General features: G+C 33.9%; 2 protein-coding genes across 2 annotated transcripts; both read left to right on the forward strand.

Moving 5' to 3' along the window:
- The first annotated feature begins 30,079 nt into the window (after positions 1-30,079).
- Positions 30,080-34,881, forward strand: LOC139864780 (aspartic proteinase 36-like). Its single transcript, XM_071853349.1, has 11 exons — positions 30,080-30,570; positions 31,701-31,830; positions 32,083-32,327; positions 32,438-32,665; positions 32,755-32,920; positions 33,202-33,275; positions 33,390-33,486; positions 33,599-33,665; positions 34,145-34,216; positions 34,334-34,534; positions 34,714-34,881. The coding sequence occupies exons 1-10, from the start codon at positions 30,296-30,298 to the stop codon at positions 34,513-34,515; spliced, it is 1,536 nt and encodes a 511-aa protein (XP_071709450.1). The 5' UTR covers positions 30,080-30,295; the 3' UTR covers positions 34,516-34,534; positions 34,714-34,881.
- A 10,474-nt stretch (positions 34,882-45,355) lies between these two features.
- Positions 45,356-49,163, forward strand: LOC139861367 (uncharacterized). Its single transcript, XM_071849742.1, has 5 exons — positions 45,356-45,816; positions 46,059-46,949; positions 47,558-47,605; positions 47,696-48,100; positions 48,905-49,163. Exons 1-4 carry the CDS (start codon positions 45,589-45,591, stop codon positions 48,089-48,091), a joined length of 1,563 nt encoding a protein of 520 aa, XP_071705843.1. The 5' UTR covers positions 45,356-45,588; the 3' UTR covers positions 48,092-48,100; positions 48,905-49,163.
- The last annotated feature ends 22,926 nt before the right edge of the window (positions 49,164-72,089 follow it).

Consider the following 72,089-nt stretch of genomic DNA (forward strand, 5'->3'; position numbering starts at 1 on the left):
CGACCAAATCATGTTTGACGGCGCCGTCTACTTAGGTCCCGTTACGTGGTCATAAGTCTTTAAAACAACGTTTGACCAAAAGATATGTCGCATTCATTTCAAATGTAAAGATTGTTCAAAGTTTACGAGAATAGTTCCACCACAAGTTACGATACAAAGTTTTAAGTACAAATGAAACTTATGCGACACAATTTAAAAGTAGTCAAAAGACGCTCCATGTATGCATATATACTCGACATCCAATGCAAGTATCAAAATAATGAGTGGAAGCATGTATCATGTATCGTTCAAGGACCTGAGAAAAACATAGAAATCTGTCAACGAAAACGTTGGTGAAATCATAGGTTTAAGTAAGTAAGTACAAGTGAACCACAAGATTTGCATCAATGAATTAATAGTAATACATTCCAAAAGTTTGTTTCACGAGCACCCAATTATCAATGCTTAATATTTCCTTCCATTGAACCCCATCACTTAGTGCTAGAACATACACTGTTTCTCGAAAATATATTTCATTCGTAAACAGTAGCGAACCGTTTGAATGAGGGTTTGTCAAACCCATATGGATCCATACAACATAAGTTCTCGCTTACACCCGGCAAGTGTAACTAATGATAATCGAATTGAGGATTTTGTTCTAAACTCGTATGTAGAATGTTTGTTTTCCTGTACTTGTGTTCACTTAGTAAAGAAATGTTTATGTTTTCTCATCCCAAATGTAAGTTCAAAAAGAGTAAAAGTGGGACTATGATCTCACCTTGAGTGCACGAGTAGTAAAGTACTTCAACAAGTAAACGTGTGCAAAGAACAATGCTAGTCTTGACCTAAACAATAGGTTGTATCAATAACGGTAAACACGATAGGTCAAAGATGTTCAATTAGTCCTATGGCTCGTTAAGACTCGATCATAATAGCATGTGAATCAAATTGTCATGTTTCATGCAAGGTACAAGTATAAAAACATGTTAGAACGATTGCACAATTATTTGGTTAAGTTTGATTAAAAGTCAACTTGGTCGGGTCAAAGTCAACGGAAAAGTCAACGGGGTCGGGTTGGGTATCCGACAATTTTTCTAAGTTATATAATCATATATGAGCATGTTGGCCAAGTTTCATGTTAATCGGAGGTCCGTAGCATAGCAAACATTTTTATGTCAAATGACCAAAGCAAACAGCCAATTTTAGTGTATCAGGACGGTGTCCCAAAATCAGGACGGTGTCCCAGTATGAAGAGTGGGACAGCGTCCCAAAATCAGGATGGTGTCCTGATATGAAGAGTGGGACGGCGTCCAAGAGGGTGGGACGGCGTCCCAAATGGCTTACAGGTCCTGTTTGCTGAATTACACAAGTGCACGACCCAAACTTCAAATAATCATAACTTATGATCCGCAAACAATTAGAACATGTATTTTATATCACCGGAAAGCTATTTCGACAAGGAACATAACTAGATACATTAACTAAATCAAATTTATCATTTAAGACAACAATAACCTCGTCGAATGTTCGTTAAACGTCCAAAATCAAAGTTTCAAGTTCATCAAGATGCATTTCAAGTTCTGGGAATCCAATTTACATGTATGATATGCTGTTTTGAAGGTAATGAAACATGTAATATAACTAAACACTTATCAATAACATTAACAAGCATTCAACGCATCAAAAGTTCGTTTTAAAGCTATCAAACCCTAACCAAAAGTTCACAAAATTAATAATCGCGTTTATGAAGTTTCTTTAATCAATCTATACATCAAAATGAAGCTAATGATACTAGTAACACTTTTAAAACATGCACATTAACAATCTAATAACATTTGATCATCTAAAATCAAGGATTTAGCAAGTAATTTTCATAATGAACTAGTTACACCAAAAACAACAAATCGAGCATACAAATTACATACACGACATCACAATGAGCCATAGACACTAATTAACATACTTTTAAGTCAAGAACACAAATTTAAAGAAAACTAGTGTTTTAGAAATGTTACCCAAACGAGATGAAGTTGGTACCAAAATGAAGAGGATGAAGAGAGGATCACGAATATGTAATTTATTTTGTTGTAAGCCTCCTAGGTCGAATTTAGATGATGATTGAATGAATTTGGTAAATGTGTGTGTGTTCTTGCTAGAGAGAAAGAGAGAGAGAGAGGGAGATGGTTGAATGGTGGTGATTGGGGTGGACTAGTTGACCTAGTCAACTAGTTTGCCCCGTGTCAATTTTAGTCCCTCGAGTTTGTAGTCGGGTGCGGAAAATACCTAAACGGAATATTTTAAAACGCGTATTAATGGGAGATGTTATAAACATATAATGGAGTTTAAATTAGTATAACGGAAAAGTAAATGGAAAAAGGTGGGATGTTACATTACCTACTCCTTAAAAGAAATTCCGTCCCGAAAATTAAGTAGGCGTAGTAGTCGTTGTTTCTTCCTCGAGATCTTGCGTTTCCGAATTCACGAATAGATGAGGATACTTCCTTTGCATTTGATCTTGTCTTTCCCAAGTAAACTCGGGTCCCCTTTTGGCGTTCCAACGGACTTTAACAATCGGGATTCGGCTTTGTTTCAATGTCTTGACGGAGGTGTCCACAATTTCAACCGGTTCCTCCACAAAATGAAGTTTGTCATCAATAGTAAGTTCCTCGAGAGGGATGATGATATCGGGTTCGGCAAGACACTTTTTCAAGTTAGATACATGGAAGGTAGGATGAACGGAACTCAGTTGAGGCGGAAGATCTAAACGATAAGCAACGGTTCCAATACGCTCCAAGATTTCGAAAGGACCAATATACCGCGGATTTAGCTTCCCGCGTTTCCCAAAACGGATTACACCCTTCCAAGGTGCGACTTTTAACATTACTCGGTCACCAACTTGAAATTCAAGATCGTTGCGTCGTTTGTCGGTATAGCTCTTTTGACGACTTCGGGCCGTCCTAAGCCTATCTCGGATTTGAACGATTTTCTCGGTGGTTTCGTGAATGAGTTCGGGACCGGTGATTTGCACGTCGCCTACCTCGGCCCAACAAATAGGTGAACGACATTTGCGGCCATATAGCGCTTCAAAAGGTGCGGCTTTAATACTCGCCTGATAACTATTATTATAAGAGAACTCGGCGAGAGGTAAGTGCTTGTCCCAAGCTTTTCCGAAATCAACCACGCAAGCTCGTAACATGTCTTCCAAGGTTTGAATTGTACGTTCGCTTTGTCCATCGGTTTGAGGATGATATGCGGTGCTCATGTCTAAACGCGTTCCCAACGCTTCTTGCAATGTACGCCAAAATCTAGAAACGAAACGGCCATCTCGGTCGGAGATAATCGATAAAGGTACACCGTGTCGGGCTACGATCTCCTTAATGTAAAGTTGTGCAAGTTTCTCCATTTTGTCCGTTTCTTTCATGGCAAGGAAGTGTGCGGATTTGGTGAGACGGTCAACAATAACCCAAATGGTATCATAACCGCCCGTCGTTTTTGGTAGTTTGGTGATAAAATCCATCGTTATTCTTTCCCACTTCCATTGCGGGATCTCGGGTTGTTGAAGTAGTCCGGACGGTCTTTGGTGTTCGGCTTTGACTTTGGAACATGTCAAACACTTGGAAACATAAGTAGCTACGTCCCTTTTGATGTTCGGCCACCAATATAGTTGTTTAAGGTCGTGGTACATCTTATTGGCACCTGGGTGAATCGAGTATCGTGACCTATGGGCTTCATCTAAAATAAGGCTTCGTAGGTCCCCATAACTAGGCACCCAAATCCTTCCAGCGTAATATCGGAGTCCGGTCTCCCTAATTTCGAATCGAGAGACGAGAATGTTCAAGAGCTCGTATGAAAGGTTTTCATCCTTGAGGGCCTCATCTTGGGCTACACGAATTTGACTATTGAGGTTGCTGTGAATGGTGATGTTTAAAGCTCGGACACGAAGAGGCACCGCTCTTTCTTTTCGACTTAAGGCATCGGCTACTACATTTGCCTTCCCGGGATGGTAACGAAGCTCGCAATCGTAATCGTTTAAGGTTTCAATCCACCTTCGTTGTCTCATGTTTAGTTGCTTTTGATCGAAAACGTGTTGGAGACTTTTGTGGTCGGTAAAGATAGTACTCTTGGTTCCATAAAGATAGTGTCTCCACATTTTAAGTGCAAAGACAACGGCTCCGAGTTCAAGATCATGAGTTGTGTAATTCCGTTCATGAATTTTTAGTTGTCGAGAAGCATAAGCAATGACTTTCGTTCGTTGCATCAATACACAACCAAAACCATGTTTCGAGGCATCGCAATATACAACAAAGACATCATTGCCTTCGGGAAGTGACAAGATAGGGGCGGTGGTTAGCTTCGTTTTCAAGATTTGGAATGCGGATTCATGTTCGGTCGCCCAAATGAATTTCTTTCCCTTGTGAGTCAATGCGGTTAGAGGACGTGCAACCAAAGAGAAGTTTTCGATGAATCTACGATAGTACCCGGCGAGACCCAAGAATTGATGAATGTGAGTAGGAGTAGTAGGAGTCTCCCATTTACTAATGGCTTCGATCTTCGTGGGATCGACTTTAATGCCTTGATCACTTACAACATGACCAAGAAATTGAACTTCCTTCAACCAAAATTCACACTTGGAGAATTTGGCATAAAGTCGTTCTTGTCTCAAGAGTTCAAGCACAAGTCAGAGATGTTGTTCGTGCTCTTCTTCATTTTTAGAATAGATCAATATATCATCGATGAACACAATAACGAATTTATCGAGATACGGTTTGCACACGCGGTTCATAAGATCCATGAACACCACCGGTGCGTTAGTGAGACCAAATGGCATGATGAGGAATTCATAACTACCATAACGAGTCCGGAAAGCGGTTTTGGAGACATCTTCCCCCTTAACCCTTAATTGATGATAACCCGAGCGGAGATCGATTTTCGAATATACACAAGACCCTTGTAGTTGATCAAAGAGGTCATCGATGCGAGGAAGTGGATATCGGTTCTTAACCGTCAATTTATTTAGTTCACGATAATCAATGCACATTCGTAGGGATCCGTCTTTCTTTTTAACAAACAAAATCGGAGCGCCCCAAGGTGAATGGCTAGGTTGGATAAAACCACGGTCAAGTAGTTCTTGGATTTGACTTTGCAATTCTTGCATTTCGGATGGAGCAAGTCTATACGGTGCACGTGCTACGGGTGCGGCTCCCGGAATAAGATCGATTTGGAATTCAACCGGTCGATGAGGTGGAAGACCCGGCAGTTCGTCGGGAAATACATCGGAAAAGTCACTAACAATGGGCACATCATCGATATGCTTCTCATCGGACTCGACTTTCTTAACGTGGGCAAGGATCGCAAAACAACCCTTACGGAGTAGTTTTCTAACTTTAAGGCACGAAACGAGGTTGAGTCTGGTGCAACTCTTATCGCCATAAACAATCAAAGGTTCACCATTCTCGATAGGAATTCGGATTGCGTTAAGATCACAAAGGATGTGAGATTTCGTTTTGACTAACCAATTCATACCGATTATTACATCAAAGCTTCCTAGTTCCATGGGTATCAAGTCAATTTCAAATTCCTTACCCAAAATGTTTAACGTACACCCCCGGTAATATGTGTCGGCACTTAATAGTTTCCCGTTAGCCACTTCAATGGTATAAGTGGTATCTAATGGAAGAGGTGGAGTGCTAAAAGAATGAGTCAAAGTCTTGGATACAAAGCATTTATCGGCACCCGAATCGAATAAGCAAGAGACATAAGAATTGTTGAGAAGAAACGTACCCGTGACTAGTTCAGTGTCATCCCGGGCTTCCTCGGTGTTGATGTTGAAAGCTCGGCCGCGCGTATTGGGGTTATCTTTCTTCTTTGGGCATGCATTTCTATAATGACCCGTTTGGCCACATTCGTAACAAGTGCCCGTCTTTGGTGCATTGGGCCACTTTCGAGCGACGGGAGTGGAACTTTTACAATCGTTGGCCTTATGACCAACTCCTTGGCACCGATGGCAAATTAGCTTACTACATTCGCCAAAGTGATGTTTGTTGCATTTGTTGCAAAAAGGTAGATTCCCGGCATAACCCTTCTTGCCGTCAGAGGTGAAAGATTTCTTGGCAAAGTTGTTGTTGCTTAATTGGGGAGCTTCCCACTTTCTTTTGTTGCCGCCCGATTTATCCTCGGCCTTAGGTGCCGGAACTACGATTTCGTCAACCGTTTCTATCAATTTGCGGGCCATGTTCAAAGCTTCTTGATGATTAGTGGGTTTGGATGACATTACTCCGTGTTTGATACTCTTTGGAAGACCATCCATGTAAAGTTCAACCCTTAAAGCTTCGGGGTTCACAAGATTTGGGCACATCAAGGCTAGTTCGGAAAATCGTTGATTATAAGCCTTGAGATCATTTCCGATCGCCTTTAAAGTTCTTAGCTCTTGTTCGAGCCTTCGGGTTTCTTCACGAGGGAAATATTCGACAATCATCTTTTCCCTCAAGTCGGCCCAAGAGAGGGCGTGAGCTTCATCGGTACCCACCGATTGTACATAAGTATTCCACCATGTAAGAGTGACACCGGCGAAGGTGTGAGTGGAGTATTTGACCTTGTCTTGGTCCCGACAACCGCTTATGCTAAAGACGGCTTCCGTTTGCTCAAACCATCGGGTGAGCACGACCGGTCCCCCGGTTCCCTCAAAAGTGTGAGGTTTGCACCCCATGAAAGCTTTATAGGAGCATCCCTCGTTTGAGTTTCCGGCCCCATTGTTGTTGTTATTGTTGTTGTTGTTGTTGTTGTTGTGGTTGTTATTATTGTTGTTGTTGGATGAGTGACCGGCCATGGCCGCATCTACGGCGGTAGCTATCATCCGTTCGAGAGCTTGTTCGGGAGTTTCATTGCGGCGTACACGACGAGGAGCCATTGTTCCTTCAAGACACAAGAATATCATTGATTAGTATTCTCAATAATACTAACCGTGATATAGAATAAAGATAAAGAGAATTTTTTCCTCGACTCGCCTTAAATTCTTTATGTCATCATGTCGGAACGTTCATATGAGTCACCGTAATATAATCCCGGCAATTATATTACCCTGATTCATATGTGCATTATACATTATTCTATAAAGTCAAGGTGGCGTGTCAATCAAATTAAACAACGTGAGGTTAAGATGAACTAAGAGTAGATATGAGTAGAAGCATTCGAGTATAAATGCACAAGTAGTCAAGTAATTCCTACTTCAAGTCTATATGCCGGTTGTAGTCTAGACTCACCAATGTACCCTATGACTCGAGGTTGACACCAATAAACTCTAAATCCCTACAACCAACGCTCTGATACCATCTGTAGCGACCCGACCAAATCATGTTTGACGGCGCCGTCTACTTAGGTCCCGTTACGTGGTCATAAGTCTTTAAAACAACGTTTGACCAAAAGATATGTCGCATTCATTTCAAATGTAAAGATTGTTCAAAGTTTACGAGAATAGTTCCACCACAAGTTACGATACAAAGTTTTAAGTACAAATGAAACTTATGCGACACAATTTAAAAGTAGCCAAAAGACGCTCCATGTATGCATATATACTCGACATCCAATGCAAGTATCAAAATAATGAGCGGAAGCATGTATCATGTATCGTTCAAGGACCTGAGAAAAACATAGAAATCTGTCAACGAAAACGTTGGTGAAATCATAGGTTTAAGTAAGTAAGTACAAGTGAACCACAAGATTTGCATCAATGAATTAATAGTAATACATTCCAAAAGTTTGTTTCACGAGCACCCAATTATCAATGCTTAACATTTCCTTCCATTGAACCCCATCACTTAGTGCTAGAACATACACTGTTTCTCGAAAATATATTTCATTCGTAAACGGTAGCGAACCGTTTGAATGAGGGTTTGTCAAACCCATATGGATCCATACAACATAAGTTCTCGTTTACACCCGGCAAGTGTAACTAATGATAATCGAATTGAGGATTTTGTTCTAAACTCGTATGTAGAATGTTTGTTTTCCTGTACTTGTGTTCACTTAGTAAAGAAATGTTTATGTTTTCTCATCCCAAATGTAAGTTCAAAAAGAGTAAAAGTGGGACTATGATCTCACCTTGAGTGCACGAGTAGTAAAGTACTTCAACAAGTAAACGTGTGCAAAGAACAATGCTAGTCTTGACCTAAACAATAGGTTGTATCAATAACGGTAAACACGATAGGTCAAAGATGTTCAATTAGTCCTATGGCTCGTTAAGACTCGATCATAATAGCATGTGAATCAAATTGTCATGTTTCATGCAAGGTACAAGTATAAAAACATGTTAGAACGATTGCACAATTATTTGGTTAAGTTTGATTAAAAGTCAACTTGGTCGGGTCAAAGTCAACGGGGTCGGGTTGGGTATCCGACAATTTTTCTAAGTTATATAATCATATATGAGCATGTTGGCCAAGTTTCATGTTAATCGGAGGTCCGTAGCATAGCAAACATTTTTATGTCAAATGACCAAAGCAAACAGCCAGTTTTAGTGTATCAGGACGGTGTCCCAAAATCAGGACGGTGTCCCAGTATGAAGAGTGGGACGGCGTCCCAAAATCAGGACGGTGTCCTGATATGAAGAGTGGGACGGCGTCCAAGAGGGTGGGACGGCGTCCCAAATGGCGTACAGGTCCTGTTTGCTGAATTACACAAGTGCACGACCCAAACTTCAAATAATCATAACTTATGATCCGCAAACAATTAGAACATGTATTTTATATCACCGGAAAGCTCTTTCGACAAGGAACACAACTAGATACATTAAATAAATCAAATTTATCATTTAATACAACAATAACCTCGTCGAATGTTCGTTAAACGTCCAAAATCAAAGTTTCAAGTTCATCAAGATGCATTTCAAGTTCCGGGAATCCAATTTACATGTATGATATGCCGTTTTGAAGGTAATGAAACATGTAATACAACTAAACACTTATCAATAACATTAACAAGCATTCAACGCATCAAAAGTTCATTTTAAAGCTATCAAACCCTAACCAAAAGTTCACAAAATCAATAATCGCGTTTATGAAGTTTCTTTAATCAATCTATACATCAAAATGAAGCTAATGATACTAGTAACACTTTTAAAACATGCACATTAACAATCTAATAACATTTGATCATCCAAAATCAAGGATTTAGCAAGTAATTTTCATAATGAACTAGTTACACCAAAAACAACAAATCGAGCATACAAATTACATACACGACATCACAATGAGCCATAGACACTAATTAACATACTTTTAAGTCAAGAACACAAATTTAAAGAAAACTAGTGTTTTAGAAATGTTACCCAAACGAGATGAAGTTGGTACCAAAATGAAGAGGATGAAGAGAGGATCACGAATATGTAATTTATTTTGTTGTAAGCCTCCTAGGTCGAATTTAGATGATGATTGAATGAATTTGGTAAATGTGTGTGTGTTCTTGCTAGAGAGAAAGAGAGAGAGAGGGAGATGGTTGAATGGTGGTGATTGGGGTGGACTAGTTGACCTAGTCAACTAGTTTGCCCCGTGTCAATTTTAGTCCCTCGAGTTTGTAGTCGGGTGCGGAAAATACCTAAACGGAATATTTTAAAACGCGTATTAATGGGAGATGTTATAAACATATAACGGAGTTTAAATTAGTATAACGGAAAAGTAAATGGAAAAAGGCGGGATGTTACAGTGAGGGTGGTTAAAGAACCCGTTCATATACATTATAAACGATTCATAATAGTTGATTACATCGCGAGGTATTTGACCTCTATATGATACATTTTACAAACATTGCATTCGTTTCTAAAAGACAAACTTTCTTTACAACGAAAGTTGACGACATGCATACCATTTCATAATACATCCAACTATAATTGACTTAATAATAATCTTGATGAATTTCAACGACTCGAATGCAACGTCTTTCAAAATATGCCATGAATGAATCCAAGTAATATCTCTAAAATGAGCAAATGCACAGCGGAAGATTTCTTTAACACTCGAGAATAAACATGCTTTAAAGTGTCAACCAAAAGGTTGGTGAGTTCATTAGTTTATCATAAACATTCATTTCCATTATTTTAATAGACCACAAGAATTTCATTTCCAGTTCTCATAAATATACGTCCCATGCATAGAGACAAAAATCATTCATATGGTGAACACCTGGTAACCGACATTAACAAGATGAATATAAGAATATCCCCTATCATTCCAGGAAATCCTTCGGACATGATAAAAACAACATCGAAGTACTAAAGCATCTGGTACTTTGGATGGGGTTCGTTAGGCCCAATAGATCTATCTTTAGGATTCGCGTCAATTAGTAGATCGGTTTACTAATTCTTAGGTTACCAAGCAAAAGGGGCATATTCGGCTTCGATCATTCAACCATATAATGTAGTTTCGATTACTTGTGTCTATTTCGTAAAACATTTATAAAAATTGCGCATGTATTCTCAGCCCAAAAATATAAAGGGAAAAAAGGCAAATGAAACTCACCATACTGTATTTCGTAGTAAAAATACATATAATGTCATTGAACAAGTGCAGGGTTGGCCTCGGATTCACGAACCTATATTAATTATATATATTTATGTGTTGGTCAAAGTTTGTCTAACAAATTAGGTCAAGTCATAGTGTACCATAATCCTAATGCTCGAGACTAATATGCATAGGTCAACAAAAGTCAATTTGACTCAAAATGATTTCCAAAATCTATACATAATTAATATATAGTTTAAATGTCGTCGTTTTATATTTTTAAATATTTAAAAAAAATTATTAGAGTAAATAATATAATTCATTTATTAATAAATAAAATTTTATATTAAAATTTATATAATAAAATATACTTTTATATATATTAAGTAATAAGATTTATAGAGTTCATTTAATATCATAAAGATAATATGATAGGTATTATTAAAGAAATTTTATTACACGTAGTAAAATATGTTTGTATCACATATTTATTTGATAAAATAATATTCATAATAATAGTAAGTAAAAGTTGTATTATTTTATAATAATAATTATTATTATTTTATTAATAAAAATATCAATATTTATAATTACTAAGATGACATTATGATAAAATGATAATTCTAGTTATGATAACTTTAATATTTACGACACTTTTTAATATTATATTTAAAATAATAATTCTATTTAAAATGATAATAATAGTGGTATTTTATAATAACAATGACATTTCTATTAAAATGATAATTTTTGTTAAAATGATAGTTTTAATACTAACTATACTTTTAATAATAATAGTAATGATAAAAATAATAAGAACGATAATTTTATCTAAATCAATATCTTATAATATTTTAATTTCATCAAGATACTCTTACTTATTATTTCCTAATCGTTTCGTTTAATAGCTTTTAATCGTCTTTTATATCGTGTTCATAATAATGATAATAATAGTAATCAAAATAATTAGGTGTCACTAATATTAGTTTTAATTACAATAATACTAATAATGATAATTACTGTGACATTATTAACGATAATACTAATAATTATTTTAATGATAATATCATAATAATAATAATAATAATAACAATAACGATAACCATTTTTAAATAATGATATATATATTAATAATGATAATAATAATAATAATAATAATAATAATAATAATAATAATAATAATAATAATAATAATAATAATAATAATAATAATAATAATAATAATAATAATACTAATACTAATACTAATTATAACTTTAACGATAATAATGATAGTAATAATAATAAAAATAACAATTTTTAATGATAAATCATTTTATTGATAAAGATAATAATAATAATAATAATAATAATAATAATAATAATAATAATAATAATAATAATAATAATAATAATAATAATAAGATAAAATTAGAACGACGATAATAACGACGATAATAATAATCATTTTCAATAATAATACAAAAATTCGATTGACTATAACTTCAAATCCGTTCATCGAAACCGTTCGATATCTAAATGAAAAGTTCTTAATTTTTCGCTAGCTTTCCAACGACATGCATATCTTATACCTTATCTCAACCGCATACGTAACTAATTCAGGATTCAACATATCCTATCTAATGGCAATATCAAAAGTACAAGCATGCATAATCCTATATTCTCGAGCACTAGTCAGGGATACACTATTAGTATGTAAGAAAATTAAATTATGAGTACTCACGTATCAATATTGAGATTCAATATTGCAGGAAAGGTACGTAGACGCAACGGGGATGATAAATACTAGTTTGACTCACGAGCAATACTCCCGAACCATACCCATAACCTCCATAGCTATAACCCATAATTTTCTTAGCTCTATCCCCCTCGAAAAACAATTTCGAAATCACTCGAACAGCACTCCGTCGTATTATTTTATGTATACTAATAATATCTTGAAATAATACGGAGTAAATATATATATGTACATCGATTGAGAGAGTTTAGAGAAAAATATTTTCAAGTTTTTATGAAATAATGAAACCTATTGAATTCTATTTATAATAGATTTTTGAATTATTAAAGTGAATTATTAAAGTATGAATTATTAAAGTGAATTATTAAAGTATGAATTATTAAAATATGAATTATTAAAGTATGAATTATTAAAGTATGAATTATTAAAGTATGAATTATTAAAGTGAATTATTAAAGTATGAATTATTAAAGTGAATTATTAAAGTGAATTATTTAAGTTAAAGTAAAGTAAAAATAAAGTAAAGGTAAAGTTTAAGTATAGTAAAAGTATAAAACTATGTACGAATAATACGCGTATAAATATATATAATATTAATTTAAATCATTATATATATTTAATAAAATAAAATATAAATATCGTTATCTTTATCATACTGGTTATGTAATGAGTTGTCAAAAGTGGTTCTAGATATTTATAAAAGTTATATACATTTTAATAATAAAGTTCTTTTTTAAACTGAAAACGTTTTTGTACGTTTGAAACTAAATCAAATAAATATGATAATTTTGTTTTCCAAAACTAAATATATTTAAGAATCATTTTGTTTAAAGGTTAAAATAATGGAAATCGTTATATCATAAAACGTTTTAGAAAAGTAGAATCATATATATTTATAATAGGTTTTTCGAACGCACTTTCATACGTTTAGAAAACTAGCCTTTTACGTTACTCGACGTGTACCCTTATTAATAATTTGACTTACTCATCAATAAATTACCTTATAAAAAATGTAACTTATAAAATTGAGCGTTGTGGTCATTTGCTTCTATAAATCAGTGACTCGTTGTTTATCAAAATATATTATTTTAAATCAGGACGTTTTATGACTAAGTTATATATATTTATATTTTCATTTCGAAATATAAATTTGAACTATTTACTTAATATAGTTTTTCAAAACTAATGTCATTCAAAACTTATATATTTAGAAATCTTTTAAATATTAAGAATTACTATTTCGTAACATTTGTATTTTAAAGTTTAAAATTGATATAGTTCATTTATATACAATCGTTCATAAAACATTTTAATAACCAAATTATTTTATATTCAAAAATCATTTTATTACAAAGGTTATAATAGTAGAAGTTGTTATGTCATAAGACGTCTTTAATAATAAAAGTCTATTATATCGAAAAGACGTTTCCGTTTAAGAAAGTAAAATCATATATGAATCATATCAGGTTTCAAGGTTTTAATTTCCATTTTAATCATGACTCGTAGGATTAAGTCTAAAGGAAAAATCAAACGTAAGGAATCATCTTAATGTAAAATGTCGATCTATTTAACTTGTCAATATCCATCTTCTGAGTTATCTATATTCTACAATTTTACTTCCACGTTAATTAATATACAAGTTTAATAGTTTAACTTATCAAAAGTCACGAGACAATTATTGTAAAGCATAAATTGAAAATCAAACGGGAATCTCCACTAACCCTTGTCTAGTTCCCGTTAATTGACACTTTTGTTCCTTCTAATAAATCGCTTTACTAATTATTCCGAATACCGTTAAAAAGAATAAATTTCTCAAATCATAGTGGACCTCTTAACAGAGACTCGTAATTATAATTCAATGTATCAAATAATTTAATTATTTGATATCATCTTTTAATTCCATTGATAACTATTAGAATATATTTTGAAACAAATACGTTTATATAAAGTATTATACGTCTAATACTTTGTTAATGTTTTCAAGTTATAATATATACACATATACATATATAATCATGTTCGTTCATATATTGGTTCGTGAATCATTGGAATTTGGTCGAGGTTAAATGAGTGTATGAACACAGTTTAAAATTCTTGAGATTCAACTTACAAACTTTGCTTATCGTGTCGGGAATATAAAAAGATTAAAGTTTAAATTTGGTCAGAAATTTTCGGGTTGTCACAGGTCATACGGTGGTGGTTTATGGCTGTCAACAGTAATAGCAAGATGGTAGTGATGATGTCGAGTGGCAGGAAGAAAAACAAACATGGTTGTGGTTCCTTATGCAATCTATATCGTGTGTATATATATATATATATATATATATATATATATATATATATATATATATATATATATATATATATATGTCTTAATAGATATATATTATACTTAATATAATAAACATAATATAATATAGAAACAATATATGGAATCCTAAGACTACAGTATAGCAGCCGGGATTTTTAGCTGGATTCTACCGACAGTTTATTTGAGTATTATATCGCACTCCGTTGTTAATCAGTGGCGGATAAAAGTCTTTAGAATAATTCCAAATTTTTAAATTAACTATATTTATTTATTTTGGTCATTATGATATAAAATTCAATCATTAATTTATTAAATAAAAATTACATCAATTGTCCCTCTCATTTATGGGTAAAAATATAAAAAGTTCTAAAATTTAACAAACAGCTCCTAAATATATTTTTAATAAGTCTATAATTTATAGAACTCATTTTCGGATCACCGTTTATTTTAAAATCGTATAAGTTTGAATTTAACTTGATTAATATCAATCGGAATATCAAACAAGTATTACAATCATTTAATATTTATTTTTAATATACTTTATTTATATATTGAGATATATTTTAAATAATAATTATCATAATATCCTATTTTTATTTTATTAATTTTTAATAACAATAACGTATAATACTTCAAATTGTATTTCAAATTATTATTTATATATACATACACACATATCTATTTACAATTAATTGTTCGTGAATCGTCGATAACAGTCGAAGGTCAATTGAATATATGAAAATAGTTTAAAATTTTTGAGACTCAACCTAACAGGCTTTTCTTAACGTGTCAAAAATATAATATCGTATCGAGAGTTTGGCTTAAAATTAGTCGAAATTTTCCGGGTCGTCACATACGAACAACACTTTCTCTGATTTTGCTCAAGTTTCAACTGGTCGACAGATGTAGTGGAGTGGCCCACAGGATCCTTTAAATCGGAAAATCCAACACCCGGTCCACTACAAATTCTAGACACCACTTACTCCGAATCAGAAAAAATATTGTCTAACCAGATACCCTATATGATCAATAGAACTCGTTTCTGATGTGGACGATCCACTCCTGTGGGAACCACAGAGCATACTCCGACTCCTATAACCGAGACCCCCGTCAAACCTGACGCTCTGATACCAGTTGTTGGGAAATTACGGTCTCACTAATTCCCACCACCCAGCCCAACAATAATAGTAAAGAAATAAGAACAATCCACAACACAAGAATTTAACGTGAAAACTCCAAAACAGGAGAAAAACCACGGGCCTCCAAAGAGAGAAATACACTATATCACAAATTGTTACAATGACATAGACAACTCTCTTAAGCCAACTACACTCTCCAAAGTATTTAACTAAAACAACTCCCAAACAAGGGTAAGAAAGAAAGAAATAATCAAATACTTAAAGTGTATTGATTGGTGCAATTTGGAAGTGAGGCTTAACACTCCTTTTATAACCAAGTCACCTCTCTCCCACTTCTTCCTCCCACCTATGTGGGATAACATCCATTCACAAATACAAAGCAACCATATCCATTTCTTTTAACCAAAACTATAACCAACAAATTTGAACATGCACCTATTTTTTTAAGGATACAGGCTCACAATCAACTGATGTTTTTTACCACTCAACCAATAGTTCGGTGTTACTCCATTCATATCTCTTGTTAATCCATTTTCATTATCCTCGTACCCGAGGACCCACTAATCCAAATGCATCTAATAATGTTTCATCTGTGATGACCCGGGAATTTTCGACCAAATTTAAACTTAATCTTTACATAATACCGATACGATAAGCAAAGTCTGTAATGATGAGTCTCGAAAATTTTGGAACTATGTTTAAATATTCAATTAACTTTTGACCATTCCTGACGATTTACGAACAATTGTGTGTAAATAAATATGTATACATATATATAAATATATAAGTATAAACATAAGTGTATACATAATATTTTGAATTAATAAAATACAGTCTAATCAATTGGAATTAAGAATGTAAAATAATATACAGAATAATTAAGTTACTATTAAAATGAATATATATAAATATAAATATATCTAGGATATCCTTTCTATTAATAATTATGAATATATTGAGAGAGATATATATATAAATAAATAAATATTAAATATTCAATAAATGTTATCATAATATTACATAATTAATAAGTTGTAATACTAATATAATGTAATTACAAGTTCAATTATAATTGTTATATTATTATTACATTCGTTATTATTAATATTAATATTAGTATTATTAAGATTAATAAAATTATAATATGAAATTTAGTATATTTAATTTGTAACCTTTACTAATATTATTGTTATCATTATTAATATGATAATTAATAATGGAACTATAATTTTAGTTATTATTAAGATTATTATATTACTATTTTTATTACTAAAAATCATCATTTTTATTTAAGATGATTATTATTATTATCTTATTTACTTTTATCATTATCCTTATTAGTATTTTGATATTATCATTATTAACATTATTGTTATTACTATCACTATTAGTATTAGTATTTTATATTTTTTATATTATTATTATTTATATATTTATTAGTTATTAATATAATTAATTATAAAACTAAACTACAAAAAGGAAAAATTTGATTTAAAGTCTCTATCTACTTTACAAATTTTCTTGATCCTGATTAGGATCCTGTCGAGTGTCACAGATACAAAACCAAAAATTTAGTTGAAATCCATACCAAATAAGTGTACGAGTTATTTACAGATCACTATCAATTTTTTTTTTTTTTTTTTGCCTGCATAAATAAATCCATAGACTTCTCATTAAAACTAGATCAAACCCAGTTATTAGAGGATCCCAATCGATCTTACATTAGGAATTACCAATCACAATTACCTTTATCAGTTTTGTTTAATTGAAATTAAACAGAAAAATCAAAGTGCAGCTCGACTCCCTCTGTTCGTACAACCTTTTCATCAATAGCACAAATACAAATCAAACTTGAAAATGTAAGAATGCAATTACGTTAGGAATCCTCTAGTGAATCTATCTGCAAGATATCAAGTTCCAAATCAATATATCGAGCTCAAATTTTGAATGTCAAAGGTAATTCTTAAAAGTCAACGAATCTGTTCTTCATTAAAATTCGAAATCATTTTGATGTCGTAGGTTCAATTAAGGATTCAGACAGTTTCTAACTATGATTTAGAACTTACTTCATTTAGAAATCTTGAGCTGAAACTTCCAAAAATTTCAAATTCGATTCCAAATTTATACGAACCCTACAGTGTCTGTTTCAGCTTCTGATTTTCGTTCTTTGATTGTTTTAATAGGATTCAGCAATCGTGTAAGGTTTCTGTTTATAATTTTAAATCCAAAAACAAATTCCATAGGTTATGATTGTGGTTGAATCGATCTCTGGTCGAATTGTACAATTGAAGAAGAAAGGAAATAAATGATTTCGGTTTATATAAATTAAAAGGGGTATTAATACTGAAAAACGGGCAACAGCTCACTGGTCGAGGTGTTAAGAAGTATACGGGAGGTCTCGGGTTCGAGCCTGGTTCGGAGCAAATTTTTTTAGAATGACTTATTAAAGGGTATATCTTTCTATTTCATTTTCTAATTATTATTATTATTATTATTATTATTATTATTATTATTATTATTATTATTATTATTATTATTATTATTATTATTATTATTATTATTATTATTATTTATTGTTAATATTAATTATCATTACTAGTATTATTATGAGTAAATATAAAATTGAATATTATAATAATTATTATTATTGTCAAGTTAGTTATTATGATTATTAACATACTACAATTTATTAATGTTATCATTAAATAGTAGTAATATCAATATAATTACAAATGATAGTATCATTATTATTATCACTATTATTATTATCGCTAATATTGTATTAGTATCATTTTTAGTACTATTATTATTATTAATAATAAAAGTATTAATAAAATGATTATCATTATTAGTATTGTAATATTAAAAATTATTATCATCTATACAAAACTTGTTATTTTGTTATCATTAAAACTAACCATATTATTATTAGAAATTTTATATTATGACTACCATTATTATCACAACTATTAATATTAATACTAATATCATTATTTTATGATTATTATTACTAATACAAAAATATTTTTAACTAAATATATTAACATTGATTATTTATTTTTTAAAATAAATAAATATTAACTACTTATTTCTAATACTGAAAATAAATATATATTAAATCTTAACGCATGAGATGATACTTCTAAATATCAAAAATAGAATATTTATAATAGATGACTTAACATATACTTTAAATTTGATATATATATATATATATATATATATATATATATATATATATATATATATATATATATATATATATATATATATATATATAAGTTTTTAAGTATTAAAAATATACAAATGAATATAGTTAATAAATTATTAATACAATGAGCATATTAATAATGTAAAAATATAACTTATTTAATTACGATTATGTGTGTTAATATATTAACAAATGATATAGGTTCGTGAATCCGAGGCCAAACCTACATTTTGTTCAATGTCGTCATATGTATTTTTACTACAAAATACAGTATGGTGAGTTTCATTATTCCCTTTTTTAAATGCTTTCGCAATATATATTTTTGGGACTGAGAATACATGCGCTGTTTTTATAACTGTTTTACAAAATAGACACAAGTAATTGAAACTATATTATATGGTTGAATGATCGAAATCGAATATGCCTTTTTTTATTAAGTCTGGTAATCTAAGAATTAGGGAACAGACACCCTAATTGACGCGAACTCTAAAGATAGATCTATCGAGCCCAACAAGCCCCATCCAAAGTACCAGATGCTTTAGTACTTCGAAATTTATATCATGTCCGAAGGAGGATCCCGGAATGATGGGGATATTCTTATATGCATATTGTGAATGTCGGTTACCAGGTGTTCAATCCATATGAATGATATTTTTGTCTCTATGCAGGGGACGTATGTTTATGAGAAATGGAAATATGAAATCTTGTGGTCTATTAAAATTATGAAATGATTACTTATGTTAAACTAATGAACTCACCAACCTTTTGGTTGACACTTTAAAGCATGTTTATTCTCAGTATGAAAGAAACCTTCCGCTGTGCATTTGCTCATATTAGAGACATTACTTGGAGTCATTCATAATATATTTCTAAAGACGTTGCATTCGAGTTGTCGAGTTCATCAAGATTATTATTAAGTCAATTATAGATGGATATATTATGAAATGGTTTGCATGCCGTCAACTTTCGATGTAATGAAAGTATGTATTTTAAAAACGAATGCAATGTTTGTAAATTGTATCATATAGAGGTCAAATACCTCGCGATGTAATCAACTATTGTGAATCGTTTATAATCGATGTGGACTTTGTCCGGATGGATTAGGAGGGGTCTTTACAGTTGGTATCAGAGCGGTGGTCTTAGCGAACCAAGTCTGCATTAGTGTGTCTAACTGATAAGTCGTTAGGATGAATTAGTGAGTCTGGACTTCGACCGTGTCTGCATGTCAAAAGTTTTGCTTATCATTTCGTGTCGAAATTTACCTGCTTATCATTCTTAGGAAATCACTTGCTTATCATTCTTAATCTAGACATATCTTACTGCCTAGATTGCATGAACAGTGTATGGATAAATTCATATCTTAGCGTATCTGTTATTTTTATCTTTGCCTGACAGCTTCCGTAGATTCCTCCGTAACTTATGAAATTTTAGTATTATATATGCATATGTAAATTATGTATTGTAGGACACTAACCTATATCCTATAATCTATTTCTTATCGAAAATCCTTCATCTGATCATACGAGATGAATCCTTCAACTAGTTCGAGTCCCTCGGATTCCGACAGCTATTCTGATAGTTATCCCGACAGTTATTCCGAATGGATAGTCATCTAAGCTCCGAAAGCAGAGTAACCGGAATGAATCGATCAATTAGCCATCATCTATTCTGAATGAATTGGAGATGGGTTCATAGTTGACTTAATAAATGGTAACGCGAAGAAGGCGATCCTTTCCACTAACCAAAATTCACCTCTTGACAATGAACCTGAAACGTTTACCGGCGAACCTGTTCGAGACACCATTTTCTCTCTCATTTCCAAAGTATCTCATCACGATCATATACTATCTCAGATTCTAAACCCCATTCATCCGCTCGTCCGAACCGACAATCATCCCGGTGTAATAGAAGAAGTTAACGAACTTCGCGCACAAGTTGTAGTCTTGGAAAATATGGTGCAAAATGTACCAGCTTCATCCAAATCACCGGCACCAACAGTACCACCAACAACCCAAATTTCAATATCACATGCCTCAACATCTCAATCTATACCCCGAGTATAATCATCATTCTACATGACGTGCTACATCAGTTATCTTCGTTCGACATGGTGATTATGTAATCTTTAATGTTTTAGAGATTATATATTCTTATTCTAACGGTAAATCAAATGAGTTTAATATCATATTAACTCATTAAATCCATGAATACATCTGAAGAAAATATATATGTATATATGTTTTCATAAAGATTGTAATTAAAAATTCTCTTGTACAAACTGTTAATGGTGAAAATATTTTAACGGGTAGGTAATACCCGAGGAATATTTAGATTTCACATTAATAAGTTACACTGTACATTCTTTCAAATCTGATTCAACAGTCATTTACTATCCTACTTACATCCACAGATATACGTATCCGGTCACCACAGAATAACCATATTCATCCAATTTCATATTTGTATTTTGATTTATCAGAATCCAACAAGTGGCATAATGAAGAAAACATTGGACAATAATAAAACTTGTTAGAAACAAACAAATTAACTATGAGAAAATTTTGTTAAGAATCCACGCTAACTGTTCTTAGCTAACTGATCCCAGCTAACTGATTACATTTTATTTATCGCAATTTAATTATCGCAATTTTATTTATCGTCATTTAATTTCTGTTATTTACTTTACGCATTTTATTTATTGTCATTTAATTTCTGTTATTTATTTTTACGTACTTTAAATATCGGGACACGTATACAAGGTTTTGACATATCATATCGACGCATCTATATATATTATTTAGAATCACCATAGACACTCTATATGCAGTAATGATCGAGTTCTCTATACAGGGTTGAGGTTGATTCTATAATAATATATATACTTTGAGTTGTGATCGAGTCTGAGATGTATACGAGTCATGATACGTATTAATTAATTCAAATATTATATATTAAACTATATATGAATTATTGGACTGTCAACTGTGGACTTTGAACTATGGACTATCAACAGTGGACAATTAAAATGAATTAAAATATTGATTATAATATATGAAACTAAACAATTTTTCAAGTTTGCCACTTGATTTCATTTTAAACCTCATTTGTATCTTGATGATTACAATCTGCGTTCAAACCTTTCGTAATTCTTGAAAACACCTCAATCGGGAGGAGGAACCAACCGCACTTCATCTCCGTAAGAAGAGATTGATGCATTTAGTTATGCATCTGAAAAACTCTCAGAAACTGAGTAAACGTTTAACACGTAGTTGTGCTAATTCCTTTAGTGTTATTATTACCCAAAAATAACTTTGCGATCCCTTATCAAAGTAGCCAATTTTGTCACAGCTTCAACAAGTCAACTTTGACTTTTCATTCGAAACAACCTTATTATAACCTTGATATATATATGTGCGCTCTTTTATTGTTACCGGGGAACCTTTTATATTCCACCATAGTACCATCAGCGTTTAATCATCTAAAAATACAATTCTCCTGAAACCACCTCGGATTGATAACCGATGATTCAAATATCGTAGCATTAAATGCAGAGGAAACAGAAAAATGGTAGATGGTCTAAACGGCCAAAATTTTGATAATAAAAAAGGGAATGTTAGGAACGCTCGATAGAAAATTTGGTACTGAAAAACAGATTGAGCAAACTATGAAGGAGACCAAGGCCAAATACAAAGACCATACCCTATATTCAAAGAATCCAGATAATTCTGGATCCGTTGAAATCTTTAGAGAATATCTTACTCCGAAGTCATGTTAAAATCTTGCGGAAAAGCTTTCTCCATCAACCATCGAACTTAGAAATTCCAAAATATCATCATCAATATCTTCGATATTTCTGAGGATATTTTCAAAAATATTCTCGTCCGAAATTATATACCTCTTCGTGCTTTCTGTGTATCATTATATTGGAAACATTCAATAGAAAATTTAGTACCGAAAAGAAGATTATGCGAAACTATGAAGAAAGCCGTGGACAAATCACAAAGAATAAGTTTGACTTCAAAGAATCCAAATGATTCAATGCCTGCTAAAGTCTTTAGCGAATATCTTGCTCTTTACTCTAAACCCTTGCGAACAATAGTCTCCATTATCCTCTGATCTTAGATATTCCAAGATATCATCGTATCTTTCATTATAAATATCCTCCATATTTCTGAAGATATTTTCATAACTATTCTTCTCTGAAATCATTGATCTCTTGGTGCTATCTGTGTTACATCATATAGAAACTGTTAGTTTCTATATTCTGTAAACTTTCGAGTTTAAATATGAATGTTATTGGAGTAATGTTGGGAACTGATGCATGAGTTAGTATAATATAATGACACTTGATCAACGTGATTATATTACAATAGGTCATGTTGAGTTTCTAATGGAACGTGATGATTCACAGATCATAACGTCATCATGTGCCATGTTACATAACTCTTTCATTCTGCTTAACTTCTGAACATATCAAGAAAGTATATTCTTGATAGTTCTATTCTCAGTGATTCTGGTAATTTGACAAATCAAATCGTGCTAATACATTAGTTCTTATTTAGAACATGGTGTTTATCTAAAATTCCATACTTACGAATGCTGGACCGTTACTCGCTTTATTAGAGGTCGGGATGATAATAAAAAGGTAAAGAACTCCAAAATATAAGAGAAAATATAAAGTCCAATAACAACACGGAGGTTACAAACCATGGATATTAATACGAATAGCAATATAAAGACACGGTAGAATTAAGAATAATATCACCCCAAGGTACTAGTAGGAGTAAACAGATTTTTCTGGAGGAAGATTTAAAAGAAGGATGACAGAAATGATAATTAGGAAAATATTAGGGATTAGAACTGGATTAAGCATTTTCACAATCTTTTGGATATATGAACTAAGAAAGAAAGTATAGGAATGGTGAGAATAATGGAACGGAAGAGCTTAATTTATAATAGAAATATCAGACAGAGTAATCGAGGCAGATCACCGTATTTAATTATAGAGATCTTAATCTCCTTACTCGCCGAAGAATCAAATCTTTTAGATTTCGAAGATTTTCTTTAAATCCCTTGAATTCCGGAATTCAACCCTGACTCTGTCAAAAGTTAAGATGAATCTTCACTTTCCTATTTCACTCTTTGGTGATAGCTTCATTTGTACTCTTCGAATAATCGAATTATTTTTATCTATATTACTCAATGATGATAAAACTCAAGTTATCAACTCATATTCGTCATGAAAACAACTTTATTGTTAGCCATGACCACCTCACTTAAATTTCGGGACGAAATTTCTTTAACGGGTAGGTACTGTGATGACCCGGGAATTTTCGACCAAATTTAAACTTAATCTTTACATAATACCGATACGATAAGCAAAGTCTGTAATGATGAGTCTCGAAAATTTTGGAACTATGTTTAAATATTCAATTAACTTTTGACCATTCCTGACGATTTACGAAAAATTGTGTGTAAATAAATATGTATACATATATATAAATATATAAGTATAAACATAAGTGTATATATAATATTTTGAATTAATAAAATACAGTCTAATCAATTGGAATTAAGAATGTAAAATAATATACAGAATAATTAAGTTACTATTAAAATGAATATATATAAATATAAATATATCTAGGATATCCTTTCTATTAATAATTATGAATATATTGAGAGAGATATATATATATAAATAAATAAATATTAAATATTCAATAAGTGTTATCATAATATTACATAATTAATAAGTTGTAATACTAATATAATGTAATTACAAGTTCAATTATAATTGTTATATTATTATTACATTCGTTATTATTAATATTAATATTAGTATTATTAAGATTAATAAAATTATAATATGAAATTTAGTATATTTAATTTGTAACCTTTACTAATATTATTGTTATCATTATTAATATGATAATTAATAATAGAACTATAATTTTAGTTATTATTAAGATTATTATATTACTATTTTTATTACTAAAAATCATCATTTTTATTTAAGATGATTATTATTATTATCTTATTTACTTTTATCATTATCCTTATTAGTATTTTGATATTATCATTATTAACATTATTGTTATTACTATCACTATTAGTATTAGTATTTTATTTTTTTTTTATTATTATTATTTATATATTTATTAGTTATTAATATAATTAATTATAAAACTAAACTACAAAAAGGAAAAATTTGATTTAAAGTCTCTATCTACTTTACAAATTTTCTTGATCCTGATTAGGATCCTGTCGAGTGTCACAGATACAAAACCAAAAATTTAGTTGAAATCCATACCAAATAAGTGTACGAGTTATTTACAGATCACTATCAATATTTTGTTTTTTGTTTTTGTCTGCATAAATAAATCCATAGACTTCTCATTAAAACTAGATCAAACCCAGTTATTAGAGGATCCCAATCGATCTTACATTAGGAATTACCAATCACAATTACCTTTATCAGTTTTGTTTAATTGAAATTAAACAGAAAAATCAAAGTGCAGCTCGACTCCCTCTGTTCGTACAACCTTTTCATCAATAGCACAAATACAAATCAAACTTGAAAATGTAAGAATGCAATTACGTTAGGAATCCTCTAGTGAATCTATCTGCAAGATATCAAGTTCCAATTCAATATATCGAGCTCAAATTTTGAATGTCAAAGGTAATTCTTAAAAGTCAACGAATCTGTTCTTCATTAAAATTCGAAATCATTTTGATGTCGTAGGTTCAATTAAGGATTCAGACAGTTTCTAACTATGATTTAGAACTTACTTCATTTAGAAATCTTGAGCTGAAACTTCCAAAAATTTCAAATTCGATTCCAAGTTTATACGAACCCTACAGTGTCTGTTTCAGCTTCTGATTTTCGTTCTTTGATTGTTTTAATAGGATTCAGCAATCGTGTAAGGTTTCTGTTTATAATTTTAAATCCAAAAACAAATTCCATAGGTTATGATTGTGGTTGAATCGATCTCTGGTCGAATTGTACAATTGAAGAAGAAAGGAAATAAATGATTTCGGTTTATATAAATTAAAAGGGGTATTAATACTGAAAAACGGGCAACAGCTCACTGGTCGAGGTGTTAAGAAGTATACGGGAGGTCTCGGGTTCGAGCCTGGTTCGGAGCAAATTTTTTTAGAATGACTTATTAAAGGATATATCTTTCTATTTCATTTTCTAATTATTATTATTATTATTATTATTATTATTATTATTATTATTATTATTATTATCATTATTATTATTATTATTATTATTATTATTATTATTATTATTATTATTTATTGTTAATATTAATTATCATTACTAGTATTATTATGAGTAAATATAAAATTGAATATTATAATTATTATTATTATTGTCAAGTTAGTTATTATGATTATTAACATACTACAATTTATTAATGTTATCATTAAATAGTAGTAATATCAATATAATTACAAATGATAGTATCATTATTATTATCACTATTATTATTATCGCTAATATTGTATTAGTATCATTTTTAGTACTATTATTATTATTAATAATAAAAGTATTAATAAAATGATTATCATTATTAGTATTGTAATATTAAAAATTATTATCATCTTTACAAAACTTGTTATTTTGTTATCATTAAAACTAACCATATTATTATTAGAAATTTTATATTATGACTACCATTATTATCACAACTTTAACATTAATACTAATATCATTATTTTATTATTATTATTACTAATACAAAAATATTTTTAACTAAATATATTAACATTGATTATTTATTTTTTAAAATAAATAAATATTAACTACTTATTTCTAATACTGAAAATAAATATATATTAAATCTTAACGCATGAGATGATACTTCTAAATATCAAAAATAGAATATTTATAATAGATGACTTAACATATACTTTAAATTTGATATATATATATATATATATATATATATATATATATATATATATATATATATATATATATATATATATATATATATAAGTTTTTAAGTATTAAAAATATACAAATGAATATAGTTAATAAATTATTAATATAATGAGCATATTAATAATGTAAAAATATAACTTATTTAATTACGATTATGTGTGTTAATATATAAACAAATGATATAGGTTCGTGAATCCGAGGCCAAACCTACATTTTGTTCAATGTCGTCATATGTATTTTTACTACAAAATACAGTATGGTGAGTTTCATTATTCCCTTTTTTAAATGCTTTCGCAATATATATTTTTGGGACTAAGAATACATGCGCTGTTTTTATAACTGTTTTACGAAATAGACACAAGTAATTGAAACTACATTATATGGTTGAATGATCGAAATCGAATATGCCTTTTTTATTAAGTCTGGTAATCTAAGAATTAGGGAACAGACACCCTAATTGACGCGAACTCTAAAGATAGATCTATCGGGCCCAACAAGCCCCATCCAAAGTACCGGATGCTTTAGTACTTCGAAATTTATATCATGTCCGAAGGAGGATCCCGGAATGATGGGGATATTCTTATATGCATATTGTGAATGTCGGTTACCAGGTGTTCAATCCATATGAATGATATTTTTGTCTCTATGCAGGGGACGTATGTTTATGAGAAATGGAAATATGAAATCTTGTGGTCTATTAAAATTATGAAATGATTACTTATGTTAAACTAATGAACTCACCAACCTTTTGGTTGACACTTTAAAGCATGTTTATTCTCAGGTATGAAAGAAACCTTCCGCTGTGCATTTGCTCATATTAGAGACATTACTTGGAGTCATTCAAAATATATTTCAAAAGACGTTGCATTCGAGTTGTCGAGTTCATCAAGATTATTATTAAGTCAATTATAGATGGATATATTATGAAATGGTTTGCATGCCGTCAACTTTCGATGTAATGAAAGTATGTCTTTTAAAAACGAATGCATTGTTTGTAAATTGTATCATATAGAGGTCAAATACCTCGCGATGTAATCAACTATTGTGAATCGTTTATAATCGATGTGGACTTTGTCCGGATGGATTAGGACGGGCCTTTACATCATCAAGCTTAACAACAATCCATGGTCCGTCTTACCTACAATACCAAAGCTATGACAAATACCGCTATCTCAAAATCAATTCCACAACATCTAAACACTACCACCTGAAAACAATTTCGACTAGTAAGTTACTTTTCATCGTTTAATTATTTTTTGCTTTTTAATTGTATATATATATATTTTTTTTTTTTTAAAGAAACTTGGTGTGATACTTTAGTTTAATGTATGGGAGTTGTGTAAAGACACTTTTTACTAATCATTTATAACCGAAATATTAATTATCCATCTCTTTAGATAATAAATCACAATATATGCCAATAATACATATATGAACACATTATTCATATTCATATATCATTAAGTGGGGTTTGGATTGGATAAACTTGTTCAACCTTAACCTTAAATTAAATTAAATTACTATACTATTCCTATCAAACACTAAAAAAAGAAATTGTCATAATCCCATAACCTCTTCGAATCTTCGATATTTGCAAGAAAATTGTCAATAGTTGGTTAGTTTACCTACTTCGCTATAAACTCATTGACCACATACAACCTTATAAAATCATAAAGAATGACATTTACCAAGTCAAAGGTCGTGAAGAACTTGCAAAGAAGATTCAAACATCTAGTATGTACAACAATTTATGAGTATTGTACAAGATTTAATGCAGTGATTGGCCTTGGGTCAAAATCAAAAAGGATCGTAGGTGTGCATCCAAACGGAGGGAAAAGCGGTGTCTACACGTATTTGATGATGTTATGATACACGCAAATTTTGTTTTTCACAAATAATCCATATGAATTTGTGTATTGATGTTTTAATCCCTTTTATTTTGATGAACTACAAAAATGTCCTACTTTCTTGCATTAATCATATAAATTTATAGATTGTGTACTAGTGTTTGGATGAGCTAGTAGAAAGTTGTAGCTTATTTTATAAGTTGGAAGCTGAAACTTATTCATTTATGATTGATTGATAAAGTATCTGGAGTTGAAAACTTATACGGAGTATTAATTGACTTAAAAGAATAAAAATATAAAGCTGCAAAAAATATAATAAGTTACTTCAAATACTTTATATTTGTAGAGCTTATGTTTTCAGTAAACTTCTAATAAGCTTTTATGATTTTGTATACTAAACAAATTTTTTTGATGAAGTTATATAAAAAGATAAATTTAAGTTCCCATATATACTCTTAGAGTTGGTGTTTGATAGTAGCAAGGAGTATCGGAGTTTATACTATGTATGTTTGAAAAATCTAGTTGGTAACTTGTAATTGATGATGGTAGCTTTTAACTGTTAACTTTATATAAGTATTTATGTGTTTAACAGAGTAGTCAAAATTGTTAAGATAAATAATAAAATGAAAAATAAATTAAGAGTTTTTTTATCAAATGTATTTCATTTTTTTTTTATTTTTTTTTCAACGTCTAAAAGCTTTAAACGTCAATAAACTTTTTATTAGTAATGAGTTTTTTTCTTCATAAAAGTTAAAAGTTAAAAGCTCTTAAAAAATTTCGATCAAACATGCCACTATTTGAAAAGGATAATCATAGGACATAGTTAATAAAACCTTGTTTATAAATAACCGGTGTCTGCTTTTTCTATTTCTATTTATTTATCATTTATAAACTTTAAAACCTATACTTTACCTAACGAGCGCTCACTACAATAACACTAGATAAATAAACCACCAATGAAAAAAAAATAAAAAGTAAACGGCTCACATCAAGAGGGTACACAATCTTACTTAAAGATTAAAGACCATCTTGAAAAATGCCAAATAACAAGAGGGAAGCAAAGGATCACAGTTCAAGCATCTTTGATGAACTCGAGAATTTTTTCTTTTCGGCACTCTGAACCGGCCTCAATTTCTTTTATTTTTTTAATTTTAACCGACTCCTTCGCGATAACATTGGAATTAGAGGGAGTTCCTTCAATTAGAGGGAGTTCCTTCAAACTCCTTTAAAACGTATACTGATACTGATCTACATTCTACAATTATACCACACAATCAAGTGAATCAACAAATCGTACTTTGTGCTAAATAAGAAAGACTAAGCATAGATAAGGGACCATATCTGTAACTTATATAAAAATAAATCCGGCCAAAATCAAACGAGTATTTAAATATTATCTGAATGATTAAACTTGATTGATTATTCCAGCGAAAAACAGTTTTCAAACTCCCCTGTTTTATCCTTGATTCCTGCCCTTCAAATCTACCCAATTCCCCAAAATTCCTTAAAAAAACGGTCGGATTCAATACACAAGCAACCCATAAAAACACAATTACATGTGTGTATGTTTTTTTCACTTAATTTATTCAAGTATTAATCTGATAAAAAGGGAAAAGAAGTGAAGGAATGCCGGTTTCTTTTCATGTCAGAAGTCCGGTAACTTTAGCATTTTCCGGCGCCGTCGTATTCTTGTTTTTGCAGGCGGCGGTTGTTCTTAGTGTGTTTCCGGCGAGTTTAACGTTGGAAAGAGCTTTTCCGGTGAACCGTAGAATTGAATTGAGTAAACTTAGAGATAGAGATAGTTATAGACACCGTAGAATATTGCAACAACAACAATCTTCTTCATCAGCTGGTGTTGTTGATTTCCCAGTTGAAGGAACTTATGATCCTTATCGTGTTGGGTAATTCAATTTCTTCTTTCATTGTATTATTTTTTATTAATTTTAAAATTTTTAGCAAGTTTTAGCAGGTTATATTATATGGGTTGTTGTTAAAATTTGAAAAGTTTCTTGCTTTGATGTTATTTTGGCCGACTTTAATTAACCCAAATAAAAAAGATTCTTGCTTTGAACAGTTGTGTTGTCAAGTAATTTTTTTCTTTCTTTCTTTTCTAAAAGCTGTATTTTCATTTTCACTACAATATATAATCTTAAAAGTAATATATGGTGATACACTAAGAGTCTGTTGCGCTGAATGATGTGTGTTTGTTTCTAACCTCTGAATTACATATGCCTGAACCATTCATAGATGATATACACTCTTAATTATTAAACATCTAAATTTAAATTTTATGTTATATCTTCCTCAAATCATATCCATAACACTTAACAATAAGTTTACTGAATTTTATATTTATGTAAATGTTAATAAGGTACATTTACTCAATTCATATAGTTCATTCAAAATGATTTTCAAACAACTTATTTCCATTCAAACAAGGGTTTATTCAGAGATTTTGAATCATTCAAATTATGAACCATTCAACGCTAAATCATTTAGTTTTATCAAACGAGCCTTAAAATATAGTGTTGGATTGTAATGTTTGGTGCTTTGGCATAAATTGTGACGGTAAATTATGACTCCTATAACCGTCCTTTATGGAAATTTGATTCTACCATTTTTATGGCGTCTAATTATTTTTATTTTATTATTTTTATCTCTTTTTAAACTTTTTCCTACTTAAAGGCCAGAGGTCCTCTCGGAAGCAATCTCTTTATCCGTCGAATAGAGAGAGGGATGACTTTCTCTACTTTTGAGAGTGTTTCACTCTGGGTGAAGAAATGACTTGTCTTTATTCTCGGATAGGGGAAGGATTGTCTACATCTCACCTCCCCCATACACCACTTATGTGGTATTGGGTTTTGTTGTTGTTGTTGTTGTTGTTGTTGTTGTTGTTGTTGTTGTTGGTTGTATGATTGGGTTGTAAGTTAATCATTCTATTTGAGTTCATGAGTATTTTGCCCTTCTTTTGTTTTGTATTATGAAGTTAAATTTATATATTGTAATATTTGTTATCATTATATCATTATAGGCTTTATTATACAAAAGTACAACTGGGATCTCCTCCGAAGGATTATTATGTACAAATAGATACAGGAAGTGATGTTTTGTGGGTCAGTTGCGCCTCATGCAACGGTTGCCCGACATCAAGCGGACTCCAAGTATGCTTATCTTTTCTTGTATAATAGAAATAATCTTTTTGAATTTTTCTAATGACGACCCTTAGAGTTGTCGTTATGGTGCATAAAAAGATTGGTACATAACCGTTACCTTTGACTTTAAAGTGGCAGTTATTTAATCTTACAATCTTTTTATCCACCTTAACGACAAGCCTAAAGACCGTCGTTAGAAATATCCTAATATTTTATCAGAAAAAGTGACTGGTTATTAATTTGGTGATGTACTATTTACAGATTCCTCTTGAGTTTTATGACCCATCAACGTCACCAACAAGTTCTAAAATTTCCTGTTCAGACCAACGATGTTCTCAAGCGAGTCAATCGACTGATTCAGGCTGTTCAAATAATCAGTGTAGTTACAAATTTCAATATGGTGATGGTAGTGGAACATCAGGTTATTATGTATCCGATTTAATCCATCTCAATACAGTCGGTGTTGATTCAGGATCATCGAATTCTTCAGCCAATGTTGTATTCGGGTAAACTATCAAAAACTCAACGCCTATTACAAAATTACAATCTTTATTTATTTATATAATATAAATATTGTTGATTTATAACTGAATTATGCAAATGCAAATTGTAACAGTTGTAGTACATCTCAAACTGGCGACTTGACTAAAGCTGATAGAGCGGTTGACGGTATCTTAGGATTTGGGCAACAAGGTTTGTCGATAATTTCGCAACTTTCGAAACAAGGGGTCGCGTCTGATTCGTTCTCTCATTGTCTTGTTGGAAGTGATAGTGGTGGGGGTATTTTGGTCATTGGTCAAATTATGGAGCCAAATATGGTTTATACTCCACTCGTCCAATCACAGTAAGTTTTTTTTTTTTTTTTTTAGAATCATTTGAAATGATCCACTTACACGAGATTATAATTATTATTTAACTTGTGCATATTTTCAGGCCACATTATAATATAAATTTGCAGAGTATTTCTGTGAATGGTCAAACATTGGCGATTGACCCGTCAACGTTTGCAATATCGGACAACCAAGGAGGAACGATTATTGATTCGGGAACAACTTTGGCATACCTGGCTCAAGATGCTTACACACCCTTTGTTGATGCTGTAAGTACAATTTTATACAATTTTATACAATTTTGTTAAAGTTACTTTTTTTGAAATTCTTTCAAAATACCAAAAAAATAAAAAAGATTTTTTTGGCATGCCAAAGTTTTTTTCTGTCCAAGTCATCATTAAGGATTTTTAGATATTTGACTAATGGTCAAACTTTTTTTTTTTTGAATGTGGCTAGTCAAACATTATTATCAAACGTTGTTGCAGGTACTTAAATTTCAAGGGGGTGGTTTCGGTTTTATCTTGACTTCTGTATCATTTTGTTGTTGCAGATTACACAATCGGTTTCACAGTCCGTACAGCCGCTTATATCAAAGGGAAATCGGTGTTATTTAATCACTTCAAGGTTTACTCCTCTTCTAACTTATTCAATAAACTCGCGATTTACTAAATATCATATGTTATATTTTTTTTTAAATAAGTATGCTATAAGATGTTTTTTGTGTTATTATTATTACAGTGTGTCTAGCATATTCCCAACAGTAAGTTTGAACTTTGCTGGTGGTGCTTCAATGCATTTAAGACCTCAGGACTACCTTCTTCAGCAGAATTCTGTGGTATGTCATTTTTTTTTTTTTTTTTTTTTTTTGTTAATTAAATAACAAAACTCATATTTTTTATTGAATTAAATATTCGTTTGCTTATTCAATCAAAATTTTGTAACTGTAGGGTGGGGCTGAGGTGTGGTGCATCGGATTTCAGACAATTTCAAATCAAGGAATCACCATTTTAGGAGGTATAACATATAAGTGTTTGAGTATTAGTAATACTCTAACAATAAGCACGGAACCAAAGTTGTAAAAGTTGCGAGTGGGGGACGAGACGGGCGTTGACCAACGTTGACTTTTAGTAATAAATAAATTAAGCATATACATTTTACACATAAATGTGTCAAGCATAGAACATAAATATCTCAAACATAGATATATGACACAATCTTTTTTTAAAATATATAAAAATTTTGACTTAACTTTGACTTTGACCAACTTTGACCGACTCAGACCCGAATCAGCCCAACTCAGGCTGACTTTGACCCGGTTTTTTGGTGTTGACACTTGACACACTTAAAAGGCGTTTTTGGGTGAGTCGGGACGTGCTAGTCCCCAAACCGACTGGTCGGCCGACTTTTACAACAGTGCACGAAACATGAAAGTCCTTTCGAGTTGTTGACCATTATTCACTTGTTTTGACCGTTGTTTTTACTTTGTCATGTAGACCTTGTTCTCAAAGACAAGATTATTGTTTACGATTTGGGTAATCAGCGGATCGGATGGTCTGATTATGACTGTAAGTTCTCTACACTGTTTAATCACTTTCAACAACACAATTTTAGATACGATCTTATATAACTCACATTTTCACCTTGTACTGACTACTTAACGTCGTTAAAAATTGTGTCGTTAGGTTCGTCGGCGGTAAACGTGTCCACCACTTCAAGTGACGGCAGAAGTGAAGTTGTAAGGGGTAATTCCGGTCAGATTGGCGGCAGCAACTCATTGCAAATTACTCGTTATGAACTGATTCCAATGCTTATTATTGCTTCCATACTACACTCTGCATCGATATTCAGTGGTTTTTCTTTTTAATATTTTGTGGTTCAATTCTTTCTTCTTTTCCATATATATATATATATATATATATATATATATATATATATATATATATATATATATATATATATATATATATATATATATATATATATATATATATATATATTTATATATATTCTTTTTCTTTAGTTCTTTTTGGATTAACTGGTCACATACCGATAGTATCTCACCTTGGGAGAGTTTCACATTTGAATCCTTCTCTTCACCTTGAAGTTATGTAACTTGCGTAGCAAGTTTGGAGTTGGTTGTGACATTACTTGTTGATATGCACACATAGTTTATACATATATACATTGTACTTTGTTTTGTATATATAAAGAAATTTACATCATTAGTTAACATCGCTTCTTGACTTATGTTACGTCTTAGCTATTGAGCTACTTTTATATCAGCAATTTGTTAACCAGAAAGTGATTTGAACAGATTTTGTCAATTTGTTACTTAACATAATTATAATCTTTGTTATGTATGATTTTTTTTTTTTTTAGCGGTTGTGTTTGGTTTGGAAATTGTCAGTAATTCAATCGAATACATATAAGAGTATGTTTGGCATTTTAGCTTATAGGAGCTTACGCTTTTTTTTTTATTAGTTCAAGCTAGTAGCATTGTAGGAGCGTATTCAAGAGCTTATAAAAATAAGCTCTTTGAAGTTGCTTATAAAAATAAGCTAGGAGCATGGCCGACAGTGATAATATTGATGCTTTGGACACAAAGATTGAAATATGCCCTTCAAACTTTGAACTGTTATAATAATAATAATAATATAGATATGGATAGTCAATTTTGGTGTATACATATAGTCAATTTTGGTACACAAAGTATGTATTTTTATATTGAGATTTTAGGCTATAAATACTCATGAATGCAAGCATTAAACTTGCACCATTTCTCACACTTACAAAGTGTTTCTTTCTTTCTCTCCATTATCATCTTTGTTCTTACACTTCATTATTAGTATTCTAAATCTAGAATCAAATCACTAAAGGTAGTTATAAGCCTATTGAATTATAACATCAAGAATCAAACCACTAAAGGTAGTTATAAGCCTATTGAATTATAACATCAAGAATCAAACCACTAAAGGTAGTTATAAGCCTACTGAATTATAACATCAAGAATCAAACCACTAAAGGTAGTTATAAGCCTACTGAATTATAACACGTTATCAGCACGATAATCTTAATACTAAATATGGTTGGCTCTGCCACCAAAATGATATATGGTCGGTTATACCACCAAAATGATATATGGTCGGTTATACCACCAGAATGATATAGGTCGGTTATACCACCTGAAAAAATATATGGTCGACACTGTCGCCAAATTTTCATTTATGTTTACTAATATTTATATTTTTGTTATATAACATTTATTTATGATTGCTTACACATGGTCGACACTGTCACCTACTTATCATTTATGTTATATTAAATTTATGTTTAATGTTTATATACTTATGAATATAAATTGACTCTAATTTATCATGATGTTTGTTTTAATTTTTGATAATAGAAAATGTCGAATCTGGAAAAGCTTAAATTTACTCCTTTAGAATCAACTGGAAACAACTACATGCCATGGGTTATAAAAGTAAAAATGCATCTTAAATCAATGGGCATTCTTGAAACCATAAATGAAAACAACACTTGTTCTGAAAAAGAACAAGCTACGGCATGTTGCTTTATTCATCAACATATTGATGAATGCTTACAAAATAATTATGTGACTGTAGAAGATCCCCATGTTTTATGGGAAGGTCTCAAAAGCAGATTCAATAATCAAAGAGAAATTTTACTTCCAGCTGCAATGGAACAATGGAGAACATTAAGGTTCCAAGACTTTAAGAAAGTAAATGAATACAGCTCAGCTCTGTATAATACATGTTCACAACTTAAATTCTGTGGACATGAAATTAGTGATGCAGACATGATGGAGAAAACTTTCTCCACAATGAATGCTGCAAACATCACAGTGCAAAGAAATTTGAGAATGCTAAAGTTCAAAACATATCCTGAACTTAATTCATATCTCTTAGTTGCAGAGCAAAATGATGAGCTATTAATGAAAAATCAGCAATCCCGTCCTACTGGTACACTTGCAATCCCTGAAGCAAATACTGCAAATAATTATAAACAGGGACAAGGACGCGGGCAAGGTCGTGGTTATAATAACCATCACCATCATCATGCCAAAAGCCATAACTATGGTAGAAACCATCCTTATGGTAATGGTAATGGGCGTGGACGTGGTCGTGGTCGTGGCCGTGGTGGTCAAAGAAATAGTAATCCACGAAAATATAAATATCAACCACAAAACAAGCCCATTAAACAAGATGTTGAAGAAAATTCTTTTAAAAATTCTGAAGAATCTTGCTACAGATGTGGTAGAATGGGCCACTGGGCTAATACTTGCCGAACATCTAAACATCTTGTTAAGATGTATCAGGATTCGCTGAAAGGTAAAGAAAAGGAAGTAAATTTTGTGGATAATATTGATCCAACAGTCACTGAGAAACCATCTGATTTATATGAAGATTTCTTGAATGTTTAAGTTGTGTGTCTTTTGAAAAATAAACGATTTAATATCGTCTGTCTTTGTCATTATGTTTGCTAAATGTTTCAGTACTATCTATTTGCGTTTAAAATATTGTGTAATATTAATGTACTCACTATTTATTTCTTATATATGAAGTTCAATATGAATTTTGCTGGAATACAACATCAATCAAGTGGTGGAGATCTCTGTATAGCAGACAGTGGAACTACACACACTATACTTAAATCCGAGAAATATTTTATTGATCTAAAACCAACGGAAGGAACTATACATACAATATCAGGACCTGCTAACTTGATAAAAGGGATAGGAAAGGCAAATTTCATACTACCAAATGGTACAAAATTTTTAATAAATGATGCCTTATTTTCTCCCAAGTCAAGCAGAAATTTATTGAGTTTCTCCGACATATACCTTAACGGGTATGATTATCAGTCAGTGACAACAGAAAATGAGAAATATTTAAGTATCACTGACAAGAGTCATGTGGTTGAAAAACTGCCAAGACTTAGTTCTGGATTACATTATACACATATAAATGTACCAGAAATACATATGGTAGTTAACGAAAAATATATTGATCCTGGTGTATTCAGTTTATGGCATAACAGATTAGGCCATCCAGGATCAACAATGATGAAAAGGATTATTGAATGTACTCATGGACATCCACTAAAGGATAGAAAAATCCATCATGATACAATGGTTCCATGTACATCTTGCTCTCTTGGAAAATTGATAACTAGACCCTCACCACTTAAGGTTGAGAAAGAATCACCAATGTTTCTTGAAAGAATTCAAGGTGATATATGTGGACCAATTCATCCACCATGTGGACCATTTAGATATTTCATGGTTCTAATAGACGCATCTAGCAGATGGTCTCATGTTTGTCTGTTATCAAGCCGTAATGTGGCATTTGCAAAATTTCTTGCCCAAATTATTAAATTGAGAGCTCATTTTCCTGATTACACCATTAAAAGGGTGAGACTTGATAATGCTGGTGAATTTACATCTCAAGCATTTAATGACTATTGCATGTCTATAGGAATTGTTGTTGAACATTCTGTTGCTCATGTGCATACACAAAATGGTTTAGCCGAGTCATTGATTAAACGTTTACAGTTAATCGCTAGACCATTGATAATGAGAACAAAACTCCCTGTATCTATATGGGGTCATGCAATTTTACATGCTGCTGCATTGATTCGCATCAGACCAAGTGCAAGTCATAAATATTCCCCCCTACAACTTGCTTTTGGTCAAGAGCCAAATATTTCCCATCTTAGAACATTTGGTTGTGCAGTGTATGTTCCAATTGCGACACCACAACGTACAAAAATGGGTCCTCAAAGGAGGTTGGGAATATATGTTGGATATGAAACATCTTCAATATTAAGGTATATTGAACCTATGACAGGTGACGTTTTTACAGCACGTTTTGCTGATTGTCATTTTAATGAAACATTGTTCCCTAGATTAGGGGGAGAAATGAAAAATAAAGAAAATGATGTTTCATGGTGTGAACCTCAATTAAAGTATCTTGATCCTCGCACAAAAGAATGCGAGACAGAAGTTCAAAAGATAATGCATATACAAGAACTTGCAAATCAATTGCCTGATGCATTTACAGATACAAAAACGGTGACAAAATCATATATACCAGCAGTAAATACTCCAGCTCGAATTGAAATTCCAAAAGCTGGCAATAACGTCACTCATGAATCTTTGCCACGTCAGAAACGTGGAAGACCAATCGGTTCAAAGGATAAAAATCCTCGAAAAAGAAAATCAGCTGATAATGAAGTAAAAGAAAGTGTTCAAGAAGAACCACAAATCAGTACTCCTACTGCAGAGGAGATTGATGATGTCAATACAGAAATTGCAATCAATTATGCATATTCAAAAATATTATGGAACCGAAATGAAATGAAAAATCTTGATGAGAAATTTTCATTTAATGTTGCATATGACATCATGAATAATGATGATGATCCAGAACCAACATCTATGGTTGAATGTCAAAATAGACATGATTGGGCTCAATGGAAAGAAGCAATACGAGCTGAATTAGAATCACTCAATAAAAGAAAAGTTTTCGGATCCATCATTCTCACTCCTAAAGATGTGAAACCTGTAGGATACAGATGGATTTTTGTCCGAAAAAGAAATGAAAAAAATGAAGTTACAAGGTATAAAGCTAGACTTGTAGCTCAAGGTTTTTCTCAAAGACCGGGAATTGATTATGAAGAAACTTATTCTCCTGTTATGGATGCAATTACTTTTAGGTACTTAATCAGTCTGGCAGTTTCTAAAAATTTAGAAATGCATCTCATGGATGTTGTGACTGCTTATCTATATGGATCACTTGATAGTGATATATATATGAAGATACCTGAAGGATTTAAGGTACCAGAAGCATCAAATGCAAAACCCAAAGAAATGTATTCGATTAAATTACAAAGATCTTTATATGGGTTAAAACAATCGGGACGTATGTGGTATAACCGATTAAGTGATTACTTGATAAGCAAAGGGTATACAAATAATCTTACTTGCCCTTGTGTTTTCATTAAGAAAACAACATCCGGATATGTGATCATAGCTGTTTATGTTGATGATCTTAACATCATAGGTACAAATAAAGAGATCCATGAAGCCATTCAACTTCTAAAGAAAGAATTTGAAATGAAAGATCTCGGAAAAACCAAGTATTGCCTTGGTTTACAAATTGAGCATATGCCTAATGGTTTACTTGTACATCAAACAACATATACTGAAAAGATTTTGAAACGTTTCAATATGGACAAGGCAAAACCATTAAGTACTCCTATGGTTGTTAGATCACTCAATGTTGAAGCTGATCCATTTCGTCCATGTGAAGATCAAGAAGACATTCTTGGACCAGAAGTACCATATCTTAGTGCAATTGGAGCTCTTATGTATCTTACAAATTGTACAAGACCTGACATTTCTTTTGCAGTTAATTTGTTGGCAAGGTTCAGCTCTGCTCCTACCAAAAGACACTGGAATGGGATCAAACACATATTTCGATACCTTCGAGGAACTACTGATTTAGGATTATTTTATTCTAACGAATCAAAACAAGATTTGGTTGGTTATGCAGATGCAGGTTATTTATCTGATCCACATAAAGCTAAATCTCAAACTGGATATGTATTCCTAAATGGAGGTACTGCAATATCATGGCGTTCTCAAAAACAAACACTTGTTGCTACATCGTCAAATCATGCCGAAGTGATTGCATTACATGAAGCTACTCGAGAATGTTTTTGGTTGAGATCAATGACACAACTCATTACTGATTCTTGTGGACTAGAACGCGATAAAAGTCCAACAACTATCTATGAAGATAATGCAGCTTGCATAGCACAGATGAAAGAAGGGTATATCAAAAGTGACCGAACAAAACACATACCACCTAGATTCTTCTCATACACTCAAAATCTCATTAAGGACAACCAGATTGAAATGAGATATGTGCAATCTAGCAAAAACTCTGCTGATCTTTTCACGAAAGCACTTCCAACTGCTATTTTCAGAACACACGTTCATAACATTGGCATGAGACATGTTCAAAAGATGTAACAGCTGAAGCGATGTCTACTTGAGGGGGAGTCAACTCCATGCTGCACTCTTTTTCCCTTAGCTAAAGTTTTTTCCCACTGGGTTTTCTTTAGCAAGGTTTTTAACGAGGCAGTAATTTATAGTTGATCTTCAACAAAATAAAATTGCTATCCAAGGGGGAGTGTTATAATAATAATAATAATATAGATATGGATAGTCAATTTTGGTGTATACATATAGTCAATTTTGGTACACAAAGTATGTATTTTTATATTGAGATTTTAGGCTATAAATACTCATGAATGCAAGCATTAAACTTGCACCATTTCTCACACTTACAAAGTGTTTCTTTCTTTCTCTCCATTATCATCTTTGTTCTTACACTTCATTATTAGTATTCTAAATCTAGAATCAAATCACTAAAGGTAGTTATAAGCCTATTGAATTATAACATCAAGAATCAAACCACTAAAGGTAGTTATAAGCCTATTGAATTATAACATCAAGAATCAAACCACTAAAGGTAGTTATAAGCCTACTGAATTATAACATCAAGAATCAAACCACTAAAGGTAGTTATAAGCCTACTGAATTATAACATGAACTACAACATAGATCAATTTGTTGTGGTAGAGGGGATTGTTGTGGTGCTGTGGGGAATTTTTTTTTTTTTTTTTGACGTGACGTTGTTGTGGGATGGAGGGGGCGTTATGGTAAAAGTTTTGTTGTGGTGTTGTAGTGTGTTGTGAGTTATGTAGTAAAATATAATTGGGAGTTAGGAGAATAAAGATTTAAAAAAAGAAAGAAATTTGGCCAATTAGGAAAAGGAAAAAAAAAACCGTTGTCAGTTTCGTGATTCGCTCCACAACAATCACAACGATGGCCTTGACAAGGGTAGCACAAAGAATCGTTGTATTTGTTGTGGTTCAACGATGAGTAGTGGTGGATCCAAAAATTTATTTCGACGGGTGCAAAATGTTTAAATTCTGAAAATACAAGAAAACGGGGGCAAAATGTCAGCTTTTAACATATACATACACTAAATGTTGAACTTACTGAAGAAAATTCGATCGTCGAGGGCGGCTGACCCGGTTGCCCCTACTAAGGTCCGCCCATGACGATGAGGTTTGTTGTTACCCGCAACATATAGTCTAAGTAAACATATTCAACCTCCGCGAATACTATGAATAGAGACAATCATCTCGTGTTTTTTTTTGTAATACTCTAATAAAATACATGTATGAGAAATTGAGAAATTGAAAAAATGATGTTGCTTTCCCAAAAGCCACGTTACTTGCATTGTTCTCCAAACCAACATCATTTGTAATAAACTACTCCATTATCTTCATTGGCTTCGGCTTCCAAGTAATATCTTCATATCAATCAATACATTATTATAAAGCGTGTGCCAATAATCCTACGTGTTAATTTCTCAATTAGTCTGAATTAAATTTATATATGTGTCATTTTTCCAATTAAACTCGATTTAATAATATTTATCAATTAGATTTTTATATTGATTGACATTTACTTACCATACTTATCATAGAATTTAAACATACTTATTATAAATAATTATTAATTTTTTTATTACCATAATAAGAATAAAATGAATTATATGTGTAATTAATAAGGACTTCATTCACGCCACATCTGAAACAAATTAATAATACAACTTTAATATTAATACTCCGTACGATACAAATTAAAAAGTCCTATTAATTTAAAAAATAAGGATCATATCTTATCATTTAATATTAATATTAATATTAATATTAATATTAATATATGATTGATATATGTAGGACTTCAAATTTTAATTATTATTATTCATTAAGTTTAATATTTTAAAATTAAAGGCAACTATATTTATATTTTTAAATAAACAATCAGTCATATAAACGAGCTCATGATCTATGCGTTAGTATTCAATACTAATATTTTTGATACAAATGCTATTAATAATAAGCGGTCTTTTTATTGTAATTATATTATGCATTTGATAAATATCAAAACTAACGTTTCGAACACTATTTATAAAACTGACGTGTAATGCACGGGTTCACGTTGGTATTCAATGCTAATATTTTCGATACATGTATTATTAGTAATAAATGATTTTTTTTATTGTAATTGTATTATACATTTGATAATATATCAATATAAACGTTACGAATATGATGTATTAGTTTGTACAACTACCGTGCAACGCACGGGCTCATAAAACTAGTTATTATTTATATTCTATTATTTCTATTTATTATGTACTATTTTATTTTTTATAATTATAATTATAACAAGAAAAACGAAATTTAACGGCCAATTGGCAACTTAACAAGACTACAAAATATTTGTATTGGTTCTTAGCAACCCTGTCTTGAATTTCCATATTACAGTGTATTATTGATGATTATGATTATTTGATATTAGACCAATCTCAACCATGACGCCGTCATGAGCATTTTTTCAGTGCCACATCAGCTTTCTCTCTCCTCTTCCTCATCACTTCCTCCCATAACACTCCCATAAGGCCACCCACATCGGAGCCATCGTTGGAGCGTCGATGGCTCCTTGGTTGTATGCAACCGATGCTAGCAAGCGCGGTTGGGGCGCCGTTGCTAGCACTGTGGACCGAAATGCCGAACAACGACGTTTGAAATCACGCAGGTGGGGCCCAAAAAATGAGATATATCTGTTGCAAATTTTCAATTTGTTTTTTTTTTTTTTTTTTTTTTTTTCAAACTAGCAGTCTGTATACATATTTATATATATATATATTTTTGGTTTAATGTAATGTAATGGTTAACTTTAATGCAATGTTTATCTTTTTAACAACACTTTTATTCAAAACACATTTTCAAACGGTTACATGTTTTGAAATACAAACATAATTAAAGTAAACTTAAAAGACAATCACAAACACAAACACAACGGTTACATGATACTTAATCTTCTTGAGATGTTGGAACATCCGACCAGAATTGCCCATCACTGTAGTAAGCAGAACTACAAGGAGGAGAGTAGTCTTCATAAACCAAATACAGAGAAATCACATTTGAACGCCATGAGAGAGTTTCTTTGATCGAGTCCCAAGCTTCTTCAGTTCGAAGACTCTTGGCAGACATTTCGAGAAGACAATCGTCTTCAAAGTACATAACATCATTGTGTTCGAAGGGTACGTTTTGCTTCAAGAAAGCTAATAAAGTTTCTAACCCGATGTCACGAATGTCGATTTCGGCAAACGTAACCTTTTTTCACTAGCGTAATCGTACACTTTGTACTCCGAATCGAAACTACCATCGTAGTAAACGTTGAACGAAGCAATCATGGGGGGAGTAGTCAACATTTTTTTGTTTGAGTTGTTTGAGAAATAAGAAGATGAAGAATGGTGTATGAGGAGTTGTGAGTGGTTGTTTATATAGAGAGTGTGCAAAAACTAGTCGTTTAAAAAAAACGGTTCATTTTATAGCCGTTTGAGATTTAATTTTTTTATTTTAAAATATAAATAATAATAGTAATAATAATAAATAAGAATAATAAAATAATTAATATTGGAAGTGAAGTCAATGGGGTGGGTGTGATGGATGTTAGTGAATGTGGTTGAGAATGTGGTTGGAAGAAGCTGCTGAGGTGGCGCTGATGTGACATCAATGTAGTTCCATGACGGGTGTCATGGATAAGAGTGGTCTAACACACCATTGACAACCATGACATACTTCCTCAAATTTTATTTATTTATTATTTTATATTATTATTATTATTATAAATAATTATTAATTATAATTATTGTTATTATATTTAATATTTAATATTTAATATTTTTAATTTAAAAATAAAATAGAAACGTGTGTATCTCTACACCACAAACACTGTGTACATTTTGGTGATAAACAAACACATTGTACTTTTTCTTCATCTTCAACATGTTCTTCATTCTACAAATATTCAGATGTAAACACAAATATTCACACGCCAAATAACAAATTAAAACAATAAAAAAGAAAAAAGGACCCATATTCTTCAAGTTTTCCCGTCCTGAATTATGCTTGTGGAAGAAAAAAGCCAGGGCGCCGGATATGAGGGCGGTGGAGGGCGGAGAGAATGCCATCGACACCCTCGAAGGGAGGCAAGCAAGACATGGTGGAGGGCGGGCTGCTGGGAATGGTCTTATGAACTCTTTAAATGTAAATAACTTAACAAAAATGAGACTCTAAATTGATATACTCATTTGCAATCATTCAAAATAGTGTATGGTATTATCGTTTTTATTTCCATCATGAAAGTTGTAGTTGTATTGGATTGTACTCCATTACGATTATTATTAATTATATTTAATTGTAATATATTGTAATTGTAACTAGATGACAAAATTGATCGAGATAAGAAAGATCAATCAACTTGAGAAATTCAATGAATTATTTGGGAAATTTTTCTTTTCACGTCAAGTCGACATTACTTTATTTACCTAAAACTTTAAAAAAATATTACTCCGAATTAAAAAAAAATTCATATCTGATAAAAACGAATTTATTTAGTAAATATTATTATTAGTACTTTATTTTGTTATATTTGTATTTTTATTATTATTTATTTCATTTATTTTATTTTTGATATATTATAAATTTAAATATAAATAAAATTATACATATATTATTGTTAAATTGTACTGTAAATTATTACGAAGTATTTTTTAAAAACCCAACAATAAATCTCGTGTGCAGATGAGAACAAAAAGAACAAGGCCAAGAAGTACAGAGCAAGTAGAAACCCTAATTTGAACCTTCCAGATACACAAACGCACTTTCTCTTCAAATTAGGGTTCCGCTTCCATATCCATCAATCAATCAATCAATTTACTTCAACCTCCGTTTCAATTACAAACCCTAGCTGTATTCTGCATCAATGGCGGAAGATAACGATACTAGCAGAAGAAATGGCGGCAACGGTGATGATCGAAGCGAAACAAGCGATTACACATCCGAAGATGAAGGAACAGAAGATTACAGGCGCGGTGGTTATCATGCTGTTCGTATTGGTGATAAATTCAAACATTCAAGATATATTGTTCAAAGTAAGCTTGGTTGGGGCCATTTTTCAACCGTATGGCTCGCTTGGGATACTCATAAATCAGTATGTTGTATCTATTTATTATTATTATCTTATAATCTTATATATGTAATATGTATGTATGCATCTATATAAGGTTGTTGTTAGAGGTTTAATTAGATTATTACAGAGTGTTTGCAGTACCTGGAGCTAGGGATAATGATTTTAATTGGCAGACCATTTGTTTTTATGAATTATATGCATGAATCTGTATTGTTGTTTGTGATCATGTTGAATTGAAATAAGACTGTTTGTTTGATTTGTAGAGATATGTAGCTTTAAAAGTACAAAAGAGTGCTCAACATTATACTGAAGCGGCGATGGATGAAATTACGATATTGAAGCAGATAGCAGAAGGGGATCCGGATGATAAAAAATGTGTGGTGAAGCTTTTGGATCATTTTAAGCATTCCGGACCAAACGGGCAGCATGTTTGTATGGTTTTTGAGTATTTAGGTGATAATCTTTTGACGCTAATCAAGTATTCAGATTACAGAGGGGTTCCTTTACAAAAGGTGAAGGAAATTTGCTACCATGTGTTAGGGGGGTTAGATTACTTGCATCGCCAGTTGTCTATTATTCATACGGATCTTAAACCGGAAAACATTTTACTTCTGTCCATGATTGATCCAGAAAAAGATAGAACAAAAACAGGTGCACCAGTAATAGAATCAGTGGCTTCAAAAGAAGTTAAGGTTTATAATGGTGATCTTACTAAAAACCAGAAAAAGAAAATCAAGAAAAAGGCAAAGAAGGCTGCACAAAATGGTACTGGTAAAGAAGATTTTGAAGAAGCTGAAACAAATGAAATTGATGTTTCTGATTCAAAATCAAACAGGGTTGCCACGTCATCGGTTTCTGATGAGCGTTTGGATACTCGCAAAGGAAATGGAAGAGGAAGTCGGGTAACAAGGCAGAAGTTGTTGGCAGAAGTTGATGTGAAATGCAAGTTAGTTGATTTTGGTAATGCGTGTTGGACTTATAAGCAGTTTACTGGTGATATTCAAACAAGACAATATAGGTGTCCTGAAGTTTTACTAGGATCCAAATACTCGACGTCTGCTGATATGTGGTCGTTTGCATGCATATGTTTCGAATTAGCAACCGGCGATGTTTTATTTGATCCTCGCAGTGGTGACAACTATGATAGAGATGAGGTACGTTCTGTTTGTTTAGACAAAAAATTTTGTAAAGATTTTAATTCTCTGTTCAAAATCTTTATTCTGTTAGTAGACCACAGTAAGTTTTTAATACTCTGTGCAAAATGTTTATTCTGTTAGGGTGCGTTTGATAAAACTGAATAATATAGTGCTAAATGATTCAGGATCTGAATGATTCAAAGCCTCTGAATAAAGTAAAGTTTGTTCAGAATGAAAATAAGCTGTTTGATAGTCATTTTGAAAGAATGATATTAATTGACTAACATTACCTTCATAACGTGTTACATGAATAAAAAATTCAATATTTATGTTGGTTAAGTGTTCTGGCTATGATTTGAGGAGAATATCACTAAAAGTTTAGGCTCTGAATGGTTATATGGTTAAGAGAGTGTTTTAGCTCTGAATGGTTCAGCACTGAAATCTGAACCTTTCGGCACCATAGATCATTCAGAGGCCAGAAACAAACGCACTGAATGCTGAATGGTTCAGCATTCAGTGCTGAATCATTCCATAAGAGGCAAACAAACAGACCCTTAGTAATTTTGAAACATTAATTAAGGTTCTTTTATCTACTGCTATATCTAAATACTGATTGTGCTTAACAGGATCACTTGGCCTTAATGATGGAACTTCTTGGAATGATGCCTCGAAAGGTTTACTTAAATCATTTGCTTAATCTATATATATGTGATTTTTTAATAATCTCTGTGTAAGTTTATTATAACTTGACAAGCTTAATGCAGATAGCTTTAGGTGGACGTTACTCTCGTGACTTTTTTAACCGACATGGTGATTTAAGGCATATTCGGCGATTGCGTTTTTGGCCTTTACATAAGGTGCTTAAGGAAAAATACGAGTTCAGTGAACAAGATGCAACTGATTTGGCTGATTTCCTTGTTCCTATACTTGATTTTGTTCCTGAAAAAAGGCCAACAGCTGCTGAGTGCCTTAGCCACCCGTGGTTAACTGGAGGACCATCTCCGCAAATTACGCCCTCCGTTAATTCTACTCCGTTAGCTAATGACAGTAAGATTCTTGAGAAAACGAAAGAGAAAGATGAGAGGGAGGCTATGGAGGTTGGAGTCGGAAACATGGCTATCGGTGGAGTCTCAAAGTCACCATCTAAACAAGCTTGCTGAGTTTTATAGGTAAGTTTTCTCTGATATTAAATTGTTTATTTTATGATTTTTTTTTCAAGTTCTATACAAATTTTACCGTCAATTTTTTATTTCTAATATCAGAGAAATAAATTGATATATAGAAAGGATTCATAAATTTTGTAAGATACATTAAAATAGGAACTCAATGGCTTCTAAGAAATTCCTTTGTTAATAATATAGAGAGTAAACGAGCTTGTTAATGATATCAACCTAGGACAAGTTGGGACGAACGAAAAAATTGTAGCAGTTAATGAATTGAAGATATATTATCAATTGGAGATATATAAAGTAATTATATATTACAGTTATCATAATCTATAAAAAATACGGTTAACGTTTTGAGATAAAAAAAAGACAGTTAATGACTATAATGATTCCCATAACCCCCAAATTAGTGAGTAATGCTCCATTAACTAGTTTAGGGTAATGAGTATTCCCATTACATATAACCAAGCAATCTCAGTTATAGTCATACCCATTCCTCATATAGCCCATAACCCTCAACCAAGCATGCCCTGATTCTTTTCTTGATGATTAGAGGTTTCAAAATGGGCGGGTCGGTTCAGGGGTAGTTCTATCACTGGAAGGAAATTTGTTTTTTGTTTTTTTGTTTTTTTTTTTGAGGAATTGTGAATAAAAGTTGCCCAAATCAAACTGTCCATAGGTTAATGTGCCAAATATACCACACCAATGTATACTACCTTGGCTCAAATAATAGAAAGGAATTCAATTGTTGCAAAGTATCTCTTGATACTGGCTTATTCATTTGTTTGTTTCTTTCTACTTTTTCAGAGATGAAGTGTTTTCTTGACAGTTCATTTTTTGACCATGGGCTTTGTTGCTAAAAGGAAAACATCACCTCATTGAAGGAGGGTAACATCGCCAATATTCTTTGTACTATATATATGTATTGGGGGCTGATATTGCAATTCCTTTGATGTTGTGATGATCCGAACTGTACATCTTATTGGATTCATAATTTTTTCATTTGTAACCAAACAAATGAGACAATGCATGCTCTGGATTCTATATCAATATTGCAAGTGTTATCTTGATCAGTGTCACTGCATTTCATTCATTTTGATTTATTCATTATTGTTTTATTAACTCTATATAAAGTGATGGGGAAGAATTTTAAGTAGTATGTAGTTGATTGGTGTGTGTGAAAGATAGGCATTTGAGAAACATCCAAGTTAACAATAAAGTAAAATAAAATCCCGGTTGCACCCATAATTGTAAAAACTATGTGGTGTATTTTATATCATCATATTATGTACTAGTATATGTTAGCAAAGTAAATCAGTCCTACTGAAAAAGAAAGTATTTACATAAGACTACTCACAATGGTACGTCGTTGGAGCTCCATTGGAGGTGTCAAAAAAAGACCCCCATGTCGTCGGAGCTCCCTTGAATGGCTGTCCTCCAACATGTCGTTCCCAAGCATATTCTATCACGGAGTATTTGCATTATTTTGTTGTACATCACCCATTAAAAGTGGTACATTGTATTAATTAATTAATTTAGGTGGGTTCATTTGATGGTAAAATGGTATGTCATGGATACTAGAGACGGTGATGGGTTAAGTCTTATGAAGAAGTTGTTGATGTGGCACAAGTGTCTCTATTTGACATGTGTCATGGTTGTGAGCAGTCTAATACTCTAATACAGATTGAAAAAACTTGCACTTACAGCTTGATATTTATTCTTGCATTTTCAATATATCAGATTAAATTCGTTCGCAACCAATCTTTGCAGCGGAAGCACATGCAGCTAGAGGTGGGCAAAAAAACTGGATCCATGTTCGATTCGAAAACAAGATCCGGAACCAGATCCATGAAGATCCGGATATGAAAAAAACCGAATCCGAGATCTGATCCGGTTCCAAGTTTCAGTTAAAACCAGATTTTTTTCAGATAAAAACCGGATCTGATTTGGAACCGGTTTTAGATCCGATCCGGAACCGAATTTAGATCCGATCCAGATCCAGTTTTGGTGCGCCTCATCACCAAGTGTAAAGCTGGCAAAGCTAGAGCCGTTATTTTCGATATTCTTGCCCTTTTTTAGTGTTTTTTTGATCATTTTACCCCCACAATGTGTATTATAAATAGATGGTAGTGTTTTGCTTCAAAACACACCAACAAAGACTCAAATTTTCATCTAAATCACTAAATACTCTCTACTTGCACTATAATTACTCTTCAATCTCTACTTACTTATCCCATAATGGATAATTTACAAGCTTCTGCTGTAACAACCCAAACCATCCAACGACAAAACCACGTGGAAACAGCAAAATAAAAAAAAAATTTCCTGAACAGCATGTTGCGCGGCGAGCCATATAGGCCGCGCGGCGCGCCAAAGTGGACTGTCCAAAAAGTTCTTAAATGCGAAAATGTTTGACTAGTTCCCGACGTATTTAGGCAAAACGCTTTTAACCGCATGTTCAATATATGAAAACTAGCGCGTTCCATTAATAAAATTTAGTTTACGAAGCGGGGCCCACATTGACCCAAATTACCCCTTAAGTACAAAAATACAATTTTCGACCATAAGACATTTAATACAAAACAAAGCCGAGCATGGCGATTGGGGATACGCTACCCAATCCTAATAAATCCAAAAGCAAGTCTCTAAAGCAACTATGCAAGTCTTCTAGTCCCCGCGCTTACCCGAGCCACCGTCCGCATGCAATCTATAAAAAGAGTCAACAACGAGAGGGTAAGCTAACGCTTAGTGAATGATAATATACTACATACATATATATGTATAAAATGAATACGCCACACAAATATCAAATACCGCATACCGAACAACCAAGCATAAAGGCAAGCTAGTCTAGGCGTACCGTACAAACACTAAGCACGAGCTAAGATACAACAACAAAAATATAAGTTCACCAACGACGATGTGAACCACGCCAAATAGCTACACCCGGAGGGTTAGCTACAACACAACAATACATTAATATATAACAATATAAACGAACAAGGTTAACACCTTAACCCAATACCGAGAACCAAATACCACAATGAAGATTGACCGAACTACACGAGCCTTAGTAATCCGAAACCACACGAGATTACTATCTTCACAACATCGAGGTTGGCCGAACTACACGAGCCTTAGTAATCCGAAACCACACGAGATTACTACCTCAATAAGATGACCGAACTACACGAGTCATCGTGAATCCGAATACACACGCGATTCACTTCTCAACATTAAACCCTTCGCCAATGGGGTTATATCAACCACATCACAACCACGTGTGATAATGTACACGCGAACGTGTACTTCGCCAAAGATGGTCAACTAAAATGCACAACCGTGCCAATTGGACTCATACAAAAGTCCATCAAATCCATCTATATGTGTAGTGAGCTCTATAGCCGAGAATCACTTCACCCGACCCGCACCCATCCTACACATACATATGCACATAGGATATTATCACTCACCTTGAAGTCTTGAAGAAAGCTTCCAAGTAAACCGCAACTCGCCAATGGAAAATACCTTTTCCATTATCACAATTACAACAATACACTTAGAGTGGATTCACAAATCAACCCAATTCGACACTTAGTGCAAATTTGACCCAAATGCACTACCAAGTACAAACCGCGCCCAAACTAACCAATAATCACTCACACAAGTGAGAATGGTCCTAATATGCCAAATAAACCCGAACTCAAGTGTTAAACACGTGTCATACCCATTTTGACACTTAAACCCTAATTTTGACCCATAAGGTCAAAATCTCACCATTTACAAGTTTTGACACCAAAACACATTTAACTTGGTTTTATACTTCAACTTAGTCCATTTCAAGTTTATAAACCTCATTAAATCGCCAATTGGGTCATAATCACCACCAAACCCTAATTTGACCCAAAGTCAAAATTAGTCAACCAAACAACCTTAAATGGGTTTCAATACTTCCAAAATCACTAACTTAAGTGATTAAACTCAATTTCAAGTCCTAAACATGGCCAATTAGTTCACCAACCCAAAATCCACCAACAATTAACAATAAACCCAATTACTAGCTTCACTAAACCCATTTCATCACCTAAAAGGGTTTTACCACAAACTAACTCAAAACCCTAACTTGAATATCAAATCAAATAGATGAAATTCGGAGTTTGAGCTTACCAATACCACCACAACGTAGCTAGGAACGAAAGGAACAACTTTAGAACTCGAGCTTTTGATCAATTCGGCCTCCTTCTTCACCAAAACCCTAAATCTCTCTCTAGAATCTCTCTCTCTCTCTCTAAAATAGTTTAAGAGTGATGAATGGATGTGAAAATGATTCAAAACTGATCCAAACCAGCTAATATGGAACAGAAATCCGGCCCCAAGTGAAATTACTCAATTGCCCTTCATTTAAAACAATTAAAAGAAGAAGAGGGCTGTCTGCGTGATTTGGCGCGGCGCGCCCCTGACCCGCGCGGCGCGCAAGTAGCCAGTTTCAGATTCTTTTACCTTTTTAATTACATAACAATATTCAACGAAGCCCGTTCTCGAATGTCATAAGTACACAAGTATACAAGATAAATATTCGGGTCTTACAACTCTCCCCCACTTAAACTCGATCACGTCCTCGTGATCCTCGTCACTTAACCAAATGGACCCCACTCAACGGTCCTCAACATACGTCCCAATCCGACTTTCCTAAGCAATTTCTCCCAACGAATCGCCTACAACAACTAAAATCGTCACCCACGATTTTCACAAATCCACAATCCGAGCACTAAAACTATGCTCCTTCCCTAACATCGGGAAAAACTCAACTAATCTCGTACCGAGATATCAATCCCTTAGCGTACTATTACCGAGTATAACGCCCAAAAGCAACAAGGTCTCAACCTAAGGTCAACAACCCGAAACGATGAAGACCGAACCAAACGAACCCTTACGGATTACACCAATCACTAAACATCCCTTGTAGTGCGCCATACGACCAATACGCAACTACCGTAACATCATAATCCAACGGCTAGAACCGATAGCGCCCAAAACGACTATGGAAACGCAAAACCCAAGGTGTACGAAATCAACCATCGTCACACCCGTAACAAACATGTGAGCGAAACACGGCTATCGCCTCACTAATCCCACAACATGGTCCTCACGACCCCACCATCGACGTATAAAATGACCGATAGTTCCCGCAACATGGTCCTTACGACCCTACCATTGGTGTATCAAACAATCAATAGATCACACGACACGAAGGCTGGCCGAAAACACACGCGCCCTAGTGAATCCGAACTACACGCGACTCACTACCTTCACCACAACAACAATCGGGAATGGCCGAACTACACGCGCCATAGTGAATCCGAACTACACGAGAGTCACTATCCCGGAGGAATGACCGAGCTACACGAGTCATTTGTGAATCCGAACTACACGAGACTCACTCCTCAATACAATGACCGAAACCACACGAGTCATTTGTGAATCCGAACTACACGAGATTCACTTCCACAACATCGAGGTTGGCCGAACTACACGAGCCTTAGTAATCCGAAACCACACGAGATTACTACCTCAATAAGATGACCGAACTACACGAGTCACCATGAATCCGAACTACACGAGATTCATTTAGTTAAGATGACCGAAACCACACGCGTCATCGTGAATCCGAAACCACACGCGATTCACAATCTCAACATAGGAATGGTACTCGCATTTCCCACCGGTACTCGCATTTCCCAATAGTGTTACACCATACCGACATAACACTACTCCCTTGATGAAGTCAGCGGACCCCGAAGGTCATACTCCACCAATCTCAACACCGGATGAAGTCAGCGGACCCGAAGATCATGCTTCACCGATACAACACCACGCTCATGATGAAGTCAGCGGACCCCGAAAGTCATGCTCCACCAATCACGTATTCCCATGACGAAGTCAGCGGACCCTAAAGATCATGCTTCATCAAACAACCATACCATAATCGAGCAAGAACCACCTATACCAAACATAGGTACCAAACAATAATTCTCCACAAGAGAACCCGACACACACCTCCCTTAACCGGAGGATTTCACCTTGCTCGCCAAACACGTCCATTATCTCTCAACGAGATTTACCACGTTACCACCTCGGTGATGATTCAAATCCAAACCATAAGTACAATTTATCCGAAATTGTACTTTACCACAAATCGACCAAACCAGGTCTCGACAACATTTTTCGGATCTACCAAAAGCATCATCCGAAATCTCACACTAAAACTTCCTCGTGCGGGAGTGTAACTCCCCCACTTAGAACCACGTTCCATATCCACAACTCGTACAACCGCACAATGCTACCACATGTAGACTTTACCAACAGTTGGGCTCACACGACCCATTACCACATCTTGCTCCAACCTTGAGCACACGAAGGATTTTAACCAACCCTTAAACACTTTGTACGAAAAGTGTACCGCAACACAATCGGAGTCGAACACCACGCTAGTAGGTATAAAAGAGGCACCTAATGTCGCGTCATAAAGACTCCATTACCAACACACATCGAGATTTAAAACACTCAATCTCAAGGGTTCCAACCAACCGACGAACCTCATGATTCGTCACTTCAACATCAAAGCGAACACGCGCTTAACAACCAAACACCAAAACCATTTCCGTGGCTTGGTAGAAACGTTTCCCAAATACTAAGGAATGCTTGGTTGCACCAAGTCTTACGCCCTTCGCCCGTCAATCAATCATCAACATAGGGTACTTCCATTAGGAACGTCACCCATAGCATAACATGCACAACAAAGGCACGCAACTCAAACTCAAACGACATTTAATAAATAATCAAAAGACATATTTATCAAAATTAAACGTACCTTAACGTCTCCTGGCAGCACCCGTCCCCGCTAACTTGGGACATTCCGTCTTACGATGTCCTTCTTTTTGGCAATTGAAGCACACCATACCATCACCCTTTGGTACCGAACATTCCCAAGACTTGTGACCCCTCACGCCACAATTGTAACATCTAGCCGCACTAGAATCCGACATACCCGTTCGCGTACCACCCGTGCTCACACTCGGACCCTTAGCCCTCTTACTCGGAGCACCATAAGAAACGACCCTTCGCTCACTTGAAGGTTCACCCTTTTTCGATGGTGAATACGACTCGAAACCTCTAGCCAAGTCGAATAATTCCGAAAACGATTTCGCTTGACCCCGACTAATTTTACTTTTCAAGTCATCATTCAAGGTCCGATAGAAATCTCCCATCAACAAACGATCATTCCCCAAATACTCCGGACAAAAACGAGCCTTCGCCATAAAGGTCATCTTGAGAGTACTCAAATCCATAGATCCTTGTCGCAAATTTCGCAACTCATTACGCAATTCCCACAAATCGGCCGAAGTCCGGAACTCCTCGAAGAATTCCTCCTTAAAGTCGTCCCACGATAAAGCCATAAACGTCTCGCAACCGACAAGATCAATCTTACCATCCAACCAATCCCTTGCCCTACCCCGCAACAAACTCGTAGCGAGTCTCGTGTTTCTCTCGGGAGGGCAATCAATAGTACAAAAACACCCTTCGACATCCGAAATCCAAGTTGTGCTTACCAAAGGATCCGGCTTTCCGTCATACATCGGGGGTTTAGTCCTCATGAAACTCTTAAGATAACGCTCCATTTCACCACTACTTTGAAGTTCGGAATACCTCCTTTCCATTCTTTCTTCTAACGCACCCATTTGCTCCGCAACGGCGGCCGCAACCCTAGTGTTAAACTCCGGGTCATTCGCCTCGGCCTCGTTTCGTGTCGTCATTCTAAAGAATGCAAAACGATTAGTCCACGAACGTGTAAAACCGTACGCACGACACAACCCCATCTTGCTAAACACTCATCGTACATCACTTGTTAGACACGATTTGCACCCGTAATAAGGTTTGCAAGTTCTTATTACGCACACATGCCGCATCGACTCGTTAGTACAACGACCGTCTCGCTCGATGATATACACAAACACAACCAAAATTCTACGCGGTACAAACACACGCGAGAATTATTATCACAACACAACAACATATTAATAATATCCGCATTACTAATATAAACGTTAGTCAACCTATAGCCAAGGCACTAACCAAACCCATTCTGACCCGTAATCCTACAAGTCCCGTAACAATTTAAGCACACACAAGTCTAAGTCTAGGCACCTATCTCAAGTCACCTAAATCCCTTAGACCATGCTCTGATACCACTTGTAACAACCCAAACCATCCAACGACAAAACCACGTGGAAACAGCAAAATAAAAAAAAAAAATTCCTGAACAGCATGTTGCGCGGCGCGCCATATAGGCCGCGCGACGCGCCAAAGTGGACTGTCCAAAAAGTTCTTAAATGCGAAAATGTTTGACTAGTTCCCGACGTATTTAGACAAAACGCTTTTAACCGCATGTTCAATATATGAAAACTAGCGCGTTCCATTAATAAAATTTAGTTTACGAAGCGGGGCCCACATTGACCCAAATTACCCCTTAAGTACCAAAATACAATTTTCGACCATAAGACTTTTAATACAAAACAAAGCCGAGCATGGCGATTGGGGATACGCTACCCAATCCTAATAAATCCAAAAGCAAGTCTCTAAAGCAACTATGCAAGTCTTCTAGTCCCCGCGCTTACCCGAGCCACCGTCCGCATGCAATCTATAAAAAGAGTCAACAACGAGAGGGTAAGCTAACGCTTAGTGAATGATAATATACTACATACATATATATGTATAAAATGAATACGCCACACAAATATCAAATACCGCATACCGAACAACCAAGCATAAAGGCAAGCTAGTCTAGGCGTACCGTACAAACACTAAGCACGAGCTAAGATACAACAACAAAAATATAAGTTCACCAACGACGATGTGAACCACGCCAAATAGCTACACCCGGAGGGTTAGCTACAACACAACAATACATTAATATATAACAATATAAACGAACAAGGTTAACACCTTAACCCAATACCGAGAACCAAATACCACAATGAAGATTGGCCGAACTACACGAGCCTTAGTAATCCGAAACCACACGAGATTACTATCTTCACAACATCGAGGTTGGCCGAACTACACGAGCCTTAGTAATCCGAAACCACACGAGATTACTACCTCAATAAGATGACCGAACTACACGAGTCATCGTGAATCCGAATACACACGCGATTCACTTCTCAACATTAAACCCTTCGCCAATGGGGTTATATCAACCACATCACAACCACGTGTGATAATGTACACGCGAACGTGTACTTCGCCAAAGATGGTCAACTAAAATGCACAACCGTGCCAATTGGACTCATACAAAAGTCCATCAAATCCATCTATATGTGTAGTGAGCTCTATAGCCGAGAATCACTTCACCCGACCCGCACCCATCCTACACATACATATGCACATAGGATATTATCACTCACCTTGAAGTCTTGAAGAAAGCTTCCAAGTAAACCGCAACTCGCCAATGGAAAATACCTATTCCATTATCACAATTACAACAATACACTTAGAGTGGATTCACAAATCAACCCAATTCGACACTTAGTGCAAATTTGACCCAAATGCACTACCAAGTACAAACCGCGCCCAAACTAACCAATAATCACTCACATAAGTGAGAATGGTCCTAATATGCCAAATAAACCCGAACTCAAGTGTTAAACACGTGTCATACCCATTTTGACACTTAAACCCTAATTTTGACCCATAAGGTCAAAATCTCACCATTTACAAGTTTTGACACCAAAACACATTTAACTTGGTTTTATACTTCAACATAGTCCATTTCAAGTTTATAAACCTCATTAAATCGCCAATTGGGTCATAATCACCACCAAACCCTAATTTGACCCAAAGTCAAAATTAGTCAACCAAACAACCTTAAATGGGTTTCAATACTTCCAAAATCACTAACTTAAGTGATTAAACTCAATTTCAAGTCCTAAACATGGCCAATTAGTTCACCAACCCAAAATCCACCAACAATTAACAATAAACCCAATTACTAGCTTCACTAAACCCATTTCATCACCTAAAAGGGTTTTACCACAAACTAACTCAAAACCCTAACTTGAATATCAAATCAAATAGATGAAATTCGGAGTTTGAGCTTACCAATACCACCACAACGTAGCTAGGAACGAAAGGAACAACTTTAGAACTCGAGCTTTTGATCAATTCGGCCTCCTTCTTCACCAAAACCCTAAATCTCTCTCTAGAATCTCTCTCTCTCTCTCTCTCTCTAAAATAGTTTAAGAGTGATGAATGGATGTGAAAATGATTCAAAACTGATCCAAACCAGCTAATATGGCTCACAAATCCAGCCCCAAGTGAAATTACTCAATTGCCCTTCATTTAAAACAATTAAAAGAAGAAGAGGGCTGTCTGCGTGATTTGGCGCGGCGCGCCCCTGACCCGCGCGGCGCGCAAGTAGCCAGTTTCAGATTCTTTTACCTTTTTAATTACATAACAATATTCAACGAAGCCCGTTCTCGAATGTCATAAGTACACAAGTATACAAGATAAATATTCGGGTCTTACATCTGCTTCCAGTTGCGCTTCTGTTGGAACATCTTCACTTGGTTACACCACGGCGGATATTGACTACAAAAATGAAATAAAGCGAAAAGGTGACGTCTGGTCAAAATTCGATATGGGTGTAATGAAGGATGGTAACGAACAAACGAAGGAACACTTTTCGAAAACGAAACACATTTGACGACTAAAGTGTAACGGGTGATGACAATGCTGAAGCTCGGTATACTTTAGTCCTAATACATTATTGAGTGATGGTTATGCCGAAGCTCGAAATGTATTAACTTTTGTATAAATTATAATTGTATCATTCGAATAAAAGAGTTTTTTATTTATATTATTGCCGGTTAGTAATCGTTATAAATAAAAATGTTGTTATTTATATTATTTATTTTGTTAAGCCTTATAACTTTTATTTATATTCATTATATTATCGTTTTTCAAATGTTAATAAAATCGAACCGTTAAAAATATAATTGGCAAAATCCTAACCTAGTCCAGAAAAAATCCGGTCGAGAACCGAAAAAACGGATTTCAGAAAAAAAATCCGAAAACAAAACCGACGCCGAGAATCGGAACCCAAACCGCAACCGGTTCCAGAAAACTAGGACAGAAAAACAGAATCCGGTTTTTTGTCCGAATCCAATTTTTTATCCGGTTTGTGCACCTCTGCCTGCAACAACTCTAAAAAAACCTCAATCAACGCAATGTTTCCCATATATCAGCATGAGCCCCACTTACTAAACCCCGACTCTCAAGCAGACTTGCGGGTGATTTATGTCGCTACTCTCTTATATATGTACGGCTTCTCAGTGGATTAAATTTGTTTTACCTCTCCATCCTTTTGCACACATGAACCCCACACTTATAGGGGGCATACCTATACTAGATTGAGTGGTAGCACGGGACACCACTAAAATATGCGAGGTGATGGCAAATTTTTTAGGATTTTAACTAGTGACACCGGTAGATAGTGTTTTTTACCTGTGACACCGCAGACTACCATTCCTAGATCCACCACTGCGCACTTAAAATCGAAACACTTTCGTCGCCAACAACAAAGTTAACACCTCCTTTTAAGCATCCTCCGCCAATTCCTTTTGATGAGCTGTCAATTCGGAATGGAATAGTGTTGCATTTGTCTGAAGTTGAGAGTTTATAAACATATGATCGCTATATTGGGATGCCGACGGCCTAGACATACATGAAAGTTATAATTTATGAGCTCAAACAAGATGCACTCCCAAATGAGAGTGTTGGTTAGTTTTTTATTTATTAAATTCTTGAATTATCCTTTTTTGTTGTTAAAGTTGATTTTATTATTTTAACCCGCCTTGAATCAAACATATTCGTAGCATCAGGCAGCCACTTTGTTGTCAATCTTTAAGTAACATTTTGTCACATATTGAATTGAAAATGAAAATTTGAGTCTCTTATAAACTTACTAGCTAATATCTCTCACATTGGTGTCTGGGGAAGTCTGATATGCTAGTGAGCCACCAAGTTGGTGATCTCCGGCGGAGGACAGTTAATTGGTTGTTTGGATGACCCATCACCTAGTTGGTGGTGGTTACTCGTAGTTAATGGGAGACGAGGGTGGCGGTGATAGTTGTGGTCCGGATCGCGGATTTGGGTTTGGTTATTGTTACTGATCATTTTTTCATGAAGATTTAGATTCAAGTTCTGCTTAAGACTATCACTTTGTATTACCATATTCATATTAAAAGTGATATCACCTTGATTATCTAGTGACTGGTGAACCGCTTCTTCTTCTTCCACGAAGATTCACTCCTGAGGCGGCGTTCTTGAATGAAGTGTACCCACTTTGATCAATTAGACAAGATTTTGACCAGATACGGAATCATTGGTGCTCAATCTAGTGGTATTTTTATGGGGATTCTATTTATCGCTATAGAATCCTTATTCAAGATCACTAAATCCTTTTCGGGCGGTTGTAGGACGGACGATCACTACCCCTGGTATGTGTCACTTTCCTTATTAAACCAAAAGCAAATGAACTCAAGAGCACCTATAAGACCATTTGTAGTGGTAGGGGGCGTGAGTTGGTGGTGTGAGTTGTTTTTTGCATTTTTTTGATGACTAGGATGTGTGGGTTTTTGGTGTGGAGTATTGGTGGCTTCGATTTTTTGATGACTTGAGATCTTTGTACATCTTCCCCGCTCCGGGATGTATTGAATATCTGGTTTTATGTGCTTCCTTAAGTACCTTTTCTCTCACATCTCCAAACTTTGGTACCTAAATTCTTTCAGCCCTATACCGGGTTCCGTCTTCCCGAATATTAAGATGTTTCTCCGATCCTTTGGGTATTTCATTCTTCAACTTTCCTTCTTTTACAACTCCCTGCTGCGCCTCCTTTATTTGAGTAGTAAGGTTAGTACGAATAATTATATTCATAGCTTTTACCCGTATAGGTTCTCTGTCCTTTCTACTCAAAGCGTTGGCTACCACATTCGCCTTCCCCGGGTGGTAACGAATCTCAAAGTCGTAATCATTCAACAATTCAATCCACCTACGCTGCCTCATGTTCAGTTGTTTCTGATTAAATATGTGTTGGAGACTTTTGTGGTCGGTATATATAATACTTTTGATCCCATATAAGTAGTGCCTCCAAGTCTTTAATGCAAAAACAACGGCGCCCAATTCCAAATCGTGAGTCGTATAATTTTGCTCGTGAATCTTCAATTGTCTGGACGCATAAGCAATTACCTTCGTTCGTTGCATTAATACACAACCGAGGCCTTGCTTTGAGGCATCACAATATATCACAAAATCATCATTCCCTTCAGGCAATGACAATATAGGTGTCGTAGTTAACTTTTTCTTCAACAATTGAAACGCTTTCTCATGCTCATCCTTCCATTCAAATTTCTTCCCTTTATGCGTTAATGCAGTCAAGGGTTTTGCTATTTTGGAAAAATCTTGGATGAACCTTCTGTAGTAACCAGCCAGTCCTAAAAATTGGCGTATATGCTTCGGAGTTTTCGGGGTTTCCCACTTTTCAATGGTTTCAATCTTTGCCGGATCCACTTGAATACCTTCTTTGTTCACTATGTGACCGAGGAATTGAACTTCTTTCAACCAAAATGCACACTTTGAAAACTTAGCGTACAGTTTTTCTTTCCTCAACAACTCTAGCACTTTTCTCAAATGTTCTTCGTGCTCTTGATCATTCTTTGAGTAAATAAGTATGTCATCGATGAAAACAATGACAAACTTGTCAAGGTATGGTCCTCACACTCGGTTCATGAGGTCCATGAACACAGCTGGTGCGTTAGTCAACCAAACTGCATAACCATAAACTCGTAATGACCGTAACGCGTCCTGAAAGCAGTCTTCGGAATATCATCCTCCTTCACCCGCATTTGATGATACCCGGAATGTAAATCGATCTTCGAATAAACCGACGAGCCTTGTAGTTAATCAAATAAGTCTTCGATTCTCGGTAGTGGGTAACGATTCTTGATGGTAAGTTTGTTCAACTCTCGGTAGTCGATACACAACATGAATGTACCATCCTTCTTTTTGACAAACAAAATAGGAGCTCCCCATGGTGATGTACTTGGTCGTATAAAACCATTCTCTAAAAGTTCTTGTAATTGGCTTTGGAGTTCCTTCATTTTGCTGGGTACAAGTCTGTATGGAGCACGAGCTATTGGTGCAGCTCCTGGTACGAGATCTATTTGAAATTCAACAGATCGATGTGGAGGCAGTCCCGGTAATTCTTTCGGAAATACATCGGGAAATTCTTTTGCGACGGGAACATCATTGATGTTCTTTTCTTCGGTTTGTACTTTCTCGACATGTGCTAGAATAGCATAGCAACCTTTTCTTATTAGTTTTTCCGCCTTTAAATTACTAATAAGATTTAGCTTCGCATTGCTCTTTTCTCCGTACACCATTAAGGGATTTCTTTTTTCTCGTACAATGCGAATTGCATTTTTGTAACATACGATTTCTGCTCTCTCCTTTTTCAACCAATCCATGCCGATTATCACATCAAAACTCCCTAACTCTACTGGTATCAAATCAATCTTAAATGTTTCGCTAACTAAATTAATTTCTCGATTCCGACATATATTATCTGCTGTAATTAATTTACCGTTTGCTAATTTGAGTAAATATTTGTTATCCAAAGGCGTCAGTGGACAACTTAGTTTAGCACAAAAATCACTACTCATATAGCTTCTATCTGCACCCGAATCAAATAAAACATAAGCAGATTTATTGCAAAATGAGAAACATACCCGTAACAAGCTCCGGGTCTTCCTGCGCTTCTGCCGTATTAATATTGAAAACTCTTCCGCGGCCGTGCCCACTAGTATTCTCCTGATTCGGGCAATTTCTACTAATGTGGCCCGATTTTCCACATGCAAAGCAAACTATGACGGCATTATCTGTTCCGACATTATTTGTTCTTTTAATTCTGTTAAAATTTGGTCTGTAGGCCTCACACTTTGCCGCACTATGACCATTTCTTCTACACCTAGTGCAAAATATCATGCAGAACCCCTGGTGATTCTCTTCACACCTTTGGCATGACTGTTTTTGGTTTTTGTTGTCATTGTTGTTATTGAGATTGTTGTTGGGATTGTTATTGTTGTTATTGTTGTTGTTGTTGTTATTGTTGTTGGGACGGTTATTGTAGTTGTTGTTAGGACGTTTGTTGAAGTTGTTGTTGCGATTGATGTTGCGGTTGTTGGGATAGTTATTGCGATTGTGGTAGTAATTGTTGTTGTTGTATTGGTGACTCTTGTCATTGGTTTCTTCCCACTTTCTCTTGACTTGTTTCATGTTAGCCTCTTCAGTCGTCTGCTCTTTAATCCTTCCTTCGATCTGGTTCACTAATTTGTGAGCCATTCGACTTGCCTTTTGTATGGAGGCGGGCTCGTGTGAACTCACATCTTCTTGAATCCTTTCCGGTAACCCTTTTACAAATGCGTCGATCTTCTCTTCTTCGTCTTCGAACGTTCTGGGACACAATAGGCACAATTCGGTGAATCGTCGTTCGTACGTGGTGATATCGAAACCTTGCGTTCATAATCCTCTAAACTCTATCTTGAGCTTGTTGACCTCGTTTCTGGGACGATACTGCTCGTTCATCAATTGCTTGAATGCTGACCACGGTAGTGCGTAAGCAACATCTTGTCCTACCTGCTCGAGATAGGTATTCCACCATGTTAGCGCCGTACCTGTGAAGGTATGCGTAGCGTACTTTACTTTGTCTTCTTCAGTACATTTACTTATGGCAAACACCGATTCAACCTTCTCGGTCCACCGTTTCAATCCAATTGGACCCTCGGTTCCATCAAATTCCAAAGGTTTACAGGCAGTGAATTCTTTGTAGGAGCATCCTACACGATTTCTTGTGAAATTAGTTCCACTGCTAGATCCAGAGTTATTGTTATTTAGCATCGCAGCCTGTACTGCGGCTATGTTTGCTGGAAGGAAAACACGGAAGTCTTCCTCGCTCATGTTCAAATTCTGACGAGTAGCCGGTGCCATTTCCTTCAAAAATAGCCCAAAAGAATTAAGTTAATCATATAGAATTTTAAGAGTAGTCAATAGTATTTTGTAGCATAGTATGAACTTATTTATAAAAGCTTTTTCTTCATATTAGCGTTTAATAGTTTTTAATTCGGGTAGTACCTACCCGTTAAGTTCATACTTAGTAGCTAATATACAATTCAACTACTACAATTCTATATGAAAAAACTGTTATAATAAAATTTCGCGTTCAAATTTTATACAATATTTTACAAACTTACAATACTGCTATTATACATATAGGATGAAATATAGTACATAATAACTTTGCTACTCGGCAGCTATAAAGGCAATTCTAGTTAATACGCAAGTTGTTCAGCAAAAGTAATAAAGAAACGTAATTCATAAGTCCAGAAACAAGTCATGCATTCTGGTTTTACTAAGACGACTTCTCATCCCTGGTCTTGTGAAAAGTAACCGTTATGACCATTGGCTAGGCAGCATGTTGCAATGTCGTCAAAAGGACGAGGGTTTCGTAATGTCCTACAGCCCCGTAATAATCTAAAAACCTTGTTTCTCACCCCAACTACTGAATCCGTCACCGGTGGGAATGTTTCATTTAATAGTTGTAATCCGATGTTCTTTTTCTCACTTTGGTGAGAAGCGAACATCACTAACCCGTAAGTATAACATGCTTCTTTATGTTGCATGTTAGAAGCTCTTTCTAACTCATGAAATCCTATGTTGGGATATGTTGAGTCAAAATAGGTTCTTAACCCGTAGCGTAAAATTGTATATGAGTTCCCCGCATTTAATGCTCTAAAGAAAACACGGCGTAACTTATGGTCTCCCCAATGCGATATACCCCACCTATCAAAGGAAAGCCTTTTATAAACTAAGGCATTTCTGGAAAGTCTTTCAAATGTTTGACAAGTTAATTTCGCCATAACTAATTGTGCTGATGAATTCTGACTGACTCTAGACAAGATTTCCTCAATCATATCCTCTGGTAGGTCTTCTAAAATATTCGGTTGTTTACCCTTAACGTCCATTTTGTTTTTATACTGTAAAATAGACAAGGATTAGATTCATAAAAGATAATTAACAAACAATACAAGCAATTTTTACATAGAACATAAAAGTACAAGCACACTACAATACATATAATACACAACATGATTACAACTCCCTAATCTGAATCACTGGTTTCTTCTTCTTCGGACTTGGTTCGTTTTCCTAATTTTCTAGGGATATATGATGTTCCTCTAATACGAGCCGTCGTTTTTCACAATGGTTTAGAAAAACCTGGTGGTTTAGAGGTTCCCGGGTTATTGTTACAATTTAGGAAATAAGGAGGTTGCCGATACATATAAAGCTCATCGGGGTTGGAATCAGGTTTCTCTATTTTTATACCTTTTCCCTTATTATTTTCTTTTGCTTTATTAAATTGGGTCGAGGTAATTTCTATAACATCATCGGAATCCTCATTGGGATCCGATTCATCGGAAAATTGGTAATCTTCCCAATATTTTGCTTCCTCGGCGGAAACACCATTGACCATTTTTAACTTTGGTCCGTTGGTTGAGGATTTTCTTTTATTTAATCGATTTACTGTAGGTATCAATATTTCTTCCTCCGGAACCTCTTCTTCTTCCGGTTCCTCCTCTTCTGGTTTCTCTTCTTCCGGTTCCTCCTATTCCGGTTCCTCTTCGGGAATTTGTGAATCTTCCCAAAGTGTATTCGACTCTTCATTATTATTAGGTGAGTCGATGGGATTTGTACTAGAGGTAGACATCTATCACACAATATCAAATACGTTAAGAGATTAATATATTTACATGTTAATAATATATAGTTTCCAACAAAAAATGTTAAGCAATCGTTTTTGAAGAAAAACACGGTCGAAGTTCAGACTTACTAATGCATCCTAACAAACTCGGTAAGACACATTAATGCAAAAATTCTGGTTCTCTAAGACCAATGCTCGGATACCAACTGAAATGTCCCGTTCATATCGATTATAAACGTTCCATATTAATTGATTTCGTTGCAAGGTTTTGACCTCTATATGAGACGTTTTTCAAAGACTGCATTCGTTTTTAAAACAAACCATAACCTTTATTTTATCGACAAGGTTAAAAAGACACCACCTAGATTATCCAGAAATGATAATCTAAAAATATCACATTACACACTACCAATACCTATTGGTTTACAATATTAATATGTTACAACAAAATAAATCTCGAATGCAGTTTTAAACAATATTATACAAGCATGCTGACACCAAATCTTGTCCATATATTAGCATGCAACAGCGGAAGCTCTTAATAATCACCTGAGAATAAACATGCTTTAAACGTCAACAAAAATGTTGGTGAGTTATAGGTTTAACCTATATATTTATCAAATTGCAATAATAGACCACAAGATTTCATATTTCAATATACATCCCATACATAGAGATAAAAATCATTCATATGGTGAACACCTGGTAACCGACATTAACAAGATGCATATAAGAATATCCCCTATCATTTTGGGAAATCCATCGGACATGATAAAATAACATCGAAGTACTAAAGCATCCGCAACCATGGATGGGGTTTGTTACGCCCAATAGATCTATCTTTAGAATTCGCGTCAATTAGTAGATCGGTTTACTAATTCTTAGGTTACCAAGCAAAAAGGGGCATATTCGGCTTCGATCATTCACCCATATAATGTAGTTTCGTTTACTAGTTTCTATTTCGTAAAACATTTATAAAACTGCATGTATTCTCATCCCAAAATATTAGATTTTAAAAGTGGGACTATAACTCACTTTCACAGATTTTTACTTCGTCGGGAAGTAAGACTTAGCCATTGGTCGATTCACGAACCTATAACAAATATGTACATATATATCAAAGTATGTTCAAAATATATTTACAACATTTTTAATACGTTTTACTGTTTTAAGTTTATTAAGTCAGCTGTCCTCGTTAGTAACCTACAACTAGTTGTCCACAGTTAGATGTACAGAAATAATTCGATATATATTATCTTGAATCAATCCACAACCCAGTGTATACACATCTCAGGCTAGATCACAACTCAAAGTATATATATTTTTGGAATCAACCTCAACCCTGTATAGCTAACTCCAACATTACTGCATATAGAGTGTCTATGGTTGTTCCAAATAATATATATACATGGGTCGATATGATATGTCAAAACATTTGCATATGTGTCTATGGTATCCCAAGATTACATAATATATTAGAATACATGTATAATACAATATGAGTTAGCTATGATATCATTAATATAGATTTGTTACCAATTTTCACGTAGTTACAACAAGCAAAAAATATCCAATCTTGTTTTACCCATAACTTCTTCGTTTTAAATCCGTTTTGAGTGATTCAAGTTGCTATGGTTTCATATTGAACTTAAGTTTATGAATCTAAACAGAAAAAGTATAAGTTTATAGTCGAAAATACAGGATACAAGTCGTTTTTGTAAAGGTAGTCATTTCAGTCGAAAGAACGACGTCTAGATGACCATTTTGGAAAACATACTTCCACTTTGAGTTTAACCATGATTTTTGGATATAGTTTCATGTTCATAAGAAAAATTATTTTCTCAGAAGAACAACTTTTAAATCAAAGTTTATCATAGTTTTTAATTAACTAACCCAAAACAGCCCGCGGTGTTACTACGACGGCGTATATCCGGTTTTACGGTGTTTTTCGTGTTTTCAGGTTTTAAATCATTAAGTTAGCATATCATATAGATATAGAACATGTGTTTAGTTGATTTTAAAAGTCAATTTAGAAGGATTAACTTTTGTTTGCGAACAAGTTTAGAATTAACTAAATTATGTTCTAGTGATTACAAGTTTAAACCTTCGAATAAGGTAGTTTTATATATATGAATCGAATGATGTTATGAACATCATTACTACCTCAAGTTTAGTAGGTAAACCTACTGGAAGTGATGAAAAAATAACTTGAGCTTCAAAGGATCTTTGATGGCTTGGAAGTTCTTGAAATAGAATCATGACACAAAAACAAGTTTAAGTAAGATTATTACTCGAATTAAGATAGTTATAGTTATAGAAATTGAATTAAAGCTTGAATATGAATATTACCTTGATTTAGAAAGATAACCTACTGTAAATAACAAAGGTTTCTTAATCTTAGATGATTGCTTGGAATGGATTAGGAAACTTGGAAGTAAACTTGTAAACTTGGAAGTGTTCTTGATGTGTTCTTGAGTAATTGTTTTAATGATGATTATAGGTAATAACCAAAGCTTGTATTTGATGATTTTTGCTGGAAAAATAGTAATTTAGACGTTCATGGAAGGGTGTGTGTGTTTTAAGAGAGAATTGGGAAGAAAATTGGAAGTGAAATGGAGTAGGTGGTGAGTGGTGAAGGTGAGTGAGGTTAAAAGGAGTTCTTGTTTTTGTTTCCTTGCTCATAAGTCATGCTAGTTGTCAAATTGTTGGTTCCACATGTTTGTTGACTATCTAGGGCTGCTAAGAGCTGAATTATTATGTGTATATACCAATAGTATATACGTCTAGGAGCTGGGTATTGTACGAGTACGAATACGGTTGCATACGAGTAGAATTATTGATGAAAATGAATGAGAATGCAATTGTAAGCATTTTTGTTAAGTAGAAGTACTTTGATATATGTCTTGAAGTCTTTCAAAAGTGTACTAATAGATCTAAATACACTACATGTATATACATTTTAACTGAGTCGTTAAGTCATTGTTAGTCGTTACATGTAAGTGTTGTTTCGAAACCTTTAAGTTAACGATCTCATTTAATGTTGTTAACCCATTGTTTATTATATCTAATGAGATGTTAAATTATTACATTATCAAGATATTATGATGTATGAATATATCTTAATATGATATATATACATTAAAATGTCGTTACAACGATAATCGTTACATATATGCCTCGTTTCAAAATTCTTAAGTTAGTAGTCTTGTTTTACATATGTAGTTCATTGTTAACATACTTAATGATATATATATATATAATTATTATTTTATCATGTTAAATATAGTGTAACAATATCTTAATATGATACATATGTATTTAGTAAGACGTTGTAATAACGATAATCGTTATATATATCGTTTCGAGTTTCTTAACTTAGTAGTCTCATTTTTATGTATATAACTCATTGTTAATATACTTATGGAGATAATTACTTATCATAATCTCATGTTAACTATATGTATATCCATATATATATCGTCATGTCGTTTTTACAAGTTTTAACGTTCGTGAATCGCCGGTCAACTTGGGTGGTCAATTGTCTACATGAAACTCATTTCAAATAATCAAGTCTTAACAAGTTTGATTGCTTAACATGTTGGAAACATTTAATCATGCAAATATAGTTTCAATTAATATATAATCATGGAAAAGTTCGGGTCACTACAGTACCTACCCGTTAAATAAATTTCGTCCCGAAATTTTAAGCTGTTGAAGGTGTTGACGCATCTTCTGGAAATAGGTGAGGGTATTTCAGCTTCATCTGATCTTCACGCTCCCAGGTGAATTCGAGTCCTCTACGAGCATTCCATCGAACCTTAACAATTGGTATCTTGTTTTGCTTAAGTCTTTTAACCTCACGATCCATTATTTCGACGGGTTCTTTAATGAATTGTAGTTTTTCGTTAATTGTAATCTCGTCTAATGGAATGGTGAGATCTTCTTTAGCAAAACATTTCTTCAAATTCGAGACATGAAAAGTATTATGTACCCCGGTGAGTTGTTGCGGTAAGTCAAGCCGGTAAGCTACTGGTCCGACACGATCTATAATCTTGAATGGTCCAATGTACCTTGGATTTAGTTTCCCCCGTTTACCAAATCGAACAACGCCTTTCCAAGGTGAAACCTTAAGCATGACCATCTCTCCAATCTCAAATTCTATATCTTTTCTTTTAATGTCCGCATAGCTCTTTTGTCGACTTTGGGCAGTTTTCATTCGTTGTTGAATTTGGATGATCTTCTCGGTAGTTTCTGGAATTATCTCCGAACCCGTAATCTGTCTATCCCCCACTTCACTCCAAAAAATCGGAGACATGCACTTTCTACCATAAAGTGCTTCAAACGACGTCATCTCAATACTCGAATGGTAACTGTTGTTGTAGGAAAATTCTGCTAACGGTAGGTGTCGATCCCAACTGTTTCCGAAATCGATAACACATGCTCGTAGCATATCTTCAAGGGTCTGTATCGTCCTTTCCTTTCACTTTGCCCATTAGTTTGTGGATGATAAGCAGTACTCATGTCTAGACGAGTCCCCAATGCTTGTTGCAATGTCTGCCAAAATCTTGAAACAAATCTGCCATCCCTATCTGAGATAATAGAGACTGGTATTCCATGTCCGGAGACAACTTCCTTCAAGTATAATCGCGCCAACTTCTCCATTTTATCATCTTCTCTCATTAGCAGAAAGTGTGCTGACTTGGTAAGACGATCGACTATTACCCAAATTGTATCATAACCACTTGCAGTCCTTGGAAATTTAGTAATGAAATCCATGGTAATGTTTTCCCATTTCCATTCCGGGATTTCAGGTTGTTGAAGTAGACCTGATGGTTTCTGATGTTCAACTTTGACCTTAGAACACGTCAAACATTCTCCTACGTATTTAGCAATATCGGCTTTCATACCCGGCCACCAAAAGTGTTTCTTGAGATCTTTGTACATCTTCCCCGCTCCAGGATGTATTGAATATCTGGTTTTATGTGCTTCCTTAAGTACCTTTTCTCTCACATCTCCAAACTTTGGTACCCAAATTCTTTCAGCCCTATACCGGGTTCCGTCTTCTCGAATATTAAGATGTTTCTCCGATCCTTTGGGTATTTCATTCTTCAACTTTCCTTCTTTTACAACTCCCTGCTGCGCCTCCTTTATTTGAGAAGTAAGATTAGTACGAATAATTATATTCATAGCTTTTACCCGTATAGGTTCTCTGTCGTTTCTACTCAAAGCGTCGGCTACCACATTCGCCTTCCCCGGGTGGTAACGAATCTCAAAGTCGTAATCATTCAATAATTCAATCCACCTACGCTGCCTCATGTTCAGTTATTTCTGATTAAATATGTGTTGGAGACTTTTGTGGTCGGTATATATAATACTTTTGACCCCATATAAGTAGTGCCTCCAAGTCTTTAATGCAAAAACAACGGCGCCCAATTCCAAATCGTGAGTCGTATAATTTTGCTCATGAATCTTCAATTGTCTGGACGCATAAGCAATTACCTTCGTTCGTTGAATTAATACACAACCGAGGCCTTGCTTTGAGGCATCACAATATATCACAAAATCATCATTTCCTTCAGGCAATGACAATATAGGTGCCGTAGTTAACTTTTTCTTCAACAATTGAAACGCTTTCTCCTTCTCATCCTTCCATTCAAATTTCTTCCCTTTATGCGTTAATGCAGTCAAGGGTTTTGCTATTTTGGAAAAACCTTGGATGAACCTTCTGTAGTAACCAGCCAGTCCTAAAAATTGGCGTATATGCTTCGGAGTTTTCGGGGTTTCCCACTTTTCAACGGTTTCAATCTTTGCCGGATCCACTTGAATACCTTCTTTGTTCACTATGTGACCGAGGAATTGAACTTCTTCCAACCAAAATGCACACTTTGAAAACTTAGCGTACAGTTTTTCTTTCCTCAACAACTCTAGCACTTTTCTCAAAAGTTCTTCGTGCTCTTGATCATTCTTTGAGTAAATAAGTATGTCATCGATGAAAACAATGACAAACTTGTCAAGGTATGGTCCACACACTCAGTTCATGGGGTCCATGAACACAGCTGGTGCGTTAGTCAACCCAAACGGCATAACCATAAACTCGTAATGACCGTAACGCGTCCTGAA

This window comes from Rutidosis leptorrhynchoides, chromosome 8 (genome assembly GCF_046630445.1).
Source record: "Rutidosis leptorrhynchoides isolate AG116_Rl617_1_P2 chromosome 8, CSIRO_AGI_Rlap_v1, whole genome shotgun sequence".
Lineage (NCBI taxonomy): Eukaryota > Viridiplantae > Streptophyta > Magnoliopsida > Asterales > Asteraceae > Rutidosis > Rutidosis leptorrhynchoides.

Bases quoted from the DNA above. Each gene is read 5' to 3' on its own strand.
- LOC139864780 (XM_071853349.1), top strand. From the start codon at position 30,296: ATGCCGGTTTCTTTTCATGTCAGAAGTCCGGTAACTTTAGCATTTTCC. The intron at 33,276-33,389 runs GTTTACTCCTCT...TTATTATTACAG, and splicing joins TGTTATTTAATCACTTCAAG to TGTGTCTAGCATATTCCCAA. The intron at 34,217-34,333 runs GTAAGTTCTCTA...TTGTGTCGTTAG, and splicing joins CGGATGGTCTGATTATGACT to GTTCGTCGGCGGTAAACGTG.
- LOC139861367 (XM_071849742.1), top strand. From the start codon at position 45,589: ATGGCGGAAGATAACGATACTAGCAGAAGAAATGGCGGCAACGGTGAT. The intron at 45,817-46,058 runs GTATGTTGTATC...TTTGATTTGTAG, and splicing joins CTTGGGATACTCATAAATCA to AGATATGTAGCTTTAAAAGT. The intron at 47,606-47,695 runs GTTTACTTAAAT...AGCTTAATGCAG, and splicing joins TTGGAATGATGCCTCGAAAG to ATAGCTTTAGGTGGACGTTA.